The following is a 72,089-nucleotide window of genomic DNA, read 5'->3' on the forward strand; positions in this document are numbered from 1 at the left end:
ACATCTATAATACCAATGGCATCAACAGTCCAATAATATTTAAACTCACGTCCACGTTTAGATCTAGCATCGGATGGGCGCTTAGAAGTAGTTGGAGCAACTGATGATGGCTCGCAAGAATACAAGGTCTGTGATGAATGAAGATGAATTTTTAGATGTAGTAGTTGTTGATTTATCTAGTAAAGCATTTTCAGTAGCTATTGGCTTGTCATGAGATGAATTTTTAGATATAACCGTTGTTGATGTGTCTCGGGATGAATTTGCAGTTACTGCCGACTTGTCTTGGGATGTATTTGCAGCTGCTGTCGACTTGTCTCGGAATGAATTTGTAGCTGCTACTGACTTGTCTTGTGAAGAATTTGTAGCATCTACTTCTTTAAGTAGATTCTTATACCTTTTTTGCTTTGGTCTCATAGAATGTATTTGAAATCTTCGCATTTCCGAAAGCATCTTTTATTAACTTGAGGATTTCGATCATGGTTTTGTCGCATATTTTGTATAAGCACTTTATGTGATACAGACTAATAAAAAAGACAATTTTGAATACTTTTCACCCTTCATACAAATGTTCATTACCATCACTACAAAAAATAGGTCTATGGTCACGGTTTTTGACCTATGGTCACGGTTTTTTCGCTGTGGCCTATTCTCTCATGACCATAGACCTATGGTCACGATTTTTTTATCTATGGTCACGGTTTCTATGGTCATGGTTTCTATGGTCATGGTTGTAATATTCATATTCTGGCACTTTAGGCCACGTTTTTTTACTGTGACAATAGCCTCTATAGTCACCCCTTCGCAAAACCGTGACCATAGATAAGGCTATGGTATTATTGTAATAGCAGTTATCATGCGAATTGAAATGAGTTTAAAATGAAGATGTAAATTAAAGGATACAATGAGTTTACTGTGACCATTAGACCTATGGTATTAATTGTTTAACTATGTGCTCTACACAATTAATGGTCAACATGTCATTAATGCATAAGCATTTATCAATTTATCAGCCATGCATTAGATTTTTCGACCTCTTTAAAGATCTTCTTTTTTCTTTTTCACATGACCAAGCCCTTCAGTGGGCAAAATAACAAACAACAGTGGGTGTCTTTCCGGGCTATACAAGGCCGGAGAGTTTTTACCCTTTTTGATGAATCATTCCATGATTTCAAAAATTTTTTTTTCAAAGTGCAAGTTGTAAAGGGTCACCACCCCTTTTTTCTGGACCAAAATTTTTCTCCTCGCTTTCCCCTGTACTGGCTAGAGGCCATTCCCTGTGAAAAATATAGTTTGGATGACCTGGATGGGGTGGAGGTAGCCATTGTGGGGTTCTTCTGAGAAGTATGGGGGAGAGCCCCTTATCTAGACACAAAAAAGTTCCTCCAGGGGTCTCCAACCGTTGTGCAGGCCCAATTAGGTAGCGTTATGTTTGTTTATTCTGTTTTCTGACCTGATAGTCATCCGAGTTGTTTCTTCCGACTTGTATGCTGACTTTTCTATTATCTAATGGTTTTTGCAGAAATGGCGAAGAAGAATTTCAGATAGTCTTATCAGAGAATTCAGGAGACCAAATCGAGGTCTCGCGCCAGGGTTGGTGGTACCAGGGCTGCTGGCCCTCCTCCTCCTCCTCCCCCTCCTCCTCCTCCTCACAACTTGGGGACCCCCTCCCGACCTATTGTCATATCCTCTTCAGCCTCTTCTCTTCCATCCCCTCCTCGTCGATCTTCCCCTGAGCCAGAGAAGAAGAAGCGCAAGACTTTAGAGTATGGCTCTTCTTTTGAGGGTGAGGCCAAGTCTAATGCGCCTCAGTTTGTTCGGAATCATATCTATCCTCATACTCGTATAAGTATGGATGATGCTTCCGTCCGAAACCACCTTAATGTTCTGGTTCAGGGGAGTGTTAGGGCGGCGGGGGTGTGTACAAAACTTCTGGATATTTTTGAAAAGACTCCCCTCAACTCTTTCGGTTCATCCCTAAAGGTTGAGAAGCTAGAGGGGAGGATTTTCTTATATCAAGATGAGGAAAAGAGGTTGAAGGTGGAGGTCGCCGAGTTGAAGGAGGAGAGGGATCGCCTCCAGGAGAGGGAGAAGAAGCTGCTGGGCCAGTGTGCCATGGCGGAGGGCCTAAAGGAGAAGGCGGAGCAGAGTTACGTGTGGTTGTTTGGGGAGAACTTGGAGCTGAAGAAGAATTTGGCAGGGTGCCGTGAGGCTTTTGCGGACCTGGAGGACTCCATTGCTGAAGGGGCCGAGGAGGCGTGAAGGATCTTCAAGGAGCAGGTCAGGGTCATTGCTCCCGCCCTGGATCTTTCTCCACTGGACCCCGACAAGATCGTGGTTGACGGGGCCATCGTTTCTCCTCCTCGGCGCGAGACGGACTCTGAGTTAAAAACTCGGGGACAAAGAATAATGGAGTCTCCTTTCCGACCTGAGGATAACCCGAGTTCTTTTGCAGCCTCCTCTAAGGTTCCTGATCACCCGGTTCTGTCCTCTCCTAGTGCTGTTCCGACTTCCCTTCCTGGTCCTGATGACGTTCCGACTATTCTCCCTGGCTCCGGTGGTGATGGCCCTTCTCCCAGTGGTGGTGACCTTCCTTCTACCAACTAATTCTGTGGCTATATGAGGGCCTGGCCTGTGAGTCCCCCATTTTTTAAACAATTTTTCTTTTATGTTCTTGCGGTGGTACTTACTGACAATTTTTTGGCCTTTTATGGCCATAAACAAAAAATTTAAAAATACCCTTTTTTGGATAAGGGTTTAGGATATCTTTCTTGTGTGTTGTGTGCATGCTTTTTCTGCTTATATTTTGAAAAACCCTTTTCGATCTTTTTGCTTTTTTGAAAACCTTTTTCCTTGGCTGGCTGTCCTTTGTCTAAGTTTGCTTTTGGAATTTTCTTAAACACTTGGGACAACTTCTGCCTTTGGTTTTTCAATGGGTTTTCTTTTCTCTTTTCCGTATTCCTCCACACTTAATTTTTCTTTTATTGAGTTTTCATAACTTAGGTTATTCTTGCGATGCATTTCGCTTCTTCTCGGGATCACCAACTTGTAAGTCAATTAATCTCCGAGTTCTTATATGACCTACTTTTATAACCTCTTTACACCGACTTGTACTTCGTCATTTTATCCTGACGACCATCTAGGTCGGTTCATGGGATTTTCACATTTTGTCGAGCTTAAGTCGGCACGTTTCGTTGAATAATAACGTAAGAAGGGATTTCATAAAGAGATATTGAAAGAAAAGATCTTTATTTATTTGTAAGGATACTTTTTTGCTACTAAGGGTTTTGACAATTTGTTTTCCCTTAGTCCCCACTTTGATGCCTTGTTAAAAACCCCTCTTCAGGAAAACTCTTTCTTTGGGAAAAAGCCACGAAGCTGGGGAAAAGAGTACACCAGGGAGTGGAGTTCGCTTTTAACTATAGTACCTTTTCATATTACAAGCTTGCCACGACCTAGGTAACTCGATGCCATTTAAGTCGGTCACCTTATAGTAGCCTTTTCCTAAGACATCTCTAATTTTGTATGGTCCTTTCCAATTTGCCGCGAGCTAGCCATCCCCAGATTTGTTGACTCCTATGTCATTTCTGATCAAAACCAGGTCATCTGGGGTGAAGCTTCTTCGAATGACCCTTTTATTATATCTATTTTCCATCCTTTGCTTCAACGCCGCTTCTCTTATCTGGGCTTGCTCTCGGACTTCGGGGAGGAGCTCAAGTTCTTCATTGTGCCCATGTACGTTTCCGACCTCGCCATAGAAGTTCACCCTTGGACTGTGCTCGCTGATTTCCACTGGTATCATGGCTTCTATGCCATAAGCAAGTCGGAAGGGTGTTTCCCTTATGGCAGACTGAGGTGTGGTCCGATAAGCCCAAAGTACTTGTGGGAGCTCCTCGGCCCAGACTCCCTTTGCATCTTGCAACCTTTTCTTTAACCCTGCTAGTATGACTTTATTGGCTTCCTAATAAACAACTATTTTATGGTTTATCTTGTGTTGAATTGAGTGGTTTTTATCACCTTTTTCCTACACTTGTTCATGTAATTAGCATGTTATACGTTCGCCTTCCTGATCTAATACTATGATTGAAAACCTGCTTCATAAGCCTTTAAATTGTTAGATTATGATCCCTCTCTATACCATTCGATGCCATGATCTGTGTGTTCAGGTGTTTTCAGGCTTTATAGGGCAAGAATGGCTTGGAGAATGGAAATGAAGCTTGCAAAAATGGGAGGAATACAAAGAAACAATGAAGCTGACCAGTGAGATTCGACGCGCACGTACGGCTCACGCGTGCGCGTGATCTGAAGCATTCTATAGCGACGCGCACGCGCACCTGCACGTATGCGTGACTAGCGCAGAATACAAAAGATGCGTATGCGTGATTGACGCGTACACGTGACAAGGAGTTTTGACAAATGACGTGCACGCGTGACCTACACGTACGTGTTATATGCGCGACGTACAGCAGTTGCAAAAAATACTGGGGGCAATTTCGGGCCAAGTTTTGGTCCAGTTTTCGGCCCAGAAACAAATATTAGAGCCAAGAGACAGTAGAGACTCAACACACATTGACACAATTCATTCATCTTATTCATTAGTTTTTAGTTTAGTTTGGGAGAGAAATCACTTCTTCCTCTAGGGTTCTTCACGTTCATAGGTTTCTAGTTTTATGCTTTTGATCTGGATATTGAGAAGAGTTACTACCTCCGTTGAAGTTTTTATTATTCTAGTTTGTTTCCTTATCCCTTTACTCTTTTAATTGCCTATTTACCCTGTTCAGATACGTATGTTCATGACTTTGGGATTTATTAATGCAAAGAACTATTTTTACCTTTAATTAATTTTCAGTTGTTATTCAATTTATTATGTCTTCTCTTTATTCCCTTTTTATGCTTGTGAACGTAGTATTCATGCCAATGGAGTAGACTCCCAACTTGACTTGGGGGTTGATTAAGAGGAGAACCTTGAGTTGGGAATACTCAAGTGTTAATTCTAATTGGAAGTTGTTGGCTGGCTCTCTAGTCTCTAACTCTAATCCTCCCTTAGGAGTGGATTAGGACAAGAGGATAGAGTTGATTAGTTAGTTACTTGACTTTCCTTTATTCAATAAGGGATAACTAAGTAGAACAACAACTTATTATTATTACACTTGGGAACATTCAACAAGGATAAAACTTCCGATTAATCTCCTCCCAGTCAAGGCTTTCTTTTATCATAGTTAATCAATCTCTCATTAATTTTCATAGCTTTAATTTTATTCTCCAACTCCAAACTTCTCAGAAACCTCCTGATCAATAAATGGTACTCTCTCTACAACTCGTTGGGTGACGACCTAGGATTCATACTCCCAGTATTTTTATTCTAAAATTGTGACAACCTTTTTTAAATTGATACGTGGGTTTTCGCCAGTTAAGAACTGTACTTGGAACGCCATTTTCATTATAAATTCTTAATCGGCTAATTTCCGCCACGTCAATTTTTGGCGCCGTTGTCGGGGAGTTGCAATTGTATGCTAAATTATTGAATGGTGTAAATAATTTTTAAGTTTATTTATTTGCATATTTTATTATATCTTATTACCATGAGCTGTATGTTTCTTTTATTGAATAACGCATTCACTGCCTTATCCGAGCTTAGCCGCATTTTATCCTGAAATCGAAAGAACTATTTCACGTATTAGGCGAGTTCGGCATAGGCTAGCCTCTGAGGGTGGTGAAGTGGTTACTACAAACTCACCAGTCTTATCTGAAGGCGAATCTGAAACACCATTTGAGGAAGAAACAAACTCCTATTCTACTGATTCAGTTGATTTACGTGCAGATACTATGGCGGAGCCCAAAAGGATTATTCTCCAGGAGGCAGGAGCTCCAAACTTTACACTGTAACCTTATCAAGTGCGTCACCCAAATCTGGCTGCAAATTTTGAACTGAAGATTGTGCTAATCAACTTGATACCTAAGTTTCATGGCTTGCCTGCTCAGGAGCCTATAAAGCACCTCAGGGATTTTCAGACAGCCTGTTCTACTGTTAGGCGTCATGGTGCAGATGAGACTTCTATTCTTCTAACCGCCTTCCCATTTTCTCTTGAGGGAAAGGCGAGGGAGTGGTACTACACTCAATCTGAAGCAGTTGTTACTAATTGGGATACGCTCAGGAGAGAATTCTTAGAAAAATACTTTTCAACTGAAGTTACTAATAGACTGAGGAAAGAAATCTCCTGCATTATTCAAGGTGAATTAGAAACTCTTTATGAGTATTGGGAGCGCTTCAATAACCTCCTAGACGCATGCCCCCACCACATGATTGACAAACTGGTGTTGATCAGCTATTTCACACAAGGCATGAAGCCTCAGGATAAGACTACATTGGATGGTGCAAGTAATGGTTCTCTGAAAAAGTACAAGACTGCGGAAGAAGCGTGGCAACTGATCAGCGACCTAGCTGAGTCCGCTCAGAATCACAGGCATAGGCACAACCATCCCAAGACTGTGGCAGAGGTTTCCTCTAGCAATGAGACCACTGCCCTCACACAGACTCTAAATGAGGTGACCAACCTACTGAAGCAGATAAAGCAGAATCAGCAACAATCTCAACCAGCACAACAGAGTCAACAGTTGATTTCTCAGAGAGTATGCGGAATATGTGCTGATTATACTCATTACACTGATGAGTGTCCGCAGCTCCAACAAGAAGACAACACCGTGGCAGCTACTCATAATTTCTATGACCGCCCGAATTAAGGATACTATCAACAAGGCGGCAATTATAACCAAGGTGGAAACTACAATCAAGGTTGGCAAGATAACTCCAACCAGGGATGGAGAGATAATTCCAATCAAGGATGAAGGGACAACTACAACAGAGGAGGCAAAGACAACAATGAAAATCAGAGGTGAAACAACAACAACAATAGACAGCAGAATCAAAACCAGCCTTACAGAACACCTCACCAAAGTCAAGCCCATGGATCTCAGAACAACCAACAGCAAGCCCCTCAAGTCACCAACACACCTTCCACTTCCAATGACGAGTTACTTCAATCTATTGACCAAAGACAAAAGACCATGGAGAACACACTTAGCTCTACCTTGAACGGTCTGACTTCTGCTGTACAAGCTCTAGCTTTACTGATTGGATCTATAAACACCCCCAACAGTCAACCTGCAAGCTCTAATGCACTTCCGTCTCAACCTTTACCCAACTCCAAAGGAGGCATCAATGCCATCACTTTGAGATCTAGAACCATACTTCAAGAGAGGAGTTATGATGAGCCAAGATCAAAGGAGAACATTCAAGTTAGAGATGCTGTTGAGGTAGAACATGCTGAAGAGGAAGAGGAGGTACAAACATGATTGCAGAAGAAGCAACACAACCAAAGAATAGCACATCAAAAGCAGCTGAAGCTACAAGAGACGCTATCCCTATCCCCTTTCCACATCTTGCAAGGAAATCCAGGAAGCAGATGGAGCTCGATTCCAAAATGGTAGAAATATTCAAAAAGGTTGAAGTAAATATTCCCCTTTTTTTATGCCATTCAGCAAGTGCCTAAATATGCAAAATTTCTAAAAGATTTGTGCATACATAAGGATAAAATTAATGAATTAGAAATTATTCCTTTAGGTAGCTCTATATCTGCTTTAATGGGGGACATAGCAGAAAAATGTAGTGATCCAGGTCCATGCATGGTTACTTGTACTATTGATGGTACCCAAATTTTTTACTGCATGTGTGATTTGGGTGCATGTGTGAGTATTATACCATTATCTTTATATGATGCTTTGAGGCTCCCTCCCTTAAAAAGGTCAGCAGCACGTTTTGTTTTGGCAAATAAAAGCATAATCTCTGTGGTTGGAATTGCTGAAAACGTGCTCATGAGCATTAAGGGGCTGACATTCCCTATTGATTTTTATATTTTGGAGATGCTCCCTAATGACTCAGGAAGACCTTCATCTGTCCTACTTGGAAGACCATTTCTGAAGACTTCAAAATTCAAGTTGGACGCCTACTCAGGAACCTACTCTTTTGAGATAGATGGCAGAATAGTGAGCTTCAATCTGGATGAAGCTATGAGACACCCGCCGGAAGATCACTCCATTTTCCAGTGTGATATTATTGATGAGGCCGTGGCTCTAGTCCATCAGAAAGAAATAGAAGAGATTCACATGGAGCAAGATGCAAGTGTGGGGAAGCCCTCTGAGCTTCCTGAAGATATCATACTACCACACACAGCTCCAGATGATCAAGTGCCTAGCCAAGAGCAGAAATCAGAACTGAAGCCCCTTCCACCCCACCTCAAGTACGCGTACCTTGAGGATAATCAGAAGCTTCCAGTCATCATTGCAATGGAACTCACTTCCCAATAGGAGGAGCAGCTGCTTAGTGTGCCGAGAAAACACAAGAAAGCAATTGGGTGGAGCTTGGCAGATATAGTAGGCATCAGCCCCCAAGTTTGTGAACATCGGATATTTTTAGAAGAGGGAGCAAGGCTCGTTCGTCAACCTCAAAGGCGGCTTAACCCCACTATCTTGGAGGTTGTAAAGAAGGAAGTGACCAGATTCCTTGAAGCGTACATCATCTACCCCATCTCAGATAGCAAATGGGTCAGTCCAATACAAGTGGTGCCCAAGAAGTCTGGAGTCACAACAGTGAAGAATGAGCAAGGAGAGCTCATAACAACTAGAGTGCAGAATACCTGGAGGGTGTGCATTGATTACAAGCGCCTCAACCAGGCTATTCGCAAGGATCACTACCCGTTGCTTTTCATCGATCAGATGCTTGATCGCCTGTCAGGTAAATCACACTACTGCTTTTTAGATGGGTATACTGGATATTTTCAGATTCATATAGCTCCTGAAGATCAGGAGAAAACTACTTTTACATGTCCCTTCGGAACGTATGCATATAAGAGAATGCCTTTTGGCTTATGTGATGCACTGGCTACGTTTCAAAGATGCATGATGAGCATTTTCTCAGATCTTCTTGAAGACTGTATGGAAGTTTTCATGGATGATTTTAGTGTGTATGGTGATTCTTTCAACCTTTGCTTGGATAGTCTAGCTAAAGTATTAGACAGGTGTGTTAGTTCGAACCTTGTATTGAATTTTAAAAAATGTTATTTTATTGTTAAACAAGGTATTGTTCTAGGACACGTTGTCTCTAATACTGGTATCTCTGTAGATCCAGCAAAGGTAAATGTCATTTCTAGTCTACCTTACCCCTCCTCCGTGAGGGAAGTCCGTTCGTTCCTTGGCCATGCAGGTTTTTATCAGATATTTATCAAGGACTTCAGTAAGGTAGCTTTACCTTTATCCAGACTGCTACAGAAGGATATTGAATTCGAGCTGAGTAAGGACTGTTTGGAAGCGTTTGATAAGTTGAAGATCGCCTTAACTCAAGCCCCAATTGTGAGAGGACCAGACTGGAGCCAGCCTTTTGAGATTATGTGTGACGCCTCCAACCATCACTACAAGATACGCGGAAGATGGCGGTAGCAATTTGCATGCGGTTTCTCCATCTGCCGCAAGTTTTCAAAATAGCTGCGATTGGCATCCGATTTTTTCATTGTGACGCAGAATCAACTGGATTAATGTCGATTCAATGAAATTCTACCGCAAACCCCAACCCAGTACTTTGATTTCACCCTAAATCACTTCAATACCCAAAATCAGAAAGAAGAGGAACCTGCGATAGGAGAGTGGAAGCGTAAGAACTCCTGTGCTCAAACACACCGTGCACCGCTGTGTTACCGTGGAGTCGCGTGGCTACCGACCCAACCTCCTCTCACCGTCGTCGACCGTTTCCCTCTACTCTATAGTGCGTGAAATCCCTAATTCCTCATCCTCGGTGTGCGTAACCCACCCCTGTTCTCGCATCCACCGTGCACGTCTGTGCCATCTCTGAGTCGCGTGGCTGCCCAGACGTCCTTCTCTCACCGTTGTGGACCGTTCCCCTCTCCTCCAGCAAATCTGAGTTATCGCAGCCTCTTCCTTGTCACTGGTTCGTACTTCCACATTACTCTTTCTTTCTTGTTTTCATTCTTGATCACTTACGAAATTAGAATCTTATTTTCCTCAAGATTTGTATATCTTCTTAGTTCACATTATGCTTTCAGGTTATTTTCATTCAGATTTTATCTATATATTTGATTAATTCAGTTAAATTGTAGTTGTTTAGAGTTAAGGATTTTGATTCAAATTTTCTCTATATATTTGATTAATTTTGATTCAGATTATGCCTCATGTTTAATTGGGTTAAGAGAAGACTTCAAAAGAATGTTAAGTAGAAGTAAATAAATTTATCTGAAACCTTTGTTCCCCTGTTTCAATTTCGGAGAGGTAAGGGTTTAAATTTAAACTTTTCACTTTCTTTGTTTAGCCTCCAAAAATTTATCTCGCAAAACATGCTCTTTTTTCACTTGATGTTATCACTGTCGATAATCAAACTGAGGCTGCAGCAAAAGAAGTTCAGGTTCTTCATCTTTGATGTTCCATGGTGCAAATGAGAATAAAGCAGATTGGAGAACCGAGAGTGGTTCTTCTCTATCTCCTTGGCCAGATTACCAACAAAAGAAGGCAAGGCTCCTTTTCATGCAAGAGGGGGTTGGTTTTCACTCCCTTTAACATGATTCACATGCTTTTATATGATTTACTTTATTATCTTTTTCATTTGGGCATATTATCTGTCAACAATGGAAAAAAAGCCTCTTGTTTTTACTGCATTATCTGCTATATAGCATTTAACAAATATTGAATTTGGGGTGCATAATTGCATTTTTTTCTTAATATCTGATTCAATTTATCTTATTTTTTCTCAGCTTTTTTTTCATAATTTTCTATTTTGGTTTGGACTTGCATCATTTTGTTCCTCCCTTGTGGAATATAAAGAGGTGTTCCTTTCTATGGTTGTATTAATATTTTGTTTCTTATTGAATTGTGGCTCTTGTCTTGTCTTTTTTAAAAAAATAAATAGATAAATAATGTGCCAAAGACTTTGATTTTTCCATCCTTGGCAAATTTGATGTAGAAGAATAAAAGAGGAAACCAGTAAGGTCCAATCATCCTAATAATGAATTGGTTTTATATATTATCATCGTGCTCTGTTTGATGTTATAAATTACAAGACACCAAGAAGCCAGAGAGAGAGAAATATATGACCGTTTCTCGTGAAATATGACAAATCCAGTTGAATATAAACTAAACTAATTAATTATCCTTGATTATAGATTCTTAATGCATAAACTAATTGTGTTCTATAAAATGTTCATTGTTCAACCATTCATAGGTGTCCAATGTTTGCTTCCTTATTCCGTTAGATGCTTCTCCCTTTCTTTTAGTTAGATGTCAAATCATATCTTATAAATTTTCATAGTGAAAAATTGCTTGATTTAGTACTTATTTGTTTTAAAGTTTGGCAGCTCAATTGAATATCTTTCTACATGTTGACAAAAAACAATATAGTATGCCCAAGTTGAAAAATGTGTAATATAGTATGCCTAAGCTTGGCAGCTCAATTTTGGATGGATATCTTTAGTACTTCTATTCTTTAATACTTGAAAAATGTGTTTGTAGTAAAGTTACTTACTTCATGAATCTTTCATTCTCCCCAATTACATTTCCTATAAGAATATAAATAAAATGTGTCATTAACTGATAAACTAAGTGATGTGCATTTAATTTGTGGATTATTTCCATGTATCAACATTCAGCTATGAGTCTTCTTGTATGTCCAAGTTGATGTATCCCCACAAAGCATGGTTATTCGAGCATTTTCTTCATCCGTATGTTTCTCTTTGTTTCTTTATTTCTCTTCTTTGACTTTTCTTCCATTCTATTAGAAAAAGAAATAAAAGGACATTGAATTTTTGTTACAGTGTTTTATTATTTATTTATTTATTTTGTTTGAATTTCATTTCAGTTACCCCACAGACACGGATAAACACATGTTGGCAACACAGAGGTCTTTCCCGAAAGCAGGTGGAGGATTATTCCTTTCAAATTCATAATTTTATTTGTTGGTCTTCAAATATATTCAGTTCATTGAATTTGTAATCTACAATGTTCATATGGTAGCTTTTTTGAAAGGGGGTCTATTTTATCATATGATAGCTTTAAACAGTGTCATAAAGTAAGCATTTTTATTTTCAATTTCATCCCATGCAAAGGAATGGGACTAGTCAGTATAAATACTTGTTACTATGTAACGAAAAATGAGTACAAGAAACATTTCTCTTTAGTTTTTACTAACAGAAGACACTCTAAATATGTAACAAATTAATTAATGTAGGAGTCGAATTATTGGTTCAAAAATGCTCGAGTTTGAGTGTGAAAGCCAATGGTTGAGGAAATACACATGCTTGAAACAAAAGGCACAACAGGTGCCAACAAGAACAATAACAACAATCACCCTAGTACTGAACATGAGAGAGTTTGTGTTAATGAAGATGGTTCCAGCAGCCAACAGCATAGAGAAATGGAGGGGACTCAAAGCAAGTTCAACATGCATTCTTTGATTCCTGAGAACCAACAAGAGTCTCACTAATGTATGGAACTTGAAATGGAGTCAACAACCAATGAAGAACAATGGAGCCGAGAGAAGAAGTCTAAATTGGAATGTGAGATGAGTTCAACAAGCATTATTAAGTAGTTTAGCTAATAACTGCACTATTTTGCTTTGCAGTTAGAACAAGGAATCATGATAAAAGAGGTTAAAGTATGCTTTTTTTATTCTTTGACAAAAGTTTTATTTTGTCTTAAATTGTGAAATGGCTTCATGAATTTATTCATGTGCATGAATGGTGATATAATTTTGTTTTTTTATTATAAGAGAAGGTTATGCTAGCAAGTCATTTACATTCGCTTTGTATGTGATATAATCATGTCGCATTCTTTTAAAAAAACGGACATAAATCTGTGGCGGTTCAAAACTGCCGCAGATTTTTTTTAAAATCCAATGACCGAATAGCGGCGGTTCTGAAACCACCGCAAAATCAATTATTTGATTTTCTTCGGTTGTGCCAGCGGTTTCTCAAAACCGCCGCAAAATCAAATCTCCACCCCCTAATAGGCCACGCTTGTGGAACCGCTGGAATTTCGTTTCGTGGCAATTAAAAACCGCCACAAATTCCAAAAAAAACCGCCGCTATTTGTCATGTCTCTTGTAGTGCATGCAGTAGGAGCGGCTCTGGCTCAGCGCGAAGGTAAGGACCCTTTTGTAATTGCTTATGCGTCTAAGACATTAGACGCTGCTTAGTCTAATTACACTACCACTGAAAAAGAGCTTCTAGCTATTGGTTTTACTCTGGATAAATTCCGAGCCTACTTACTTGGTACTAAGGTGGTGGTGTACTCAGACCATGCAGCTCTAAAATATTTATTAGCTAAAAGGGATTCCAAACCAAGGTTGATGCGTTGGATATTGTTACTGCAAGAATTTGATTTAGAAATTAAAGATAGGAGTGGTTCTCAGAATTTAGTGGTAGACCACTGATGAGCGGATATTTTATACGCTTTTTGGGGGTAATTTCATGTAGATTTTAGCATGTTTTAATTAGTTTTTAGTTAAATATTATTAGTTTTTAGGCAAAAATCATATTTCTGGACTTTACTATGAGTGTGTGTATTTTTCTGTGATTTCAGGTATTTTCTGGCTGAAATTGAGGAAGCTGAGCAAAAATCTGACTTAGGCTGAAAAAGGACTGCTGATGCTGTTGGATCCTGACCTCTCTGCACTCGAAATGGATTTTCTGGAGCTACAGGAGTTCAATTGGCGCGCTCTCAACGGCGTTGGAAAGTAGACATCCAGGGCTTTCCAGCAATATATAATAGTCCATACTTTGCGCGAAGATAGACGACGTAACTTGGCGTTGAACGCCAAGTACATGCTGCTATCTGGAGTTAAACGCCAGAAACACGTCATGATCCGGAGTTGAATGCCCAAAACACGTCATAACTTGGAGTTTAACTCCAAGAAAAGCCTCTACTCGTGGATAGCTTTAGTCTCAGCCCCAATACACACCAAGTGGGCCCCAGAAGTGGATTTCTGCACCAATTATCTTAGTTTACTCATATTCTGTAAACCTAGGTTACTAGTTTACTATTTAAACAACTTTTAGAGAATTATTTTGTACCTCATGACATTTTCAGATCTGAATTACATACTTTTTGACGGCATGAGTCTCTAAACTCCATTGTTGGGGGTGAGGAGCTCTGCAGCATCTCGATGAATTAATACAATTCCTTTATTTTCCATTCAAACACGCTTGATCTTATCTAAGATGTTCATTCGCGCTTAATTATGGAGAAGGTGATGATCCGTGTCACTCATCACCTTCCTCAATCCATGAACGTGTGCCTGACAACCACCTCCGTTCTACATCAGATTGAATGAGTGTCTCTTAGATTCCTTAATCAGAATCTTCGTGGTATAAGCCGGATTGATGGCGGCATTCATGAGAATCCAGAAAGTCTAAACCTTGTCTGTGGTATTCCGAGTAGGATTCTGGGATTGAATGACTGTGACGAGCTTCAAACTCCTGAAGGCTGGGCGTTAGTGACAGACGCAAAAGAATCAATGGATTCTATTCCAACCTGATTGAGAACCGACAGATGATTAGCCATGCTGTGACAGAGCATAGGAACGTTTTCACTGAGAGGATGGGAGGTAGCCATTGACAACGGTGACACCCTACATAGAGCTTGCCATGGAAGGATCTTGCGTGTGTTGAAGGATTTCAAGGAAGAGTTGAAGTTCAGAGGACGAAGCATCTCCAAAACTCCAACATATTTCTCATTACTGCACAACAAGTAACGCTATTATTCTCTTTTATTTTTATAATCAAATCTAGTAATTTCACTTTTAATCCTATTGGCCTCCTGACTAAGATTAATAAAATAAATATAGCTTGCTTCAAACCAATAATCTCCGTGGGATCGACCCTTACTCACGTAAGGTATTACTTGGACGACCCAGTGCACTTGCTGGTTAGTTGTGCGGATTACAAATTCGTGCACCAAGTTTTTGGCGCCGTTGCCGGGGATTATTTGAGTTTGAACAACTAAAGGTTTATTTTGTTGCTTAGATTAGGAATATAGTATTGATGCTATAGAGTCATTAAATCTGAGTCCTTTATTCCCTTTTCAAAATTTTTTTTTTTCAAAAAAAATATTATTTTTCTTTATCAAATTTTAATTTTTTCGTGAGTTTAGTGTCTTGTTCTAAGTTTGGTGTCAATTGCATATTTTATATTTTTCTTTAAAATTTTTGTATTAGTGTTCTTTGCTCTTCATTGATCTTCAAATTGTTCTTGTCAATTTTTCTTGTTTGATCTTTAGTTTTTCTTGTTCTGTGTCTTTTCTTGTTTTTCTTGTGCTTTTTCAAAACATTAGTGTTCAAAAATTTATTTTATCCATAAAAATAATACATCTTTAAAATACATTACATTTTTAACTTAGTTGGTTATAGCGTTGGCTTATGTTCTTGGCAATTGGGCACCTTCTTTTTTTTTTAAATCCTTTTTCAAAAATAATTTTTCTTGATTTAATCTTGCGCCAAACTTTAAGTTTGGTGTTTTCTTGTTAATCTTTTCATAATTTTCGAAAATTTTATTAAAGTTTTCTAAAAATTTTAAGTTTGGTGTTCTTCCTTTTGTTCTTGGTGTTCTTGTGAATCTTCAAGGTGTTCTTGAGTTTTTCTTGTGTCTTGATCTTAAAATTTTTAAGTTTGGTGTTCCTTGGTGTTTTCCCTCCAAAATTTTCGAAAATAAGAAGCATTAGATCTAAAAATTTTAAGTCTTGTGTCTTTTGTGTGTTTTTCTCTTTCATCATAAAATTCAAAATTCAAAAAAAAATATCTTTTCAAACTAATTTTAAAACTACATTTTCGAAATTTTTATATAAAATTCAGATTTCAATTTCAAATTTTTTTTTTCGAAAAAGAAAATTTTTTCACAAAATATTTTCAAATTTTTTTTATATATATATTCCAATTTTATTTATTCCACATCTATAAAATAAATAAAATCAACATATAAATTATCCCTTGTATTCCATCATGGAAGCAAGTAGGAATGAACAGTCCAAGAGGACTCTGGGGTCATATGCTAACCCCACTACTGCTTCATATGGGAGTAGTATCTGTATACCCTCCATTGGAGTTAGTAGCTTTGAGTTGAATCCTCAGCTCATTATCATGGTGCAGCAAAACTGCCAGTATTCTGGTCTTCCACATGAAGAACCTACAGAGTTTCTGGCACAATTTTTGCAAATTGCTGACACAGTACATGATAAGGAAGTGGATCAGGATGTCTACAGATTATTACTATTTCCATTTGCTGTAAAAGATCAAGCTAAGAGGTGGTTAAATAACCAACCTAAGAACAGCATAAAAACATGGAAACAGCTGTCAGAAAAATTCCTGAATCACTATTTCCCTCCAAAACGGATGACACAGCTAAGGCTAAGCATCCAAGGCTTCAAACAAGGAGATAATGAATCCCTTTATGATGCCTGGGAGAGATACAGAGAGATGCTAAGAAAATGCCCCTCTGAAATGTTTTCAGAATGGGTGCAATTAGACATCTTCTACTATGGGCTTACAGAAAAAGCTCAGATTTCTCTAGACCACTCAGCTGATGGATCTATACATATGAGAAAAACGATTGAAGAAGCTCAAAAGCTTATTGATACAGTTGCCAGAAATCAATATCTGTACCTAAGCAGTGAATCTTCCATGAAAGAAGAAGCTAAAACAATAACTGCAGAACTCAGTCCAGTGGATCAGGCTAATGAATTCAATCAGCAGTTAGATTTTCTAACTCAACAGCTAGCCGAATTCAAGGAAATATTACAGGAAACAAGAATGGCTAACAGGAATATGGAAGTACAATTAAAGCAGACAGAAAAGCAACTGTCAAAACAAATAGCAGAAGAATGCCAAGCAGTTCAATTAAGAAGTGGGAAAACATTAAATACCTCACTTCAAAGCAGCAGGAAACCAAGAAATGAACAAGTGGATACTCAAAATCCTTCTGAGGACAGTCAGAGCCCAGAAAGGAACAAAGCTGGCGCTGAACGCCCAGACCATGCTCATTCTTGGCGTTCAACGCCAGAAACAAGCATGAATCCGGCGTTGAACGCCTAAGGGGAACATGGTTCTGGCGTTCAAACGCCAGTAACAAACAAGGAAGTGGCGTCTAACGCCACTCCAGCCCCCACCACTGGCATTCAAATGCCAATGGGGAATCAGTCACATACAAGTGCTGATAACAACCCTTCTAAAAAGGCTTCCCAACCCACTTCTGTAGGTAACAAACCTGCAGCAACTAAGGTTGAGGAATACAAAGCCAAAATGCCTTATCCTCAAAAACTCCGCCAAGCGGAACAGGATAAGCAATTTGCCCGCTTTGCAGACTATCTCAGGACTCTTGAAATAAAGATTCCGTTTGCAGAAGCACTTGAGCAAATACCTTCTTATGCTAAGTTCATGAAAGAAATCTTAAGTCATAAGAAGGATTGGAGGGAAACTGAAAAAGTCTACCTCACTGAAGAATGCAGTGCAGTCATTCTGAAAAGCTTACCTGAGAAGCTTAAAGATCCTGGGAGCTTTATGATACCATGCACATTAGAGGGTAATTGTACCAAGCAAGCTTTATGTGATCTTGGGGCAAGTATCAACTTAATACCTGCATCTACTATCAGAAAGCTTGGTTTAACTGAAGAAATTAAACCAACCAGGATATGTCTTCAACTTGCTGATGGCTCCATTAAATACCCATCAGGCGTGATTGAAGACATGATTGTCAAGGTTGGGCCATTCGCCTTTCCTACTGACTTTGTGGTGCTGGAAATGGAGGAGCACAAGAGTGCAACTCTCATTCTAGGAAGACCTTTCCTAGCAACTGGCCGAACCCTCATTGATGTCCAAAAAGGGGAAGTAACCTTGAGAGTCAATGAGGAGGAGTTCAAGTTGAATGTTGTCAAAGCAATGCAACATCCAGACACCCCAAATGACTGCATGAGTGTTGATATTATTGACTCTTTGGTAAGAGAGGTCAATATGGCTAAGAGTCCCGAATCAGAGCTAGAGGACATCTTTAAGGACGTCCAGCCTGATCTGGAGGAGTCAGAGAAAATAGTGGAACCTCTGAAAATCCCTCAGGAAGAGGAGAAACCTCCTAAACCCGAGCTCAAACCATTACCACCTTCCCTAAAATATGCATTTCTGGGAGAAGGTGATACCTTTCCTGTAATCATAAGCTCTACCTTAGAACCACAGGAAGAGAAAGCATTAATTCAAGTGCTAAGGACACACAAGACAGCTCTTGGGTGGTCCATCAGTGATCTCAAGGGCATTAGCCCAGCCAGATGCATGCACAAGATCTTACTGGAGGGTGACGCCAAGCCAGTGGTTCAACCACAAAGGCGGCTGAATCCAGCCATGAAGGAAGTTGTGCAGAAAGAGGTCACTAAGTTACTAGAGGCTGGGATTATTTATCCTATTTCTGATAGCCCCTGGGTAAGCCCTGTCCAAGTCGTCCCTAAGAAAGGTGGCATGACAGTGGTTCATAATGAAAAAAATGAACTGGTTCCTACAAGAACAGTTACAGGGTGGCGTATGTGTATTGATTATAGAAGGCTCAATACAGCCACCCGAAAGGATCATTTTCCTTTACCATTCATAGACCAGATGCTAGAAAGACTAGCAGGTCATGAATACTACTGCTTCCTGGATGGATATTCAGGTTATAATCAAATTGCAGTAGATCCCCAGGATCAAGAGAAAACAGCATTCACATGTCCATCTGGAGTATTTGCATACAGAATGATGCCATTTGGCTTGTGCAATGCACCTGCAACCTTTCAAAGGTGCATGCTCTCCATCTTCTCTGATATGGTGGAGAAGTTTCTGGAAGTCTTCATGGATGACTTTTCAGTATTTGGAGACTCATTCAGCTCCTGCCTTAACCATTTAGCACTTGTTCTGAAAAGATGCCAAGAGACCAACCTAGTTTTAAATTGGGAAAAATGTCACTTTATGGTGACTGAAGGGATTGTCCTTGGGCATAAAATTTCAAACAAGGGAATAGAGGTGGATCAAGCTAAAGTTGAAGTAATTGAAAAATTACCACCACCTGCCAATGTTAAGGCAATCAGAAGCTTTCTGGGGCATGCAGGATTCTATAGGAGGTTTATAAAGGATTTTTCAAAAATTGCAAAACCTCTGAGCAATCTGCTAGCTGCTGACACACCATTTGTGTTTGACATAAAGTGTCTGCAGGCTTTTGAGACCCTGAAAGCTAAGCTGGTCACAGCACCAGTTATTTCTGCACCAGAATGGACATTACCCTTTGAACTAATGTGTGATGCCAGTGACCATACCATTGGTGCAGTATTGAGACAGAGGCATAACAAGCTTCTGCATGTCATTTATTATGCTAGCAGTGTTTTAAATGATGCCCAGAAAAATTACACAACCACAGAAAAAGAATTACTTGCAGTGGTTTATGCCATTGACAAGTTTAGATCCTACTTAGTAGGATCAAAAGTGATTGTGTATACTGACCATGCTGCTCTTAAATATCTACTCACAAAGCAGGATTCAAAGCCCAGGCTCATAAGATGGGTGTTGCTTCTGCAAGAGTTTGATATAGAAATAAGAGACAGAAAAGGAACAGAGAATCAAGTAGCTGATCACCTGTCCCGGATAGAACCAGTAGCAGGAGCATCCCTCCCTCCTACTGAGATCTCTGAAACCTTTCCGGATGAGCAATTGTTTGCTGTTCAGGAAGCTCTGTGGTTTGCAGACATTGCAAACTATAAGACACAAGGTTCTCCTTTTGTAACCATGGAGAGGAAGCATGAAAAGCTTCTCTCACTGCAGAGTCAATCAAAGCCCCCACAGTCCAACTCTAAGTTTGGTGTTGGGAGGCCACAACCAAACTCTAAGTTTGGTGTTGAACCCCCACATTCAAACTCTAAGTTTGATGTTGGGAGGTCCCCACCTTGCTCTGATTATCTGTGAGACTCCATGAGAGCTCACTGTCCAGCTAAGGACAATAAAGAAGCGCTTGCTGGGAGGCAACCCAGCCAATCACAAAATTTAATTTTATTCGTTTTGATTAATTAATTGATTTTTACAGGTATATGTCAAAGTATCTTCAAGGTAAAATAGCAATTGATTGGATTCACAGAGTTACAAGGGAATTTGGAAGCTCACTGGCGTGAAAAAGCCAGTAAGAAACATTTTGGGCGTTGAACGCCCAAAAGAAGCACCCACTGGGCGTTCAACGCCAGTAAGGGTAGCCATCTGGGCGTTAAACGCCAGAAAGGAGCATCTTCTGGGCGTTGAACGCCAGAAAGAAGCACCTTCTGGGCGTTTAACGCCAGATTGACAGCATCCTGTGCGTTCAGAAAAACGCCCAGTGACAAAGGACTTCCTGGCGTTCAACGCCAGCAAGAAGCAACAGCTGGGCGTTGAACGCCCAGGAGAAGCAGCATTTGGGCGTTAAACGCCCAAAACATGCATCGTTTGGGCGTTTAACGCCAGGATGGTGGGGAGGAGGTAAAATTCGTTTTTCTTTACAATTTTTCTAAATTTTAATGTTTCAATTCATGATTTCTTGCATAAACATGTTTCAAAATGTCATCCTTCAAAATCAAATTAGTTTTCTAAGAACCCTAATTTCTAAAATCCCTTTTTCCAAAAATATCAAATGTATCTTAATTCATAAACACAAATCTTTTTCCAATCCAATTCTTTTTCAAATATTTTTAATTTCTTCTCATATCTTTTTCAACTCATCTTATCTTTTTTTTCGAAACTACCTCTCCTTCTACTCCTCTCCTTTCCTTTCTTTTGCTTGAGGACAAGCAAACCTCTAAGTTTGGTGTGATTTACCATGATCACTGAGCTAAAACTCATTAAGATCATGGCACCTAAGAGAACAGGAAGAGCAAGGATGTGAACTTAAGGGAGCTGAAGCATCAGAAATTAATTCTTGAAGGCACCCCACAGACTAGAGGAACATCCACTTCCCAAAATACAGGTTGTTAAGTTCTAATTCTAGCTTTAACTCTGTGATAGTATTATTATAGGATTTTACCTTAGAAGTTATATAGGAGTAGTAGTAATTAGCATATCTATTTTGGCTTTATTTCCAATTAAGTTATAACTTATTTTTCTCATCATCATCAAACATGAATAAAATAGTAGATTTGTAGAATAAAGAGGCAATTTAATTTTTTCGAGTTCTTAATAAGGAAAATTCTAATTATTTATATGTGGTGGCAATACTTTTTGTCTTCTGAATGAATGCTTGAACAGTGCATATTTTTTATATTGAATTTTATGAATGTTAAAATTGTTGGCTCCTGAAAGAATGATGAACAAGAGAAATGTTATTGATGATCTGAAAAATCATGAAATTGATTCTTGAAGCAAGAAAAAGCAGTGAAAAAAAATTTGCGAAAAAAAAATATTTGGATCAAAAGGAATAAAAGCCAAACAGCCCTTAAAACCAAAAGGCAAGGGTGAAAAGGATCCAAGGCTTTGAGCATTAATGGATAGGAGGGCCCAAGGAAATAAATCCAGGCCTAAGCGGCTAAATCAAGCTGTCCCTAACCATGTGCTTGTGGCATGCAGGTCCAAGTGAAGAGCTTGAGACTGAGTGGTTAAAGTCGTGATCCAAAGCAAAAGAGTGTGCTTAAGAACTCTGGACACCTCTAATTGGGGACTCTAGCAAAGCTGAGTCACAATCTGAAAAGGTTCACCCAATTATGTGTCTGTGGCATTTATGTATCCGGTGGTAATACTGGAAAACAAAGTGCTTAGGGCCACGGCCAAGACTCATAAAGTAGCTGTGTTCAAGAATCAACATACTAAACTAGGAGAATCAATAATACTATCTGAATTCTGAGTTCCTATGGATGCCAACCATTCTGAATTTCAAAGGATAAAGTGAGATGCCAAAACTGTTCAGAAGCAAAAAGCTACTAGTCCCACTCATCTAATTAGAATCTGAGCTTCACTTGAAACTCTGAGATATTATTGTTTCTTAATTTCTTTTCATCCTATTTTATTTATCTAGTTGCTTGAGGACAAGCAACAGTTTAAGTTTGGTGTTGTGATGAGCGGATATTTTATACGCTTTTTGGGGGTAATTTCATGTAGATTTTAGCATGTTTTAATTAGTTTTTAGTTAAATATTATTAGTTTTTAGGCAAAAATCATATTTCTGGACTTTACTATGAGTGTGTGTATTTTTCTGTGATTTCAGGTATTTTCTGGCTGAAATTGAGGAAGCTGAGCAAAAATCTGACTTAGGCTGAAAAAGGACTGCTGATGCTGTTGGATCCTGACCTCCCTGCACTCGAAATGGATTTTTCTGGAGCTACAGGAGTCCAATTGGCGCGCTCTCAACGGCGTTGGAAAGTAGACATCCAGGGCTTTCCAGCAATATATAATAGTCCATACTTTGCGCGAAGATAGACGACGTAACTTGGCGTTGAACGCCAAGTACATGCTGCTGTCTGGAGTTAAACGCCAGAAACACGTCATGATCCGGGGTTGAACGCCCAAAACACGTCATAACTTGGAGTTTAACTCCAAGAAAAGCCTCTACTCGTGGATAGCTTTAGTCTCAGCCCCAGTACACACCAAGTGGGCCCCAGAAGTGGATTTCTGCACCAATTATCTTAGTTTACTCATATTCTGTAAACCTAGGTTACTAGTTTACTATTTAAACAACTTTTAGAGAATTATTTTGTACCTCATGACATTTTCAGATCTGAATTACATACTTTTTGACGGCATGAGTCTCTAAACTCCATTGTTGGGGGTGAGGAGCTCTGCAGCATCTCGATGAATTAATACAATTCCTTTATTTTCCATTCAAACACGCTTGATCTTATCTAAGATGTTCATTCGCGCTTAATTATGGAGAAGGTGATGATCCGTGACACTCATCACCTTCCTCAATCCATGAACGTGTGCCTGACAACCACCTCCGTTCTACATCAGATTGAATGAGTGTCTCTTAGATTCCTTAATCAGAATCTTCGTGGTATAAGCCGGATTGATGGCGGCATTCATGAGAATCCGGAAAGTCTAAACCTTGTCTGTGGTATTCCGAGTAGGATTCTGGGATTGAATGACTGTGACGAGCTTCAAACTCCTGAAGGCTGGGCGTTAGTGACAGACGCAAAAGAATCAATGGATTCTATTCCAACCTGATTGAGAACCGACAGATGATTAGCCATGCTGTGACAGAGCATAGGAACGTTTTCACTGAGAGGATGGGAGGTAGCCATTGACAACGGTGACACCCTACATAGAGCTTGCCATGGAAGGATCTTGCGTGTGTTGAAGGATTTCAAGGAAGAGTTGAAGTTCAGAGGACGAAGCATCTCCAAAACTCCAGCATATTTCTCATTACTGCACAACAAGTAACGCTATTATTCTCTTTTATTTTTATAATCAAATCTAGTAATTTCACTTTTAATCCTATTGGCCTCCTGACTAAGATTAATAAAATAAATATAGCTTGCTTCAAACCAATAATCTCCGTGGGATCGACCCTTACTCACGTAAGGTATTACTTGGACGACCCAGTGCACTTGCTGGTTAGTTGTGCGGATTACAAATTCGTGCACCACCCACTTGAGTCGCCTTGAGCACATCAAGGATGACTCCACTCCTATCAACGATGCTTTTCCATTTGATAGCTTGCAAGCACTATCTGAAGTAGTCCCTTGGTATGCACCTACAGCTAATTATCTAGTTATTCATACCTTCCCTCCTAATTTTACCAAGCACCAGAGGGACAAGCTGAAAAGCGAGTCCAAATATTATATATGGGATGACCCATATTTTTGGAGGTATGGTGCTGACCAGATAATTAAAAGGTATCTGCCTCAATCAGAATTCCAGTCAATTTTGGAGGCATGCCATTCCGCCAAAAGAACAGCTATAAAAATATTAGACTGTGGATTCTGGTGGCCCACTCTTTTTAAGGATGCTGCCGCCTTCTATAAATTCTGCTCTCCATGCCAATAATATATCCAAGAAGGATGAGATGCCCCAGTAGCTTATGCTGTTCTGTGAAATTTTTTATGTTTGGGGCATTGACTTCATGGGTCTATTTCCAAACTCTAATGGTTTCTTATACATATTGTTAGCTGTAGATTATGTTTCTAAATGGGTGGAAGCAATTCCTGCCTGTACTGATGATGCTAACACTGTTGTCTCTTTTGTTAGAAATTATATTATCTGTCGCTTTGGATCACCACGAGCAATTGTGAGTGATCAAGGCACTCACTTTAGCAACAGGAGATTGATTAGCAGATAATTTATACGCTTTTTGGCATTGTTTTTAGGTAGTTTTTAGTATGTTTTAGTTACTTTTTATTATATTTTTATTAGTTTCTATGAAAAAATCACATTTTTGGACTTTACTATGAGTTTGTGCGTTTTTTGATAATTTCAGGTATTTTCTAGCTGAAATTGAGGGACCTGAGCAAAAATCTGATTCAGAGGCTGAGAAAGGACTGCAGATGCTGTTGGATTCTGACCCTCTTGCACGCAAAGTGAATTTTCTTGAGCTACAGAAGTCCAATCGGTTCACTCTCAATTGCGTTGGAAAGTAGACATCTTGGACTTTCTAGAAATATATAATAGTTTATACTTTTCTCGAGACTTGATCACCTAAACTGGCGTTAAACACCATCCAGAGACTATTTTTTGGCGTAAAACGCCAGAACTGGCACACTTCTTGGCGTTAAACGCTTATTTTGGCACCCAGGGTGGCGTTTAACTCCAATTTGAGGCACATGCACGTGGAAGCTTGGAAGCTCAGCCCAAACACTCATCAAATGGGCCCCGAAAGTGGATTTCTGCACTATCTACACTTAGTTACTCATTTTCTGTAAACCTAGGTTACTAGCTTAGTATAAAAACTACTTTTAGAAATTTATTTTGGGACTTATGACATTTTTTACATTTTCATATTGTATCTTCTACGGCATGAGTCTCTAAACCCCATAGGTGGGGGTTGAGGAGCTCTGCTGTGTTTCAATGGATTAATACAATTACTACTGTTTTCTAATCAATCACGCTTGATTCTATTCTAAGATACTCACTTGTACTTCAATATGAAGAATGTGATGATCCGTGACACTCATCATCATTCTCAAATTTATGAACGCGTGCCTGACAACCACTCCCGTTCTATCTGAGCTCAACGTAGTCATTGGGCGATAGCTTGAGTGCATATCTCTTGGGTTTCTAATCCATGAGTTTGATTTGCATCTCCTGACAACAGAGCAGTCAACCCCATGAGATCAGAACCTTCATGGTAGAGGCTAGAACCAATTGGCAGCATTCCTGAGATTCGAAAAGTCTAAACCTTATCTGTGGTATTCCGAGTAGGATCTGGGATGGGATGACTGTGATGAGCTTCAAACTCACAAATGTTGGGCGCAGTGATAGTGTGCAAAAGGATAGAGAGATCTTATTCCGACACAAGTGAGAACCGACAGATGATTAGCCGTACAGAAACTGTACCTGGACCATTTTCACTGAGAGGACGGATGGTAGCCATTGACAACGGTGATCCACCAACATACAGCCTGCCATAGAAGAAGCCATGCGTGTTTGGAAGAAGAAGACAGTAGGAAAGCAGAGATTCAGAAGACAGAGCATCTCTGAACTTCAACCTGTTCTCCATTACTGAACAACAAGTATTATTCATTTAATGCTCTTCTATTTTTTTACAAACAAAAATCATTTTTATCACTAATCTCCTTACTAAGAGTTACAGGAAAACCATAGCTTACTTCAAGCCGACAATCTCTGTGGGATCGACCCTTACTCACGTAAGGTATTACTTCGACGACCCAGTGCAGTTGTTGGTTAGTTGCACCGGAGTTGTGAAAAGTGTAAATCACAATTCCGAGCACCAAGTTTTTGGCGTCGTTGCTGGGGATTGTTCGAGTTTGGACAACTGACGGTTCATCTTGTTACTTAGATTATGAAGAATTTATCTTTTTGGTTTAGAGTCACTCAATTTGAGTCTTTTATTTTCTTTTCAAAAATCTTTCAAAAATCTTATTTTTCTTTATTAATCTTTAATTTTTCTTTGAGTCTTCTGTTTGAGTTTAATTTCATGTTTTAAGTTTGGTGTCAATTACATTTTTTTATTATTTCCCTTCAATTTTTCGAATTGCATGTTTTTATTTTTCTTCATATTTTTAATTACATGTTATTAGTTCTTTCTTGAGTTTCAAAGTGTTCTTGTTTATTTTCCTTGTTTGATCTTTGGTTTTTGTTGTTTTGTGTCTTTCTTTGTTTTTCTTGTGGATTTTCGAATTATTAGTGTCCAAAGTATAAAAATTTTTAAGTTTGGTGTCCCTTGTGTTTTTATTTTCTTAAAAATTTTCAAAATTTGTTCTTGGTGTTCATCTTGACATTCAAAGTTTTCTTGTTTGTTTTCTTTGTTCTGATCCAAAAATTCTAAGTTTGGTGTCATTTTATTGTTTTTCTCTTTCCTCATTAAATTCAATATATATATATATCTTTTCCTTTATTTTCTCATCATTTTCGAATTCTTTAGGTTGACTTAGTAAAAATTTTTAAAATTTGGTAGTCTTTTGTGAGTTGTGAGTCAAGTTAAAATTTCAATTTTAGAAATTTATCTTTTCAAATCTTTTTTTTAAAACAAATTCTTTTTCAATTTTCTTTTTATAATTTTCGAAAATCTTTTATAAAAATTTTCAAAATCTTTTTCTTCTTTTTATATATATAATTTTTGAACTACATGCTCTTAGTTTATTATTTTGATTGAAAATTTTAAGTTTGGTGTTTTCTTGTTAAGAAAGTTTCAATCTTTAAAATTTTAAAATCATATCTTTTTCAAATCCTTTTAATTAATTAACTAATTTAGTTTTCTAATTTCTTTTATTTCTTTTCATTTTCTTAATTTTCAAAATTTGCATTAATTTTTTTATTTACTTTATTTTAATTTCTTTAATTTCAAAAAAATCTTTGTTTACAATCCACGTCATCTCCCTTTCTCCATCATGGACCTAAGTGGAAATGAACAGTCCAGAAGGACTCTGGGGTCATATGCTAACCCCACTACTGCTTCATATGGGGGTAGTATCTGTATACCCCCATCAAAGCCAGCAACTTTGAGCTAAACCCCCAGCTTATTATCATGGTGCAGCAAAATTGCCAGTATTTCGGTCTTCCACAGGAAGAACCTACTGAGTTTCTGGCACAGTTCTTACAAATTGCTGACACAGTACGTGATAAGAAAGTAGATCAGGATGTCTATAGATTGTTACTGTTTATATTTGCTGTAAAAGATCAAGCTAAGAGGTGGTTAAATAGCCAACCCACAACAAGCATAAGAATATGGAAACAATTATCAGACAAATTTTTGAATCAATATTTCCCTCCAAAAAAGATGACACAGCTAAGGCTGGACATCCAAGGCTTTAAACAAGAGGATAATGAATCTCTTTATGATGCATGGGAGAGGTACAGAGAGATGCTAAGGAAATACCCCTCTGAAATATTTTCAGAATGGGTGCAGTTAGACATCTTCTACTACGGGCTTACAGAAAAGGCCCAGATATCTCTAGACCACTCAGCTGGTGGATCTATACACATGCAAAAGACAATTGAAAAGGCTCAAGAGCTCATAGATACGGTTGCTAGAAATCAGCATCTGTACTTAAGTAGTGAGTCCTCCATGAAAGAAGAGGCTAAAGTAGTGTCCACTGAACTTAGTCCTCCAGAACAAGTTGCTGAATTCAATCAGCAACTATTTTCTATAACAAAACAGTTAGCAGAATTTAAGGAGATGCTACAAGACACTAAAAATGCTAACAAGAATATGGAAGCACAATTGGATCAGACAAGACAGCAGTTATCTAAACAGATAACAGAAGAGTACCAAGTTGTTCATTTAAGGAGTGGAAAGACATTGAATGTCTCAACTCAAGGCAACAGAAAGTCAAGAAAGGAACAACTGACAGAGGATGACCAAGCCACTGCCCAAAAATCTCTCTGAGGACATGATAAACCCATATTTCATGGTTTATCTTGTGCTCAATTGAGTGGTTTTTATCTACTCTTTACCCACTTATTCATACTATTTGCATATTTTACATTTTCCCTCCTAATTATGTGCTTTGATTGAAAACATGCTTCTTTGACCTTAATTTTATTAATATTAATTCTCCTTTTATACCATTAGATGCCTTGATATATGTGTTAAGTGTTTTCAGAGATTACAAGGCAGGAATGGCTCAGAGGATGGAAAGGAAGCATGCAAAAGTGGAAGGAATACAAGAAGTTGGAGAAACTGCTAAGCTGTCCAGCCTGACCTCTTCGCACTCAAACAGCGATAACTTTAGCTACAGAGGTCTAAACGACGCGGTTCCAGTTGCGTTGGAAAGCTAACGTCCGCGGCTTCGATTTGATATATAATTTGCCATAGCTGCCCTGATGCCAGACGACGCGAACGCGTGACCTGGCAGGAACGCAACCCGCGCGGCCGCGTGAGCCATGCGGCCGCGTCACTTTTCCGCGACCTGTACGGACCAGAAAGCGCTGGAAGTGACTTCTGGGCCGCTTTTGACCCAGTTTTCAGCCCAGAACACACAGATTAGAGGCTATAAAGTGGGGGAATGCATGTATTCATAATTATTCACTCATAATTCACTTTTCATGTTTTAGATGTAACTTTTAGAGAGAGAGGTTCTCCCCTCTCTCTTAGGATTAGGATTTAGGACTTCTCTTAGTTTTTAAGAGTGACTCTCGATCCAGGTTCAATGTTCCTATTTATGTTTCTCTTTTATTTTTATTTACTCTAATACTTTTATTTGTATTTGATTTATGTTGCCCAATTGGCTTATGAACTTTTCATGTTAAGATTTGAATGTTCTATTTATTATAATTTGAGGTATTTCAGTTTAATATTACTTTCTTTTATTTACATGATTATTGCTTCCCATCTGAAGGTATTTTTATTCCAGCAGTTTCAATTTTCTTTCCTTTTGGCTTTGGTTAAATAATTGGTGACTCTAGAGTTATCAAACTCATTGTTGACTGAAAATTGGAATTCATCCACTTAACTTACCTTCATAGTTAGAGGTTAACAAAGTGGGAGAAAAATCCAATTCTCATCACAATTGATAAGGATAACTAGGAAAGGACCTCCAGTTCTTATACCTTGCCAAAGGTTTATTTTACAGCTATTATTATTTTATTTACTTGTCATATAATATATTCCCACCTTACTTCCAAAACCCCAATTTTACCTTTTTCATAACCAATAATAAGAACATACCTCCCTGCAATTCCTTGAGAAGACGACCCGAGGTTTAAATACTCGGTTATCAATTTTAAAAAGGGGTTTGTTACTTGTGACAACCAAAACGTTTGTACGAAAGGATTTCTGTCGGTTTAGAGACTATATCTACAACGCGACTGTTTTTATGAATTTCTTTACTGGCAAAAATCCTAACGTTAGGACAGTAAGAGCCCAGAGAGGAATGATTCTGGCGTTCAAACGCCAGAAAATGGTGAAAATTAGCGTTAAACGCCCAGTGGATGGCCAATTCTGGCGTCCAAATGCCAGAAAAGGGTGGCAATCTGGCGTTAAACGCCCATCCAGCCCCCAATCCTGGCGTTCAAACACCAATGAGGGATCAGACATCTGCAAGTGCTGATAACAACCCCCTTAAGCAGACTTCTCCAACCACTCCTGTAGGAAATAAACCTGCAGCAACTAAGGTTGAAGAATATAAAGCCAAGATGCCTTATCCTCAGAAATTCTACCAAGCAAAATAGGATAAAACAATTTGCTCGCTTTACAGACTATCTCAGGACTCTTGAAATAAAGATTCCTTTTGCAGAGGTACTTAAGCAAATACCCTCTTATGCTAAGTTCATGAAAGAGATCTTAAGTCATAAGAAGGATTGGAGAGAAATTGAAAAAATTTTCCTCACTAAAGAATGCAATGCAGTCATTTTAAAAAAGCTTACCAGAGAAGCTTAAAGATCCCAAAAGCTTTATGATACCATGCACATTAGAGGATGCTTGTACCAAGACAGCTTTATGCGATCTTGGGGCAAGTATCAACCTAATACCTGCATCCACTATCAGAAAGCTTAGTTTGACTAAAGAAGTCAAACCAACCTGAATATGTCTCCAACTTGCTGATGGCTCCATTAAAACTCCATCAGGCGTAATTGAGGACATGATTGTCAAGGTTGGGCCACTTGCTTTTCCCACTGACTTTGTAGTACAGGAAATGGAGGAGCACAAGAGTGCAACTCTCATTCTAGAAAGAACTTTCCTAGCAACTGGACAAACTCTCATTGACGTCCAAAAAGGGGAGGTAACCCTTAGAGTTAATGAGGATGAGTTTAAGTTAAATGCTGTCAAAGCTATGCAACATCCAGACACATCAAAAGACTGCATGAGCATTGATATTATTGACTCCCTAGTGGAAGAGGTCAATATGACTGAAAGTCTAGAATCAGAGCTAGAGGACATTTTTAAAGATGTTCAGCCTGATCTGGAGGAACCAGAGAAAACAGAAGAACCTCTAAAAACTCCTCAGGAAGAGGAGAAGCCTCCTAAAATCGAGCTCAAACTACTACCACCATCCCTGAAATATGTATTTCTGGGAGAAGATGACACTTTTTTGGTAATCATAAGCTCTGCTTTAGAGCCACAGGAAGAGAAAGCACTAATTCAAGTGCTAAGGACACACAAGACAGCTCTTGGGTGGTCCATAAGTGATCTTAAGGGCATTAGCCCAGCCAGATGCATGCACAAGATCCTATTGGAGGATGATGCTAAGCCAGTGGTTCAACCACAGAGGCGACTGAATCCAGCCATGAAGGAAGTGGTGCAGAAAGAGGTGACTAAGTTACTAGAGACTGGGATTATTTATCCTATTTCTGATAGCCCCTGGGTGAGCCTTGTCCAAGTTGTCCCCAAGAAAGGAGGCATGACAGTGGTGCATAATGAAAAGAATGAACTGGTTCCTACAAGAACAGTTAAAGGGTGGTGTATGTGTATTGACTGCAGAAGGCTCAATACAGCCACCAGAAAGGATCATTTTTCTTTACCATTCATAAACCAGATGCTAGAAAGACTAGCAGGTCATGAATACTACTACTTTTTGGATGGCTATTCAGGTTACAACCAAATTACAGTAGATCCTCAGGACCAAGAAAAAACAGCATTCATGTGCCCATCTGGAGTATTTACCTACAGAAAGATGCCATTTGGTCTGTGCAATGCACCTGTAACCTTTCAGAGATGCATACTCTCTATCTTCTCTGATATGGTAAAGAAATTTCTGGAAATCTTCATGGATGACTTCTCAGTATTTGGAGACTCATTCAGCTCCTGCCTTGACCATCTAGCACTTGTTCTGAAAAGGTGCCAAGAGACTAACCTAGTTTTAAACTGTGAGAAATGTCACTTTATGGTGACTGAAGGAATTGTCCTTGGGCACAAAATTTCAAACAAGGGAATAGAGGTGGATCAAGCTAAGATAGAGGTAATTGAAAAATTACCACCATCTGCCAATGTTAAGGCAATCAGAAGCTTTCTGGGACATGCAGGATTCTATAGGAGGTTTATAAAGGATTTTTCAAAAATTGCAAAACCTCTGAGCAATCTGCTAGCCGCTGATACACAATTTGTCTTTGACACAGAGTGTCTGCAGGCCTTTCAGACTCTAAAAGCTAAACTGGTCACAGTACCAATCATTTCTGTACCAGATTGGACATTACCATTCGAACTAATGTGTGATGCCAGTGACCATGCCATTGGTGCAGTATTGGGACAGAGGCATGACAAGCTTCTGTATGTCATTTATTATGCTAGCCATGTTTTAAATAACGCACAGAAGAATTACACAACCATAGAAAAGGAGTTGCTTGCAGTGGTTTATGCCATTGACAAGTTCAGATCTTACTTAGTAGGATCAAAAGTGATTGTGTACACTGACCATGCTGCTCTAAAATATCTCCTCACAAAGCATGATTCAAAACCCAGACTCATAAGATGGATGTTGCTTCTGCAAGAGTTTGATATAGAAATAAGAGACAGAAAAGGGACAGAGAACCATGTAGCCGATCACCTGTCCCGGATAGAACTAGCAGCAGGAGCGTCCCTCCCTCCTACTGAGATCTCTGAAACCTTTCCGGATGAGCAACTCTTTGCCATTCAGGAAGTACCGTGGTTTGCAGACATTGCAAACTATAAAGCTGTGAGATTCATACCCAAAGAGTACAGTAAGCAGCAAACAAAAAAATTGGTTTCTGATGCAAAGTACTACTTGTGGGATGAACCATATCTCTTTAAGAGATGTGCAGATGGAATAATCCGTAGATGTGTGTCTAGAGAAGAGGCACAAAAGATCCTATGGCATTGCCATGGATCACAATATGGAGGACATTTCGGAGATGAGCGAACAGCCATAAGGGTTCTCCAATGTGGATTTTACTGGCCTACTCTCTATAGAGACTCCCGAGAGTTTTTACGTAACTGTGACAGTTGCCAGAGAGCTAGTAATCTACCTCACGGTTACACCATGCCTCAGCAAGAGATCTTAGAAATTGAATTATTTGATGTATGGGGTATTGACTTCATGGGGCCTTTCCCACCATCATATTCAAACACTTATATTCTGGTGGCAGTAGACTATGTATCTAAATGGGTAGAGGCAATTGTAACTCCCACTAATGATACTAAGACAGTGCTAAAGATTCTCCAGAAGTATATCTTCAGCAGGTTTGGTGTCCCTAGAGTACTGATCAGTGATGGAGGCACTCATTTCTGCAATAAACAGCTTGACTTTGCTCTGATCTGATATGGAATTAACCACAAAGTAGTAACTCCGTATCATCCACAGACAAATGGGCAGGCTGAAGTCTCAAATAGAGAACTAAAGCGAATTCTAGAACGGACTATAAGTATCCGTAGAAGGGATTGGGCACGGAGTCTGGATGATGCTCTGTGGGCATACAGAACCGCATTCAAAACTCCTATATGAACCTCTCCATACCAACTTGTGTATGGAAAAGCCTGTCATCTGCCAGTGGAACTGGAACACAAGGCCTACTGGGTAACCAGGTTCCTAAACCTTGATGCTAAGGTAGCTGGAGAGAAAAGATTGCTCCAGTTGAATGAGCTAGAGGAGTTCAGACTCAATGCTTTCAAAAATGCCAAAATTTATAAGGAGGAAGCAAAAAAGTGGCATGACAGAAATCTGTCATCCAGAGTCTTTGAGCCAGGATAGAAAGTTCTGCTGTTTAACTCTAGGCTCAGATTGTTCCCTGGGAAATTTAAATCCCGGTGGAAGGGACCATATGTGATTACAAGTGTGTCACCATATGGTTATGTAGAGCTTCAGGATATTGACTCGGACAAAAAGTTCATTGTTAATGGACAGAGAGTCAAGCATTATCTTGAAGGTAATGTTGAGCAAGAATGCTCAAGACTGAGACTAGATTAAAGCTCTGTAAAGTCCAGCTAAAGACAGTAAAGAAGCGCTTGCTGGGAGGCAACCCAGCCATTAGCAAAAATTAGATGTTTATAACAATTATATGAGTTTATTTAATTTTGTTATTCATGTTTGATAATACATTTCAGTAAATAATACAGAGAAATGAAGGTTCTGAACATAAAGCAGAGGAGTCACGGAGAAAAAGAGCTCACTGGCGTTAACATGCCAGCAAAGAGGCATTTTAGGCGTTAAAACGCCAGAATGGCTATCATTCTGGGCGTTTAATGCCAGTAAAGGTATCATTCTGGGCATTAAACGCCAGAATGGGCAGCATTCTGGGCGTTTAATGCCAGAAATAGCAGCATCCTGGGCGTTCAGAAAAATGCCTAGTAAGAAAAGATTTCTGGCGTTTAACGCCAGCCTGGGTACCTGGCTGGGCGTTAAACGCCAGAATGGCTATCATTCTGGGCGTTTAACGCCAGAACAGCAAGAAGGAGGTAATTTCGTTTCCAATTCAATTTTTTTCGAATTTTCATGTTTTAATTCATAATTTTCTACATAAAATGTTACAAATATTCATCTTTCAATTTCTATTTCCAAACATTAATAATTTTATAAATCCTTTTTAATTCTTTTTCAATTCTTTTCAATTCTTTTTCAAAACATTTTTAAACCTCATTTATCTTTCCAAATCTTTTTAATTCTTAGATGCATTAACAAAAATTCAGATTTCACTTCCTCATATCTTTTTCATATCTTTTAAATTTTAAAATCTTATCTTTTTCATATCATGTTTATCTTTTATCAATCATATCTTTCTATCTTATCTTTTTCTAAAAATTCGAAACATATTCCCTCCCTCCCTTTTAAATACACATTCGGCCAACCTCCTTAACCCATTATTCGAATTTTTCTCTCCCTCTATTCATCTTCTTTCTTTTCTTTTGCTTGAGGACAAGCAAACCTCTAAGTTTGGTGTGATTTTCCGTGATCACTGAGCTAAAACAAGACCGAGATCATGGCCCCTAAAGGAAAATAAACCACACCAAGAGACAAGAAAGAAAACAATCCAAAACTACCTTGGATGCATGAGAGGTTCTGCACCAAAGAACAAGCAGACCATTACTTCAAAATTGTGTGCAGAAGATCTGTGATCCCAGAAGTTAAGTTCGATCTGAAAGAAGACGAATATCCGGAGATCCAAGAGCATATTCGAAACAGAGGCTGGGAAGTCCTAGCTAATCCTGAGATGAATGTGGGAAGAAACATGGTCCAGGAATTCTATGCAAATATGTGGCTGACAGATAAGCAAAGAATAGAGGGAACTGCCTTCCACACCTTTCAGACTATGGTCAGAGGGAAGGTTATTTACTTCCACCTTGATAAAGTAAGAGAAGTTCTCAAACTTCCTCAACTACAGGATGATCCAGAATCTTTTAATAGGAGAATGGCTAAAGATAAAAAGCTGGATCAAGTTCTAGAGGACATATGCCTCCCTAGAACCAAGTGGATAACCAACTCAAAAGGTGTTCCAAACCAACTGAAGAGAGGAGATCTTAAACCAGTTGCTAGGGGCTGGCTGGATTTCATTGGGCGTTCTATACTTCCCACCAGTAACCGCTCTGAAGTCACTGTCAAAAGGACAGTGATAATTCACTGTATTATGCTGGGAAAAGTAGTGGAGGTTCATCAGCTGATTCCTTGTGAAATTTACATATTTGCAAACAAGGAATCCACTGAGGCCAAATTGGCTTACCCAAGCTTGATTAGTCTGTTATATAAAGATGCGGGGGTGAAGATATGTGTGGATGAGTATATCCTAGTTGAACACCCAATCACCAAAAAGGTCATGGATGGACCTCAGGTTCAAAACAACCCCATCAAGAGGAGGGCGCATGAGCTCCTCCCAGAAATTCCTCAATTTGACTATTGGGCCTGCTTAGAAGTAGCTGTTAATAAGCCACAAGAAGCTATGGATTAGCTCAAAGAAGAGCAGCAGAATTAAAACAGCATGCTCTGTAAACTGCTCAAAGAACAACAGAAGCAAGGGCGTGAGATACAGGAGCTAAAGTGCAAGAAGCTGTCCATTGAAGAGCCAGACATCCCACAGATTGAAGAAGCACCTACCTCTCAAAATAAAGGTTGTTGAGTCCTAACTCTGTGATAACTTTTGTTATTAGAAACCTATTTTAAGAATTACATGATCATTAGTGTTTAGTGTCTATGTCTTAAAGCTATGAATGTTCCATGAATCTTTCACCTTTCTTAAATGAAAAATGTTTTCTGAAAAAAGAAAAAGAAGTACATGAATTTCGAATTCTATCTTGAAAATAGTTTAATTATTTTGATGTGGTGGCAATACTTTTTATTTTCTGAATGAATGCTTAAACAGTGCATATTTTTTATAGTGAAGTTTATGACTGTTAAAATTGTTGGCTCTTGAAGGAATAATGAAAAAAGAGAAATGTTATTGATAATCTGAAAAATCATAAAATTGATTCTTGAAGCAAAAAAAAGCAGTGAAAAACACAAAGCTTACGAAAAAAAAAGAAAGAAAAAGACAAAGCAAGCAGAAAAAGTCAATAACCCTTTAAACTAAAAGGCAAGGGTAAAAAAGGATCCAAGGCTTTGAGCATTAATGGATAGGAGGGCCCAAAGGAATAAAATCCTGGCCTAAGCGGCTAAATCAAGCTGTCCCTAACCATGTGCTTGTGTCATGAAGGTCCAAGTGAAAAGCTTGAGACTGAAAATCACAGAAAAACACACAAACTCATAGTAAAGTCCAGAAAAGTGAATTTTAACTAAAAACTAATAAAAATATACTAAAAACTAACTAAAACATACTAAAAACATACTAAAAACAATGCCAAAAAGCGTACAAATTATCCGCTCATCACAACACCAAACTTAAATTGTTGCTTGTCCCCAAGTAACTGAAAATCAAATAAGATAAAGAGAAGAGAATATGCAATGAACTCCAAAAACATCTATGAAGATCAGTATTAATTAGATGAGCGGGGCTTTAGCTTTTTGCCTCTGAACAGTTTTGGCATCTCACTCTATCCTTTGAAATTCAGAATGATTGGCTTCTTTAGGAACTCAGAATCCAGATAGTGTTATTGATTCTCCTAGTTAAGTATGATGATTCTTGAACACAGCTACTTTATGAGTCTTGGCCGTGGCCCAAAGCACTCTGTCTTCCAGTATTACCACCGGATACATACATGCCACAGACACATAATTGGGTGAACCTTTTCAGATTGTGACTCAGCTTTGCTAGAGTCCCCAATTAGAGGTGTCCAGGGTTCTTAAGCACACTCTTTTTGCCTTGGATCACAACTTTATTTCTTTCTTTTTCTTTCTTTTTCTCTTTCTCCCCTTTCTTTTTTTTCGTTTTTTTTTTCCTTTTTTTGTATTCACTGCTTTTTCTTGCTTCAAGAATTATTTTTATGATTTTTCAGACCCTCAGTAACATGTCTCCTTTTTCATCATTCTTTCAAGAGCCAACCAATCATGAACAACAAATTCAAAAGACATATGCACTGTTTAAGCATACATTCAGAAAACAAAAGTATTGCCACCACATCAAAAAAATTAATCTGTTATAAAATTCAAAATTCATGCAATTCTTCTCTTTTTCAATTAAGAACATTTTTCTAAGAAAGGTGATGGATTCATAGGACATTCATAACTTTAAGGCATAGACACTAAGACACTAATGATCATAAGACACAAACATGGATAAACATAAGCATGAAAATTCGAAAAACAGGAAAATAAAGAACAAGGAGATTAAAGAACGGGTCCACCTTAGTGATGGCGACTTGTTCTTTCTCTTGAAGATCTTATGGAGTGCTTGAGCTCCTCAATGTCTCTTCCTTGTCTTTGTTGCTCCTCTCTCATGATTCTTTGATCTTCTCTAATTTCATGGAGGAGGATGGAATGTTCTTGGTGCTCTACCCTTAGTTGTCCCATGTTGGAACTCAATTCTCCTAGGGAGGTGTTGATTTGCTCCCAATAGTTTTGTGGAGGAAAGTGCATCCCTTGAGGTATCTCAGGGATTTCATGAGGAGGAATTTCCTCATGCTTGCTCCATCCTTTTCTTAGTGATGGGCTTGAGGTCATGCCTTCTCAGTTGAACCGGCTTCCCTCTTGAATCTCTCTTCCTTTGGGTGCCCTCTTCACAAATGTCTGTGAGGACTTGGTCCAATCTTTGATTAAAGTTGACCTTTTTTGAGTTTGAAAAGGGACCTTGGGGATCACCTTCTTCAAGGCCACAACTTCATAGAAGTGGTCTTGATGCACCCTTGAGATGAATCTCTCCATCTTTCATGACTCAGAGGTGGAAGCTTTTGCCTTCCCTTTCCTCTTTCTAGAGGTTTCTCCGGCCTTGGATGCCATAAATGGTTATGGAAAAACAAAAAGTAATGCTTTTACCACACCAAACTTAAAAGGTTTGCTTGTCCTCGAGCAAAAGAAGAAAGAAGAGAGTAAAAGAAGAAGAAATAGAGGAGATGGATGTGGCTTTGTGGTTCGGCCAAAGGGGGGAGAAGTAGTGTTTAGGGTGTGTGAAAATGAAGGAGTGAAGATGGGTTTATATAGGGGTGAAGAGAGGTGGGGTTTTATGAAGGATGGATGTGAGTGGTGAAGAGAAAGATGGGATTTAATAGGTGAAGGGTTTTTGGGGAAGAGTGGTTGAGGTGATTGGTGAATGGGTGAAGAAGAAGAGAGAGGGTGGTGGGGTAGGTGGGGATCCTGTAGGGTCCACAGATTCTGAGGTGTCAAGGAAAATTCAACCCTGCACTAAATGGCGTGCAAAAATTGCGCTTCATGCCAATTCTGGCGTTAAACGCCGGGCTGGTGCCCATTTCTGGCGTTTAACGCCAACTTCTTGCCCTTTTCTGGCGTTTAACGCCAGTCTGGTGCCCCTTTCTGACGTTAAACGCCCAGAATGGTGCCAGACTGGGCGTTAAACGCCCATTTGCTAGCTTCACTGGCGTTTAAACGCCAACAAGTTCTCCTCCAGGGTGTGCTATTTTTCATTCTATTTTTTGCTTTTTCAATTCATTTTGTGACTTCTCATGATCATCAACCTACAGAAAACATAAAATAACAAAGGAAAATAGATAAAATATAACATTGGGTTGCCTCCCAACTAGCGCTTCTTTAATGTCAGTAGCTTGACAGTGGGCTCTCATGGAGCCTCAAAGATACTCAGAGCAATGTTGGAACCTCCCTACACCAAACTTAGAGTTTGAATGTGGGGGTTCAACACCAAACTTAGAATTTGGTTGTGGCCTCCCAACACCAAACTTAGAGTTTGACTGTGGGGGCTCTGTTTGGCTCTGTTTTGAGAGAAGCTCTTCATGCTTCCTCTCCATGGTGACAGAGGGATATCCTTGAGCCTTAAACACAAAGGATTCTTCATTCACTTGAATGATCAATTCTCCTCTGTCCACATCAATCACAGCCTTTGCTGTGGCTAGGAAGGGTCTGCCAAGGATGATGGATTCATCCATGCACTTCCCAGTCTTTAGGACTATGAAATCAGCAGGGATGTAATGGTCTTCAACCTTTACCAGAACATCCTCTACAAGTCCATAAGCTTGTTTTCTCAAATTGTCTGCCATCTCTAGTGAGATTCTTCCAGCTTGCACCTCAAAGATCCCTAGCTTCTCCATTACAGAGAGAGGCATGAGGTTTACACTTGACCCTAAGTCACACAGAGCCTTCTTAAAGGTCATGGTGCCTATGGTACAAGGTATTGAAAACTTCCCAGGATCTTGTCTCTTTTGAGGTAATCTCTGCCTAGACAAGTCATCCAGTTCTTTGGTGGGCAAAGGGGGTTCATCTTCCCAAGTCTCATTACCAAATAACTTGTCATTTAGCTTCATGATTGCTCCAAGGTATTTAGCAACTTGCTCTTCAGTGACATATTTGTCCTCTTCAGAGGAAGAATACTCATCAGAGCTCATGAATGGCAGAAGTAAGTCCAATGGAATCTCTATGGTCTCAATGTGAGCCTCAGATTCCCATGGTTCCTCATTAGAGAACTCATTGGAGGCCAGTGGACGTCCATTGAGGTCTTCCTCAGTGGCGTTCACTGCCTCTTCCTCCTCTCCAAATTCGGCCATGTTGATGGCCTTACATTCTCCTTTTGGATTCTCTTCTGTATTGCTTGGAAGAGTACTATGAGGGAGTTCAGTAATTTTCTTGCTTAGTTGTCCCACTTGTGCCTCCAAATTCCTAATGGAGGACCTTGTTTCAGTCATGAAACTTTGAGTGATTTTGATTAGATCAGAGACCATGGTTGCTAAGTCAGAGTGGCTCTGCTTAGAATTCTCTGTCTGTTGCTGAGAAGATGATGGAAAAGGCTTGCCATTGCTAAACCTGTTTCTTCCACCATTGTTGTTGTTGAAACCTTGTTGAGGTCTCTGTTGATCCTTCCATAAGAGATTTGGATGATTTCTCCATGAAGAATTATAGGTGTTTCCATAGGGTTCTCCCATGTAATTCACCTCTTCCATTGAAGGGTTCTCAGGATCATAAGCTTCTTCTTCAGATGAAGCATCCTTAGTACTGCCTGGTGCATTTTGCATTCCAGACAGACCTTGAGAAGTTAAATTGACTTGCTGAGTCAATATTTTGTTCTGAGCCAGTATGGCATTTAGAGTATCAATTTCAAGAACTCCTTTCTTCTGATTTGTCCCATTGTTCACAGGATTTCTTTCAGAAGTGTACATGAATTGGTTATTTGCAACCATTTCAATTAGTTTTTGAGCTTCTGTAGGCGTCTTCTTCAAATGAAGAGATCCTCCAGCAGAGCTATCCAAAGACATCTTGGACAGTTCAGACAGACCATCATAGAAAATACCTATGATGCTCCATTCAGAAAGCATGTCAGAGGGACATTTTCTGATCAATTGCTTGTATCTTTCCCAAGCTTCATAGAGGGATTCACCTTCCTTCTGTCTGAAGGTTTGGACTTCCACTCTAAGTTTACTCAATTTTTGAGGTGGAAAGAACTTTGCCAAGAAGGCATTGACTAGCTTTTCCCAAGAGTTCAGGCTGTCTTTAGGTTGTAAGTCCAACCATATTCTAGCTCTGTCTCTTACAGCAAAAGGGAATAGCATAAGTCTGTAGACCTCAGGGTCAACCCCATTAGTCTTGACAGTGTCACAGATTTGCAAGAATTCAGCTAAGAACTGATGAGGATCTTCCAATGGAAGTCCATGGAACTTGCAATTCTGTTGCATTAGAGAAACTAATTGAGGCTTAAGCTCAAAGTTGTTTGCTCCAATGGCAGGGATAGAGATGCTTCTCCCATAGAAGTCGGGAGTAGGTGCAGTAAAGTTACCCAGCACTTTCCTTGCATTGTTGGCATTGTTGTTGTTTTCGGCTGCCATGGGTTCTTCTTCTTTGAAGATTTCTGTTAGGTCCTCTACAGAGAGTTGTGCCTTAGCTTCTCTTAGCTTTCGCTTCAAGGTCCTTTCAGGTTCAGGATCAGCCTCAACAAGAATGCTTTTGTCTTTGCTCCTGCTCATATGAAAGAGAAGAGAACAAAAAAATGTAGAATCCTCTATGTCACAGTATAGAGGTTTCTTGAGGTGTCAGAGGAACAGAAAAATAGAAGGAAGAGGAAGAAGAATTCGAACTTAGTGAGATAGAGTTCGAATTGTGCATTGAGGAGGAGTGGTACTCCATAAATAGAAGGATGTGAGAAGAGGGGAAGGGATTTTTCGAAAATTAAGTAAAAGATTTTAAAAACATTTTGAAAAATACTAATTGATTTTCGAAAACTAAGAGTGGAAAAGAAATCAAGTGATTTTTGAAAAAGATTTTGAAATTAGAAATCAAAAAGATATGATTGAAAACTATTTTGAAAAAGATTTGATTAAAAAGATATGATTTGAAAAACAATTTAAAAAGATTTGATTTTAAAAAAATTAATGACTTGGCTAACAAGAAAAGATATGATTCAAACATTAAACCTTTCTCAACAGAAAAGGCAACATATTTGAAATGTTGAATCAAATCATTAATTGATAACAAGTATCTTTGAAAAAGGAAGGAAATTGATTTTGAAAAAGATTTGATTGAAAAGATATGATTTGAAAAAGATTTGATTTTGAAAAATTTTGAAAACTTGAAAAAAAATCTGAATTGAAAACAGAATCTTCCCTCTGGTGCCATCCTGGCGTTAAACGCCCAGAATGGTGCACATTCTGGCGTTTAACGCCCAAAGCACTACCCTTTTGGGCGTTAAACGCCCAGCCAGGCACCCTGGCTGGCGTTTAAACGCCAGTTTTTCCTTCTGTACTGGGCGTTTTGAACGCCCAGCTTTTTCTGTATAATTCCTCTGCTGCATGTACTGAATCTTCAGTTCCCTGTACTATTGACTTGAAAATAGAACCAAGATCAAATAAACAATGCATGCAAGACACCAAACTTAAAATGAGACACTAGACTCAACAAGAAACATAAAATATTTTTTTTGTTTTTATGATTTTGTAATTTTTTGGATTTTTCGAAAATTAAGTGGAAAAAGAAAATAAAGGCATCAAAATTCTTAATGAGAATTCCAGGAATCATGCAATGTTAGTCTAAAGCTTTAGTCTAAAGGAATTAGACATGGATAGCCAAGCTTCAGTAGGACATTGCATTCAAGAGCTAAATTGATGAGAATCAATCAGCTTTGGTGATGATAAGATCATCACCTTGAAACACTAGAATTCATTCTTAAGAACTCTGAAAAATACCTAATCTAAGCAACAAGATGAACCGTCAGTTGTCCATACTCGAAACAATCCCCGGCAACGGCGCCAAAAATTTGGTGCACGAAATTGTGATCACTACTTTTCATAACTCAAATAACCCCCGGTAATGAATCCAAAAACTTGGTGCTCAATACCATGGTATAAACACAACTTCGCACAACTAACCAGCAAGTGCACTGGGTCGTCCAAGTAATAAACCTTACGCGAGTAAGGGTCAATCCCACGGAGATTGTTGGTGTGAAGCAAGCTATGGTCATCTTGTAAATCTTAGTCAGACAGATTCAAATGGGTATGGGTGATATATGAATAAAACATAAAGTAAAGATAGAGATACTTATGTAATTCATTGGTGAGAACTTCAGATAAGCGAATGGAGATGCTTTGTCCCTTCCGTATCTCTGCTTTCCTACTGTCTTCATCCAATCCTTCTTACTCCTTTCCATGGCAAGCTGTATGTTGGGCATCACCGTTGTCAATGGCTACAGTCCCGTCCTCTCAGTGGATATGTTCAACGCACCCTGTCACGGCACGGCTATTCAGCTGTCGGTTCTCGATCATGTCGGAATAGAATCCAGTGATTCTTTTGCGTCTGTCACTAACGCCCCACAATCGCGAGTTTGAAGCTCGTCACAGTCATTCAATCATTGAATCCTACTCAGAATACCACAGACAAGGTTTAGACCTTCTGGATTCTCTTGAATGCCGCCATCAATTCTAGCTTATACCACGAAAATTCCGTTTAAAGAACCCAAGAGATAAACATTAGAGCCTTGTTTGCTTGTAGAACGGAGGTGGTTGTCAGTCACGCGTTCATAAGTGAGAATGATGATGAGCGTCACATAATCATCACATTCATCAAGTTCTTGAGTGCGAATGAATATCTTGGAATAAGAACAAGCTGAATTGAATAGAAGAACAAAAGTAATTACATTAATACTCGAGGTACAGCAGAGCTCCACACCTTAATCTATGGTGTGTAGAAACTCCACCGTTGAAAATACATAAGAACAAGGTCTAGGCATGGCCGTTAGGCCAGCCTCCCAATGATCTAAGATAGCATAAGACTAAAGATAGCTACCCAGATGATCTAGAGATCTAAAGTGATCAAAAGATGAAAATACAATAGCAAAAGGTCCTATTTATAGAGAACTAGTAGCCTAGGGTTTACATAGATGAGTAAATGACACAAAAATCCACTTCCGGGCCCACTTGGTGTGTGCTTGGGCTGAGCATTGAAGCATTTTCGTGTAGAGACTCTTCTTGGAGTTAAACGCCAGCTTTTGTGCCAGTTTGGGCTTTTAACTCCCATTCTTGTGCCAGTTCCGGCGTTAAACGTCGGGCAGTATTAAAGCTGATTTGGAATGCCGGTTTGGGCCATCAAATCTCGGGCAAAGTATGGACTATTATACATTGCTGGAAAGCCCAGGATGTCTACTTTCCAACTCTGTTGAGAGCGCGCCAATTGGGCTTCTGTAGCTCCAGAAAATCCACTTCGAGTGCAGGGAGGTCAGAATCCAACAGCATCTGCAGTCCTTTTAGTCTCTGAATCAGATTTTTGCTCAGATCCCTCAATTTCAGCCAGAAAAAATACCTGAAATCACAGAAAAACACACAAACTCATAGTAAAGTCCAGAAAAGTGAATTTTAACTAAAAACTAATAAAAATATACTAAAAACTAACTAAAACATACTAAAAACATACTAAAAACAATGCCAAAAAGCGTACAAATTATCCGCTCATCAAATGCCAAAACTGTTCAGAAGCAAAAAGCTACTAGTCCCGCTCATCTAATTGGAACTAAGCTTCATTGATATTTTGAAATTCATTGTGTTTTCTCTTCTTTTTATCCTATTTTGTTTTTAGTTGCTTGGGGACAAGAAACAATTTAAGTTTGGTATTGTGATGAGCGGATAATTTATACGCTTTTTTGCATTATTTTTAGGTAGTTTTTAGTATGTTTTAGTTACTTTTAATTATATTTTTATTAGTTTTTATGAAAAAATCACATTTCTGGACTTTACTATGAGTTTATGTGTTTTTTTGTAATTTCAGGTATTTTCTGGCTGAAATTGAGGGACCTAAGCAAAAATCTGATTCAGAGGCTGAGAAAGGACTGCAGATGCTGTTGGATTCTGACCCTCTTACACGCGAAGTGAATTTTCTGGAGCTACAGAAGCCCAATCGGTGCACTCTCAATTGCGTTGGAAAGTAGACATCTTAGACTTTCCAAAAATATATAATAGTTTATACTTTTCTCGAGACTTGATGGCCCAAACTGGCGTTAAACACCAGCCAGAGACCCTTTTCTGGCATAAAACGCCAGAACTGGCACACTTCTTGGCGTTAAACGCCCATTTTGGCACCCAGGGTGGCGTTTAACTCCAATTTGAGGCACATGCACGTGGAAGCTTGGAAGCTCAGCCCAAACACTCACCAAATGGGCCCCGGAAGTGGATTTCTGCACTATCTACACTTAGTTACTCATTTTCTGTAAACCTAGGTTACTAGCTTAGTATAAAAACTACTTTTAGAAATTTATTTTAGGACTTATGACATTTTTTACATTTTCATATTGTATCTTCTACGGCATGAGTCTCTAAATCCCATAGGTGGGGGTGAGGAGCTCTGCTGTGTTTCAATGGATTAATGCAATTACTACTGTTTTCTACTCAATCATGCTTGATTTTATTCTAAAATACTCACTCGTACTTCAATATGAAGAATGTGATGATCTGTGACACTCATCATCATTCTCAAATTTATGAACGCGTGCCTGACAACTACTCCTGTTCTATCTGAGCTCAACGTAGTCATTGGGCGATAGCTTGAGTGCGTATCTCTTGGGTTTCTAATCCATGAGTTTGATTTGCATCTCCTGACAACAGAGCATTCAACCCCATGAGATCAGAACCTTCATGGTAGAGGCTAGAACCAATTGGCAGCATTCCTGATATCCGGAAAGTCTAAACCTTGTCTGTGGTATTCTGAGTAGGATCTGGGATGGGATGACTATGACGAGCTTCAAACTCACGAATGTTGGGCGCAGTGACAGTGTGCAAAAGGATAGAGAGATCCTCTTCTGACACAAGTGAGAACCGACAGATGATTAGCTGTACAGAAACTGTACCTGGACCATTTTTACTGAGAGGACGGGTGGTAGCCATTGACAACGGTGATCTACCAACGTACAGCCTGCCATAGAAGAAGCCATGCATGTTTAGAAGAAGAAGATAGTAGGAAAGCAGAGATTCAGAAGACAGAGCATCTCTGAACTTCAACCTGTTCTCCATTACTGAACAACAAGTATTATTCATTTCATGCTCTTTTATTTTTTTTACAAACAAAAATCATTTTTATCACTAATCTCATAACTAAGAGTTACAGGATAACCATAGCTTACTTCAAGCCGACAATCTCCAGGGGATCGACCCTTACTCATGTAAGGTATTACTTGAACGACCCAGTGCACTTGCTGGTTAGTTGCACCGGAGTTATGAAAAGTGTAAATCACAATTCCGTGCACCAGAGATTAACAGGCCTACTAAAGAAACATGGCATCATTCACAAGATAGCAACAGCTTACCATCCCCAGACCAATAGGCAAGCCGAGGTGTCTAACAGAGAGATAAAGCGTATATTGCAGAAGATAGTCAAACCTCACCGGAAGGACTGAAGCACCAGACTTGTTGATGCGCTCTGGGCTTACCGGACAGCATACAAGACACCAATCAGAATGAGTCCCTTTCGCTTAGTCTACGGAAAGGCGTGTCACCTCCCAGTTGAGATAGAACACAAAGCTTTCTGAGCGGTACGAGAATCCCACATGGGATTTGTGAAAGCCGGAGCTGAGAGGAAGTTGCAATTATAGGAGCTAGAATGCCTTCGTCTAGAAGCTTATGAAACTCCAGGCTATACAAGGAGAAGGTGAGGGTTGTACATGACAAGAATATAAAGCACAGGGAGTTCAGACCTGGTGAGTTAGTTCTCCTCTACAACTACAGGTTGAAACTCATGCCAGGCAAGTTGAGATCTAGATGGGAAGGCCCCTATAGGGTGGAAAAGGCTGAACCTTATGGCGTCTTTCACCTGCGCCATCCCTCAAGCCACAAGATCCTCAAAGTCAATGGTCACCGCCTAAAAATTTACCATGGTGAAAAGGTGATGCCAGGGCATCTTGGCCAGTTTCACTGACCTTTTCTTTACTGTTTTTAAGGTAGTTTCATGCATTTCCTTAGGAAATAAGCTAGTTTTGGGTGGATATTCACTTATACCTTGATTCAAGCATACATTGTGCATTTTACATGATTTCATGAGGATTTTGCATGAGTTTAGTGACAAATTGTATGTTGCATTACCCATGACTTGGACTAGAACTTTGATGCACTCTATTGCTTGATTTCAGGACCAAAGAAAGCAAGGAAGAACCACTTAGCAGTTAGGTTAATCTAATTAACGTGGCCACTAACGTGGAATGGGAGGTAACTTGCAAAGTTGATGAGAAAAGTGACTGCCAATAATGCTCTCGAAGCCATCATTGCCCACGTTAAGAGTCACGTTAACTAAGTTAACGTGAACTCTAACGTGAAGAAGGGACTTTGAGCCAATGTTAATGACACTTAACATTATCACTAACGTTGGCCAATGATCATAAGTGGCCACGTTAGAGTACACGTTAACTTAGTTAACGTGGCCTCTAACGTTAAAAGGGGGAAGGAAGCCAACGTTAGTGACATTCAACATTGTCACTAACGTTGGCCTAAGGTGCAATGTACCACGTTAACTTCCACGTTAACTTGGTTAACGTGGGAGCTAACGTAAGAGGCAAGGGTGGTCGACAACGTTAGTGACACCCAACATTGTCACTAACGTTGGAAGCACCCACAAAACCCCCAAGGAGCCACGTTAACTTTCACGTTAACTTAGTTAACGTGGAAGCTAACGTTGATGATTGAAAGATGAGCCAACGTTAGTGACACTCAACATTGTCACTAACGTTGGGAATGGCTAAGAATGGCCACATTAGAAGCCACGTTAACTTCGTTAATGTGGGACTCTAACGTGAGACATAGGGGCACACTGGAACGTTAGTGACAATGTTAAGTGTCACTAACGTTCTCGAAGGTTGGCAAGGCCACGTTAGAAGCCACGTTAACCTAGTTAACGTGGGGCTCTAACGTGAGGCAAAGGGGTACATTGGAATGTTAGTGACAATGTTGAGTGTCACTAACGTTCTCGAACTCATAATTTCACTAAACGTTAACACCCCTAACGTCCTGAGCTAAAGTCTCTGCCCACTTCACACTTTCTCTCTGCAAGTAAAACCAAGCCCAAATGAAGAAGATAACTGCTTCAAACTCAAGATCCAAAGGCCCAAGACTTGAAGAGCCAACTAGAAGCTGAGAAGAGTAGTATATATAGGAGTAGCTTTGAATTATTTGAGGAGTTCTGGAAGTTGGAAAATAGCACTACTCTCTGTATTTTTACTTTCTCTGCTCTTCTAGTTCCATGATGTATTCTCCATCTTTGTTTTCATTTTCTAGAGCTATGAACAACTAAACCCCTTTCATTGGGTTAGGGAGCTCTATTGTAAATTGATGGATCAATACTAGTTTTCATTATTCTTCTTCTATCTTTTCTCTTGATTTTACTTGAAAGCTTTCGATCTTCATCTAATTGGGTAGTTATCTTGGAAAATAAGCTATTCAAACTTGGATCTCTTCTGAACCATGGAAGAGGAATGAAGAGATCAAGCTAGAAATGCTTTCTCATGCTGGACCAAATTGGGTTTGGATGGATATGTGACTATAATCCTCTCAACACCTGACTTGGGAAATGCATGTGGTATAGTCAGTGACCACACTTCATCTCTTCTCATGAGCAATTGACCAAGGAATTGGCTATTGATCAAGATTTGAGAGATTGAATTGCAAGAAATTGTAATTCAATCAATTAAGATTGCCAAGGAGATCAATGAGTGCATTGATTGAGGAAGGGATGAAAATGAATTTGATCCGGAGAATTGCAACATCTCCTGAGCCCAATGAACTCCCCATTTCTGATCTTACCCATTCTCTTTAATTTCTGCGTTTACTTTTATGAGCAAACACCCCATTCCCCTTTACAATTCTGTAATTTACTTTCAGTAATTTACTTTCAGACCTTTAATTCTAGCATTTACTTTTTCTGTCATTTACATTTCCGCCATTTTATTTTCTGCAAATCTCAACCCAAATTCTGAATTCACTCAACTAGAACATTCTTCTAATTAAAGTTGCTTGATCAATCAATCCCTGTGGGATTCGACCTCACTCTATTGTGAGTTTTTACTTGACGACAAATTCGTTACACTTGCCGAAGGAAATTTGTTGAGAGACAGTTTCCACCTGCATCAAAAGGTGAAGGACAACATGGAACTGGAGATCTTCCTCCTAGAAGATCCATCTTCAGTAGACGACTGATGAGCGGATAATTTATACGCTTTTTGGCATTGTTTGTAGGTAGTTTTTAGTATCATCTAGTTACTTTTAGGGATGTTTTCATTAGTTTTTATGTTAAATTTACATTTCTAGACTTTACTATGAGTTTGTGTGTTTTTCTGTGATTTCAGGTAAATTCTGGCTGAAATTGAGGGACCTGAGCAAAACTCTGAAAGCAAGGCTGACAAAGGACTACTGATGCTGTTGGATTCTGACCTCCCTGCACTCAAAATGGATTTTCTGGAGCTACAGAACTCCAAATGGCGCGCTCTCAACGGCGTTGGAAAGTAGACATCCAGAGCTTTCCAGCAATATATAATCCATACTTTATTCGGGATAAGACGACGCAAACTGGCGTTCAACGCCAGTTCTACGCTGCATTCTGGAGTCAAACGCCAGAAACACGTCACGACCCAGAGTTGAACGCCAGAAACATGTTATAACTTGGCGTTCAACTCCAATAAAAACCTCAGCTCGTGGATAAATCAAGCTCAGCCCAAACATACACCAAGTGGGCCCCGGAAGTAGATTTATGCATCAATTACTTACTTTTGTAAACCCTAGTAGCTAGTCTAGTATATATAGGACCTTTTACTATTGTACTAGAGATCTTTTATCCTGGATGGTATTTTGCATCCTGTGACCACGTTTTGGGGGTTGGCCATTCGGCCATGCCTGGACCTTTCACTTATGTATTTTTAACGGTGGAGTTTCTACACACCATAGATTAAGGGTGTGGAGCTCTGCTGTACCTCGAGTTTCAATGCAATTACTACTATTTTCTATTCAATTCTCTTTATTCCTATTCTAAGATATTCGTTGCACTTCAACTTGATGAATGTGATGATCCGTGACACTCATCATCATTCTCACCTACGAACGCGCGTGACTGACAACCACTTCTGTTCTACCTTAGACCGGGCGCATATCTCTTGGATTCCTTAATCAGAATCTTCGTGGTATAAGCTAGAATTGATGGCGGCATTCATGGGAATCCAGAAAGTCTAACCTTGTCTGTGGTATTCCGAGTAGGATTCCGGGATTGAATGACTGTGATGAGCTTCAAACTCCTGAAGGCTGGGCGTTAGTGACAGACGCAAAAGAATCAAGGGATTCTACTCCAACCTGATTGAGAACCGACAGATGATTAGCCGTGCTGTGACAGAGCATTTGGACCATTTTCACTGAGAGGATGGGATGTAGCCATTGACAACGGTGATGCCCTACATACAGCTTGCCATAGAAAGGAATGATGTAAGGAAACTGTAATGAAAGTAGCAGGAAAGCAGAGATTCAAAAGGAACACAGCATCTCCATACCCCTATCTGAAATTCCCAACATGGAATCACATGAGTAACTCTATCTTTACTTTCTGTTTTTTTTATTAATCAAATTTAATCCAATAATCTCTTAAATTAGCTATTCAACCTGACTGGGATTTACAAGATGACCATAGCTTGCTTCATACCAACAATCTCCGTGGGATCGACCCTTACTCACGTAAGGTATTACTTGGATGACCCAGTGCACTTGCTGGTTAGTTGAACGGAGTTGTGTCCACACATAGTTGTGAACCATGGTATTGGCATCATATTTTTGGTGCCATTACCAGGGAAAGAAAGAGTTATTATCTCGAATTAAATTTCATACAAGTACAAAGAGTACGAATCACAATTTCGTCCACCAAGTTTTTGGCGCCGTTGCCGGGGATTGTTTGAGTTTGGACAACTGACGGTTCATCTTGTTGCTCAGATTAGGTAATTTTCTTTTCAAAATTTTTCAAAAATCTTTATTTATTTTCGTTTTTCCAAAAATATTTTTGAAAAAAAATAATATTGAAAATCCAAAAAAATTAATAAATTCATAAAAATCAAAAATATTTTGTGTTTCTTGTTTGAGTCTTGAGTCAATTCTTAAGTGTGGTGTCAATTGCATGCTTTAAAAATTTTTTCTTGCATTTTTTGAAAATTCATGCATTCATAGTGTTCTTCATGATCTTTAAGTTGTTCTTGGTAAGTCCTCTTGTTTGATCTTGATGTTTTCTTGTTTTGTGTATTTTCTTGTTTTTCATATGCATTTTTCGTTTGTTAGAGTCCATGCATTAAAGATTTCTAAGTTTGGTGTCTTGCATGTTTTCTTTGCATAAAAATTTTTTCAAAAATATGTTCTTGATGTTCATCATGATCTTCAAAGTATTCTTGGTGTTCATCTTGACATTCATAGTGTTCTTGCATGCATCTTGTGTTTTGATCCAAAATTTTCATGTTTTGGGTCATTTTTGTGTTTTTCTCTCTCATCATTAAAAATTCAAAAATCAAAAAAATATTTTTTCCTTTTTTCTCTCAAAATTTCGAAAATTTGAGTTGACTTAGTAAAAAATTTTCAAAATTAGTTGTTTCTTACAAGTCAAGTCAAATTTTCAAGTTTTAAAAATCTTATCTTTTCAAAATCTTTTTCAAAAATCATATCTTTTCCATTTTTTCCTTTTTTTCGAAAATTTCAAAAAATCTTTTTCAAAATATTTTCAAAATCTTTTTCTTATCTTTATATCTTATTTTCGAAATTACACTAACAATTAATGTGATTGATTTAAAAATTTGAAGTTTGTTACTTTCTTGTTAAGAAAGGTTCAATCTTTAAATTCTAGAATCTTATCTTGTAATTTCTTGTTAGTGAAGTAATTAATTTTAAATTTTAAAAATTAAATCTTTTTCAACCATATCTTCTTATCTTATCTTGTTATCATATCTTTTTCAAAATTTTATCTTTTTCAAAAATTTGATTTCAAAATATCTTATCTAACTTCTTATCTTCTTATCTTTTCAAATTTGATTTTAATATCTTTTTCAAATAACTCTTTGACTTTTTGTTTGTTTCTTATCTTTTTCAAAACCACCTAACTACTTTTCCCTCTCTAATTTTCAAAAATATCTCACCTCTTTTTCAAAAATTCTTTTTGTTTTAAATTTTAAATTATATCTTATCTTTAATTTTCGAAATTACTAACCCCTTTTCAAAAATTAATTTTCGAATTCACCCTCTCTCTCCATTCATAGTCATCTCTTCTGTTTGGAGTCTCCTTTCCTTATCCCCTTTCTCCTTCTACTAACATAAAGGAATCTCTATACTGTGACATAGAGGATTCCTCTTTCTTTTCTTGTTTTCATCTCTCTCATATGGGACTGTAAAGACGAATGGAGTAGATCTTGAAGTCTACAGCCTCATGCTTTTCCCTTTTGCTGTAAGAGACAGAGCTAGAACATGGTTGGACTCACAACCTAAGGATAGCCTGGACTCCTGGGAGAAGCTGGTCATGGCCTTCTTGGATAAATTATTTCCTCCTCAAAAACTGAGCAAGCTTAGAGTGGATGTTCAAACCTTCAAGCAAAAAGATGGTGAATCCCTCTATGAAGCTTGGGAAAGATACAAGCAGCTGACCAAAAGATGTCCATCTGACATGTTTTCAGAATGGACCATATTAGATATATTCTATTATGGTCTATCTGAATTTTCGAAAATGTCATTGGACCATTCTGCAGGTGGATCCATTCACCTAAAGAAAACACCTGCAGAAGCTCAAGAACTTATTGACATGGTTGCAAATAACCAATTCATGTACACTTCTGAAAGGAATTCCGTGAATAATGGGACGCCTCAAAGGAAGGGAGTTCTTGAAATTGATGCTCTGAATGCCATATTGGCTCAGAACAAAGTGTTGACTCAGAAAGTCAACATGATCTCTCAAAGTCTGAATGGATGACAAAATGCATCCAACAGTACTAAAGAGGCAGCTTCTGAAGAAGCTTATGATCTTGAAAACCCTGCAATAGCAGAGGTAAATTACATGGGTGAACCTTATGGAAACACCTATAATTCATCATGGAGAAATCATCCAAATTTCTCATGGAAGGATCAACAAAAGCCTCAACAGGGCTTTAACAATGGTGGACGCAACAGGCTGAGCAATAGCAAGCCTTTCCCATCATCTTCTCAGCAACAGACAGAGAATTCAGAGCAAAACACTTCTAATTTAGCTAATCTAGTCTCTGATCTGTCTAAGGCCACTTTAAGTTTCATGAGTAAAACACGGTCATCCATTAGGAATTTGGAGGCACAAGTGGGCCAGCTGAGCAAGAAAGTAACTAAAACTCCTCCTAACATTCTCCTAAGCAATACAGAAGAAAATCTAAAAGGAGAATGCAAAGCCATTGATGTAATCAATATGGCCGAATGCACAAGGGAGGAGAAGGACGAAAATCCTAGTGAGAAAGACCTACTGGGACGTCTCTCAGGCAAGAAGGAACTCCCTATTGAGGATCCAAAGGAATCTGAGGCTCATATAGAGGCCATAGAGATTCCATTAAATCTTCTTCTGCCATTCATGAGCTCTGAAAACTATTCTTCCTCTGAAGAGGATGAAGATGTCACTGGAGAGCAAGTTGCTCAATATTTAGGAGTTATCATGAAGCTGAATGCCAAGTTGTTTGGTAATGAGACTTGGGAAGGTGAACCTCCCTTGCTCATTAGTGAACTAGATACATGGATTCAGCAAACTCAACCCCAAAAGAAACAAGATCTTGGCAAATTCCTAATACCTTGCACCATAGGCACCATGACCTTTGAAAAGGCTCTGTGTGACTTAGGGTCAAGGATAAATCTTATGCCACTCTCTATAATGGAGAAGCTGAGGATCATTGAGGTATAACCTGCCTTATTCTCATTACAATTGGCAGACAAGTCAGTAAGACAAGCTTATGGATTAGTAGAGGACGTATTAGTAAAGGTGGAAGGCCTTTACATCCCTGCTGATTTCATAATCTTAGACACTAGGAAGGAAGAAGATGAATGCATCATCCTTGGAAGACCTTTCCTAGCCACAGCAAGAGCTGTGATAGATTTTAACAGAGGAGAATTAGTCCTTCAATTGAATGGGGACTACCTTGTGTTTAAGGCACACGGCCATCCCTCTGTAACAAAAGAGAGCAAGCATGAAGAGCTTCTCTCAGAACAGAGTCAAAAAGAGCTCCCACAGTCAAACTCTAAGTTTGGTGTTGGGAGGCCACAGCCAAACTCTAAGTTTGGTATCCAAACTCTAAGTTTGGTGTTGGGAGTCCCCAAAATTGACCTGATCACCTTTGTGGCTCCATGAGAGCCCCCTGTCAAGCTATTGACATTAAAGAAGCGCTTATTGGAAGGCAACCCAATTTTTATTTAACTAATTTTATTTTTTTATTTTGTATTTTATTAGGTACATGATCATGTGGAGTCACGAAAAAATTATTAAAATTAAAAACAGAATCAAAAATAGCAGAAAAAAATTCGCACCCTGGAGGAAGGACTTACTGGCGTTCAACGCAAGTAAGGAGCATCTGGCTGGCGTTCAATGCCAGAACAGAGCATGAATCTGGCGCTGAACGCCAGAAACAAGCAACATCCTGGCGTTTGAACGCCAGGAATGTGCCCTGAGGAAAGCTGGCGCTGAACGCCAGTAACAAGCATAGAACTGACGTTCAACGCAAGAAACATGCTGCATCTGGGCGTTGAACGCCCAGAATGTGCACCATCTCGGCGTTTAAACGCCAGAATGGCATGCAAAGGCATTTTACATGCCTAATTGGTGCAGGGATGTAAATCCTTGACACCTCAGGATCTGTGGACCCCACAGGATCATCTCAGGATCTGTGGACCCCACAGGATCCCCACCTACCATATTCCTACCTTACCTCCTAATAATTCTATAACACACTTTCCAAAACCCCTCACCAATCACCTCAATCTCTCTTCCCCATCACCTCTTCACCACTCACCTCCATCCACTCTTCCCCATAAACCCCACCTACCTTCAAAATTCAAATATCTTTCCCACCCAAACCCTCCCTAAATGGCCGAACATACCCCCTCTCCACTCACTATATAAACCCCTCCATTCCATTTATTTTTCACACACCTCAACCACTTCCTACTTACCTTGGCCGAATACACCTCTTCCCATCTCCTCCATATTTTCTCTTCTTCTTCTTCTTCTCTTTCTTCTCTTGCTCGAGGACGAGCAATATTTTAAGTTTGGTGTGGTAAAAGCATAAGCTTTTTTGTTTTTCCATTACCATTGATGGCACCCAAGGCCGGAGAATCCTCTAGAAAAGGGAAAGGGAAGACAAAAGCTTCCACATCTGAGCCATGGGAGATGGAAAGATTCATCACCAAAGCTCATCAAGACCACTTCTATGATGTTGTGGCCAAGAAGAAGGTGATCCCTGAGGTCCCTTTCAAACTCAAGAAAAATGAGTATCCGAAAATCCGACATGAGATTCAAAGAAGAGGGTGGGAAGTTCTAACAAATCCCATCCAACAAGTCGGAATCCTAATGGTCCAAGAGTTCTATGCCAATGCATGGATCACTAGGAACTATGATCAAAGTGTGAACCCAAATCCAAAGAATTATTTTACAATGGTTCGGGGGAAATACTTGGATTTTAGTCCGGAAAATGTGAGGTTGGCGTTCAACTTGCCCATGATGCAAGAAGATGCACGCCCCTACACTAGAAGGGTCAACTTTAATCAAAGGTTGGACCAAGTCCTTATGGACATATGTGTGGAAGGAGCTCAATGGAAAAGAGACTCCAAAGGCAAGCCAGTTCAACTAAGAAGACTGGACCTCAAGCCTATGGCTAGAGGATGGTTAGAGTTCATTCAACGCTCCATCATCCCTACTAGCAACCGATCCGAAGTTACTGTGGATCGGGCCATCATGATTCACAGCATCATGATTGGAGAGGAAGTAGAAGTTCATGAAGTCATCTCCCTTGAACTCTACAAAATAGCCGAAAAGCCCTCCACCATGGCTAGGCTAGCTTTTCCTCATCTTATTTGCCATCTATGTTACTCAGCTGGAGTTATCATAGAAGGAGACATCCTCATTGAGGAAGATAAGCCCATCACCAAGAAAAGGACTGAGCAAATGAGAGAGCCCACTCATGGAGCCCAAGAGACGCATGAGGAAGCTCACCATCAAGAGATCCCGGAGATGCCTCAAGGGATGCACTTTTCTCCCAACAACTATTGGGAACAACTCAACACTTCCTTAGAAGATTTGAGTTACAATGTGGATCAATTAAGGGTGGAACATCAAGAGCACTCCATCATTCTCCATGAAATTAGAGAAGATCAAAGAGCAATGAGGGAGGAGCAACAAAGGCAAGGTGATGAGCGGATAATTTATACGCTTTTTGGCATTGTTTTTAGTATGTTTTTAGTATGATTTAGTTAGTTTTTAGTATATTTTTATTAGTTTTTAGTTAAAATTCACTTTTCTGGACTTTACTATGAGTTTGTGTGTTTTTCTGTGATTTCAGGTATTTTCTGGCTGAAATTGAGGGACCTGAGCAAAAATCTGATTCAGAGACTGAAAAGGACTGCAGATGCTGTTGGATTCTGACCTCCCTGCACTCGAAGTGGATTTTCTGGAGCTACAGAATCCCAATTGGCGCGCTCTCAACGGCGTTGGAAAGTAGACATCCTGGGCTTTCCAGCAATATATGATAGTCCATACTTTGCCCAAGATTTGATGGCCCAAACCGGCGTTCAAAGTCACCCTCAGAAATTCCAGCGTTAAACGCCGGAACTGGCACCAAAATGGGAGTTAAACGCCCAAACTGGCATAAAATCTGGCGTTTAACTCCAAGAAGAGTCTCTACACGAAAATACTTCATTGCTCAGCCCAAGCACACACCAAGTGGGCCCGGAAGTGGATTTTTATGTCATTTACTCATCCTTGTAAACCCTAGGCTACTAGTTCTCTATATATAGGACCTTTTACTATTGTATTTTCATCTTGGTTCTTCTGGTTCCCTCTCTGGGGCCGAAACCAATGATCACTTTTGTCCTTATGTATCTTCAATGGTGGAGTTTCTACACACCATAGATTAAGGTGTGGAGCTCTGCTGTACCTCGAGTATTAATGCAATTACTATTGTTCTTCTATTCAATTCCGCTTGTTCTTTGTCCAAGATATCACTTGTTCTTCAACTTGATGAATGTGATGATCCGTGACACTCATCATCATTCTCACTTATGAACAAAGTGACTGACAACCACTCTGTTCTACAAGCAACCAAGGCTCTAGTGTTTATCTCTTGGATTCTTTAACCGGAATCTTCGTGGTATAGGCGAGAACTGATGGCGGCATTCAAGAGAATCCGGAAGGTCTAAACCTTGTCTGTGGTATTCTGAGTAGGATTCAATGATTGAATGACTATGACGTGCTTCAAACTCCTAGCAGGCGGGGCGTTAGTGACAGACGCAAAAGAATCGATGGATTCTATTCCGGCCTGACCGAGAACCGACAGCTGAATTCCGCGTGCTGTGACAGAGCATATGCAATCGTTTTCACTGAGAGGATGGGAGGTAGCCATTGACAATGGTGAAACCCTACACGAGCTTGCCATGGAAAGGAATAAGAAGGATTGGATGAAGACAGTAGGAAAGCAGAGAGACGGAAGGGAAGGCATCTTCATGCGCTTATCTGAAGTTCCTACCAATGAATTACATAAGTATCTCTATTTTATCTCTATGTTTTATGCGTTTATTACTTATACCCATTTGAGTCTGCCTGACTAAGATTTACAAGGTGACCATAGCTTGCTTCATACCAACAATCTCCGTGGGATCGACCCTTACTCGCGTAAGGTTTATTACTTGGACGACCCAGTGCACTTGCTGGTTAGTTGTGCGAAGTTGTAGTGATCACAATTTCGCGCACCAAGTTTTTGGCGCCGTTGCCGGGGATTGTTCGAGTATGGACAACTGACGGTTCATATTGTTGCTTAGATTAGGTATTTTTCTTCAGAGTTCTTAAGAATGAATTCTAGTGTTTCAAGGTGATGTTCTTATCATCACCAAAGCTGATTGATTTTCATCAATTTAGCTCTTGAATGCAATGGCCTGCTGAAGCTTGGCTAGCCATGTCTAATTTCTTTAGACTAACATTGCATGATTCCTGGAATTCTCATTAAGAATTTTGATACCTTTATTTTCTTTTCCTTATAATTTTCGAAAAAATCCAAAAAAATTTATAAAATCATAAAAACCAAAAATATTTTATGTTTCTTGTTTGAGTCTAGAGTCTCATCTTAAGTTTGGTGTCAATTGCATGCATTCATGTGTCTTAAGGATCTTCAAGTAATTCTTGATTATTTCTTACTCTGATCTTTGAATTCTCTTGACTTGAGTGTTTTGTTGTTTTCCATATGCATTCTCATTTTGTCAGTGTCAGTAGTATACAAACTGCTAAGTTTGGTGTCTTGCATGCATTGTTATTTGAATTTAGTTGCATTTTGATTATTCCTCATTATTAAAAATCCAAAAATATTTTTAATTTATGTCTTTTCAAGTCAATAATACAGAGAATTGAAGATTCAGAACATACAGCAGAGGAATTATACAGAAAAAGCTGGACGTTCAAAACGCCCAGTGAAGAAGACAGACTGGCGTTTAAACGCCAGCCAGGGTGCCTGGCTGGGTGTTTAAACGCCCAAAAGGGTAGAGTTTTGGGCGTTAAACGCCAGAATGTGCACCATTCTGGGCGTTTAACGCCAGGATGGCACAAGGGGGAGGATTCTGTTTTCAATGCAATTTTTTTCAAGTTTTCAAAGTTTTTCAAAATCAAATCTTTTTCAAATCATATCTTTTCAATCAAATGTTTTCAAAATCAATTTCTTTCCTTTTTCAAAGATACTTGCTATCAATTAATGATTTGATTCAACATTTCAAGTATGTTGCCTTTTCTGTTGAGAAAGGTTTAATGTTTGAATCATATCTTTTCTTGTTAGGCAAGTCATTAATTTTTAAAATCAAATCTTTTTAAAATTGTTTTCAATTCATATCTTCTCAATCACATCTTTTTAAAACTAATCATATCTTCTTAACCACATCTTTTTCAAAATAGTTTTCAATCAAATCTTTTTTATTTCTAATCTCAAAATCTTTTGCAAAAATCACTTGATTTCTTTCCCACTTTTATTTTCGAAAATCAATTAGTGTTTTTCAAAATGTTTTCAAAATCTTTTACTTAATTTTCGAAAATTACTTCCTTTCTCCTCACATCCTTCTATTTATGGACTAACACTATTCCTTAATGAAAAATTTGAACTCCATCTCCTTTGATAAGTTCGAATTTTCCACTTCTGTCTTCTACTCTTCTTTTCCTCTGACACTTCAAGGAATCTCTATACTGTGACATAGAGGATTCCACATTTTCTTGTTCCCTTCTCTTTCTTATGAGCAGGAGCAAAGACAAAAGCATTCTTGTTGAGCCTGATCCTGAACCTGAAAGGACCTTGAGGAGAAAGCTAAGAGAAGCTAAAGCACAACTCTCTTTAAAGGACCTGACCGAATTCTTCAAAGAAGAAGAACACATGGCAGCCGAAAACAACAACAATGCAAACAATGCAAGGAAGGTGCTGGGTGACTTTACTGCACCTACTCCCGACTTCTATGGGAGAAGCATCTCTATCCCTGCCATTGGAGCAAACAACTTTGAGCTTAAGCCTCAATTAGTTTCTCTAATGCAACAGAATTGCAAGTTCCATGGACTTCCATTGGAAGATCCTCATCAGTTTTTAGCTGAATTCTTGCAAATCTGTGACACTGTCAAGACTAATGGGGTTGACCCTGAGGTCTACAGACTTATGCTATTCCCTTTTGCTGTAAGAGATAGAGCTAGAACATGGTTGGATTCTCAACCTAAAGAAAGCCTGGACTCTTGGGAAAAGCTAGTCAATGCCTTCTTGGCAAAGTTCTTTCCACCTCAAAAATTGAGTAAGCTTAGAGTGGAAGTCCAAACCTTCAGACAAAAGGATGGAGAATCCCTCTATGAAGCTTGGGAAAGATACAAACAATTGATCAGAAAATGTCCATCTGACATGCTTTCTGAATGGAGCATCATAGGTATTTTCTATGATGGTCTCTCTGAACTATCCAAGATGTCTTTGGATAGCTCTGCTGGAGGATCTCTTCATCTGAAGAAGACGCCTACAGAAGCTCAAGAACTGATTGAAATGGTTGCAAATAACCAATTCATGTACACTTCTGAAAGGAATCCTGTGAATAATGGGACAAATCAGAAGAAAGGAGTTCTTGAGATTGATACTCTGAATGCCATTCTGGCTCAGAACAAGATATTGACTCAACAAGTCAATTTGATTTCTCAAAGTCTGTCTGGAATGCAAAAAGCACCAAGCAGTACTAAAGATGCTTCATCTGAAGAAGAAGCATATGATCCTGAGAACCCTTCAATGAAAGAGGTGAATTACCTAGGAGAACCCTATGGAAACACCTATAATTCTTCATGGAGAAATCACCCAAATTCCTCATGGAAGAATCAAGAAAGACCTCAACAAGGTTTCAATAACAATAATGGTGGAAGAAACAGGTTCAGCAATAGCAAGCCTTTCCCATCATCTTCTCAGCAACAGACAGAGAGTTCTAAGCAGAATATCTCTAACTTAGCAACAATGGTCTCTGATCTAATCAAAACCACTCAAAGTTTCATGACTGAAACAAGGTCCTCCATCAGAAATTTGGAAGGACAAGTGGGTCAGCTGAGCAAGAAAAATACTGAACTCCCTCCTAGTACTCTCCCAAGCAATACTGAAGAAAATCCAAAAGGAGAGTGCAAAGCCATTAACATGGCCGAATTCTGGGAGGAAGAAGAGGCAGTGAACGCCACTGAGGAAGGCCTCACTGGACGTCCACTGGCCTCCAATGAGTTCCCCAATGAGGAACCATGGGAATCTGAGGCTCAAAATGAGACCATAGAGATTCCATTGGAATTACTTCTGCCATTCATGAGCTCTGATGAGTATTCTTCCTCTGAAGAGGATGAGTATGTCACTAAAGAGCAAGTTGCTAAATACCTTGGAGCAATCATGAAGCTAAATGACAAGTTATTTGGAAATGAGACTTGGGAGAATGAACCTCCTTTGCTCACCAAAGAACTGGATAACTTGTCTAGGCAGAAATTACCTCAAAAGAGACAAGATCCTGGGAAGTTTTCAATACCTTGTACCATAGGCACCATGACCTTCAAGAAGGCTCTGTGTGACTTAGGGTCAAGTGTAAACCTCATGCCTCTCTCTGTAATGGAGAAGCTAGGGATCTTTGAGGTGCAAGCTGCAAGAATCGCATTAGAGATGGCAGACTGATGAGCGGATAATTTATACGCTTTTTGGCATTGTTTTTAGGTAGTTTTTAGTATGATCTAGTTACTTTTAGGGATCTTTTCATTAGTTTTTATGTTAAATTCACATTTCTGGACTTTACTAGGAGTTTGTGTGTTTTTCTGTGATTTCAGGTAATTTCTGGCTGAAATTGAGGGACTTGAGCAAAACTCTGAAAAAGGCTGACAAAAGGACTGCTGATGCTGTTGGAATCTGACCTCCCTGCACTAAAAATAGATTTTCCGGAGCTACAGAACTCCAATTGGCGCGCTCTCAACGGCGTTGGAAAGTAGACATCCAGGGCTTTCCAGCAATATATAATAGTCCATACTTTATTCGGAAATTGACGACGTAACTTGGCGTTGAACGCCAAGTTCATGCTGCTGTCTGGAGTTAAACGCCAGAAAAATGTCATGATCCGGAGTTGAACGCCCAAAACACGTCATAACTCGGAGTTCAACTCCAAGAGAAGCCTCAGCTCGTGGATTGATCAAGCTCAGCCCAAACATACACCAAGTGGGCTCCGGAAGTGGATTTATGCATCAATTACTTACTCATGTAAACCCTAGGAGCTAGTTTATTATAAATAGAACATTTAACTATTGTATTATTCATCTTTTGATCACTTTAGATCTTAGGATCAGATCTCTGGATGCCTAGTCCTTAGACCTTGGGGGCTGGCCTCTCGGCCATGCCTGAACCTTTCACTTATGTATTTTCAACGGTGGAGTTTCTACACACCATAGATTAAGGGTGTGGAGCTCTGCTGTACCTCAAGTTTCAATGCCATTAAGATGATATCCTATTCAATTCTATTTATTCCTATTTCAAGATATACGTTGCACTTCAACTTGATGAATGTGATGATCCGTGACACTCATCATCATTCTCACCTATGAACGCGCGTGATTGACAACCACTTCCGTTCTACGCTAGGCCGGGCGCATATCTCTTAGATTCCCCAACAGAATCTTCGTGGTATAAGCTAGATAGATGGCGGCATTTATGAGGATCTGGAAAGTCTCACCTTGTCTGTGGTATTCCGAGTAGGATCCTGGGAATCCGGAAAGTCTAACCTTGTCTGTGGTATTCCGAGTAGGATTCCGGTAATGAATGACTGTGACGTGCTTCAAACTCGCAAGTGCTGGGCGTTAGTGACAGACGCAAAAGAATCAAGGGATTCTATTCCAGTAGGAGCGGGAACCAACCAGTGATTAGCCGTGCTGTGACAGAGTGCGTGAGCGTAGTTTTCACTGCGAGGATGGGATGTAGCCATCAACCATGGGTGATGCCTCCAGACGATTAGCCATGCGAGTGACAGCCGCAGAGGACCATTTTCCCGAGAGGATTGAAAGTAGCCACCGCTGATGGTGAACCCCTATACACAGCTTGCCTTGGAAAGGAGTAAGAAGGATTGAGTTGAAGCAATAGAAGAGCAGGCGTCCTTGAGCCATACAGCATCTCCATGCGCTTATCTGAAATTCCCACCAATGAGGCTGCATAAGTATCCCTTTTATTATTTCTTTTCTTTTTATTATTTGATTTTCTAAATTCCATAATTTTATCTGCCTGACTGAGATTTACAAGGTGACCATAGCTTGCTTCATACCAACAATCTCCGTGGGATCGACCCTTACTCACGTAAGGTATTACTTGGACGACCCAGTGCACTTGCTGGTTAGTTGAACGGAGTTGTGAAACAAACTGTGAAGTTGATTTTGGACCAGGTTCTGTGCACCAAGTTTTTGGAGCCATTACCGGGGATTGTTTCGAGTTGGAAAAGAATGAATCACAATTTCGTCCACCACAGACAACTCAAGAAAACAAGCTCATGGACTTGTAGAGGATGTTTTGGTGAAGATTGAAAACCATTACATCCCTGCTGATTTCATAGTCCTAGAGACTGGGAAGTGCATGGATGAAACCATCATCCTTGGCAGACCCTTCCTAGCCACAGCAAAGGCTGTGATTGATGTTGATAGAGGCAAACTGATCATTCAAGTGAATGAAGAATCCTTTGTGTTTAAGGCTCAAGGATATCCCTCTGTCACCATGGAGAGGAAGCATGAAGAGCTTCTCTCAAATCAGAGTCAAACAGAGCCCCCACAGTCAAACTCTAAGTTTGGTGTTGGGAGGCCACAACCAAACTCTAAGTTTGGTGTTGAACCCCCACATTCAAACTCTAAGTTTGGTGTTGGGAGGTTCCCACATTGCTCTGATCATTTGTGAGGCTCCATGAGAGCCATCTGTCAAGCTACTGACATTAAAGAAGCGCTTGTTGGGAGGCAACCCAATGTTATATTTTATCCATTTTCTTTTGTTATTTTATGTTTTTTGTAGGTTGATGATCATGAGAAGTCACAAAATCAATTGAAAAAGCAAAAACAGAATGAAAAACAGGAAGAAAAACAGCACACCCTGGAGGAAGAACCCACTGGCGTTTAAACGCCAGTGAGGCTAGCAGTTGGGCATTTAACGCCCAGTCTGGCACCATTCTGGGCGTTTAACGCCAGAAAGGGGCACCAGACTGGCGTTAAACGCCAGAAAAGGGCAAGAACCTGGCGTTAAACGCCAGGAATGGGCACCAGCCCGGCGTTTAACGCCAGAAATGGCTCAAAACGTGATTTTGAATGCCATTTGGTGCAGGGATGACTTTTCCTTGACACCACAGGATCTGTGGACCCCACAGGATCCCCACCAACCCTACCACACTCTCTCTCTTCTTCACTCATTCACCACTCACATCCATCCTTCATAAAACCCCACCTACCTCACCATTCAAATTCAAACCACTTTCCCACCCAAACCCACCCTCACTTGACCGAACCTTACCCACCCCCCTCTCCTATATATACCCTTCTTCACCCCTTCATTTTCACACAACCTAAACACCACTTCTCCCCCTCTTTGGCCGAACACAAAAGCCATTCCCTTCTTCCTCATTTCTTCTTCTTCTACTCTCTTCTTTCTTCTTTTGCTCGAGGACGAGCAAACCTTTTAAGTTTGGTGTGGTAAAAGCGTTGCTTTTTCGTTTTTCCATAACCATTTATGGCATCCAAGGCCGGAGAAACCTCTAGAAAGAGGAAAGGGAAGGCAAAAGCTTTCACCTCCGAGTCATGGGAGATGGAGAGATTCATCTCAAGGGTGCATCAAGACCACTTCTATGAAGTTGTGGCCATGAAGAAGGGTAAACTTTGATCAAAGGTTGGACCAAGTCCTCATAGACATTTATGAAGAGGGCGTTTAATGAAAGAGAGATTCAAGAGGGAAACCGGTTCAACTGAGAAGGCAAGACCTCAAGCCCATCACTAAGAAAAGGATGGAGCAAATAAGAGATCCCACTCATCATGAAATCCCTGAGATACCTCAAGGGATGCACCTTCCTCCACAAAACTACTGGGAGCAAATCAACACCTCCCTAGGAGAACTGAGTTCCAACATGGGACAACTAAGGGTGGAGCACCAAGAACACTCCATTCTCCTCCGTGAAATTAGAGAAGATCAAAGAATCATGAGAGAGGAGCAACAAAGACAAGGAAGAGACATTGAGGAGCTCAAGCACTCCATAAGACCTTCAAGAAGAAGAACAAGCCGCCATCACTGAGGTGGACCCGTTCTTTAATCTCCTTGTTCTTTATTCTTCTGTTTTTCGAAAATTTATGCTTATGTTTATCCATGTTTGTGTCTTATGATCATTAGTGTCTTAGTGTCTATGCCTTAAAGCTATGAATGTCCTATGAATCCATCACCTTTCTTAAATGAAAACTGTTTTTAATCACAAAAGAACAAGAAGTACAGGATTTCAAATTCATCTTTAAAACTAGCTTAATTAGTTTGATGTGGTGGCAATACTTTTTGTTTTCTGAATGTATGCTTGAACAGTGCATATGTCTTTTGAATTTGTTGTTCATGAATGTTAAAATTGTTGGCTCTTGAAAGAATGATGAAAAAGGAGACATGTTACTGAGGATCTGAAAAATCATAAAAATGATTCTTGAAGCAAGAAAAAGCAGTGAATACAAAAAAAGAAGAGAAGGAGAAAAACGAAAAAAAAAGGGAGAAAGAAAAAGAAAAGAAAAAGAAAGAAATAAAGTTGTGATCCAAGGCAAAAAGAGTGTGCTTAAGAACCCTGGACACCTCTAATTGGGGACTTTAGCAAAGCTGAGTCACAATCTGAAAAGGTTCACCCAATTATGTGTCTGTGGCATGTATGTATCCGGTGGTAATACTGGAAGACAGAGTGCTTTGGGCCACGGCCAAGACTCAATAGGTAGCTGTGTTCAAGAATCATCATACTTAACTAGGAGAATCAATAACACTATCTGGATTCTGAGTTCCTAAAGAAGCCAATCATTCTGAATTTCAAAGGATAAAGTGAGATGCCAAAACTGTTCGGAGGCAAAAAGTACTAGTCCCGCTCATCTAATGTGGAGCTAAGTTTCATTGATAATTTGGAGTCTATAGTATATTCTCTTCTTTTTATCTTATTTGATTTTCAGTTGCTTGAGGACAAGCAACAATTTAAGTTTGGTGTTGTGATGAGCGGATAATTTATACGCTTTTTGGCATTGTTTTTAGTATGTTTTTAGTATGATTTAGTTAGTTTTTAGTATATTTTTATTAGTTTTTAGTTAAAATTCACTTTTCTGGACTTTACTATGAGTTTGTGTGTTTTTCTGTGATTTCAGGTATTTTCTGGCTGAAATTGAGGGACCTGAGCAAAAATCTGATTCAGAGACTGAAAAGGACTGCAGATGCTGTTGGATTCTGACCTCCCTGCACTCAAAGTGGATTTTCTGGAGCTACAGAAGCCCAATTGGCGCGCTCTCAACGGCGTTGGAAAGTAGACATCCTGGGCTTTCCAGCAATATATGATAGTCCATACTTTGCCCAAGATTTGATGGCCCAAACCGGCGTTCAAAGTCACCCTCAGAAATTCCAGCGTTAAACGCCGGAACTGGCACCAAAATGGGAGTTAAACGCCCAAACTGGCATAAAAGCTGGCGTTTAACTCCAAGAAGAGTCTCTACATGAAAATGCTTCATTGCTCAGCCCAAGCACACACCAAGTGGGCCCGGAAGTGGATTTTTATGTCATTTACTCATCCTTGTAAACCCTAGGCTACTAGTTCTCTATATATAGGACCTTTTACTATTGTATTTTCATCTTGGTTCTTCTGGTTTCCTCTCTGGGGCCGAAACCAATGATCACTTTTGTCCTTATGTATCTTCAACGGTGGAGTTTCTACACACCATAGATTAAGGTGTGGAGCTCTGCTGTACCTCGAGTATTAATGCAATTACTATTGTTCTTCTATTCAATTCCGCTTGTTCTTTGTCCAAGATATCACTTGTTCTTCAACTTGATGAATGTGATGATCCGTGACACTCATCATCATTCTCACTTATGAACAAAGTGATTGACAACCACTCTGTTCTACAAGCAACCAAGGCTCTAGTGTTTATCTCTTGGATTCTTTAACCGGAATCTTCGTGGTATAGGCGAGAACTGATGGCGGCATTCAAGAGAATCCGGAAGGTCTAAACCTTGTCTGTGGTATTCTGAGTAGGATTCAATGATTGAATGACTGTGACGTGCTTCAAACTCCTAGCAGGCGGGGCGTTAGTGACAGACGCAAAAGAATCGATGGATTCTATTCCGGCCTGACCGAGAATCGACAGCTGAATTCCGCGTGCTGTGACAGAGCATATGCAATCGTTTTCACTGAGAGGATGGGAGGTAGCCATTGACAACGGTGAAACCCTACACGAGCTTGCCATGGAAAGGAATAAGAAGGATTGGATGAAGACAGTAGGAAATCAGAGAGACGGAAGGGAAGGCATCTTCATGCGCTTATCTGAAGTTCCTACCAATGAATTACATAAGTATCTCTATCTTTATCTCTATGTTTTATGCGTTTATTACCTATACCCATTTGAGTCTGCCTGACTAAGATTTACAAGGTGACCATAGCTTGCTTCATACCAACAATCTCCGTGGGATCGACCCTTACTCGCGTAAGGTTTATTACTTGGACGACCCAGTGCACTTGCTGGTTAGTTGTGCGAAGTTGTAGTGATCACAATTTCGCGCACCACAAGGAAGGGACATAGAAGAGCTTAAGAACATCATTGGTCCTTCAAGAAGAAGACGCCACTAAGGTGGACTCATTTCTTGTTCTTATTTTCTCTGTTGTTCATTTTTTATATTATATGTTTATCTATGTTTTGTGTCTCTACTTCATGATCATTAGTAGTTAGTAACTATGTCTTAAGGCTATAAATAAATTCCATGAATCCTTCACCTCTCTTAAAAGAAAAATGTTTAAATTCAAAAGAACAAGAAGTAAATGAATTTCAAATTTATCCTTGAATTTAGTTTAATTATATTGATGTGGTGACAACACTTTTTGTTTTCTAAATGAATGCTTAAACAGTGCATATGTCTTTTGATCTTGTTGTTTATGAATTTTAAAATTGTTGGCTCTTGAAAGAATGATGAACAAAGAGAAATGTTATTGACAATCTGAAAAATCAGGAAAATTGATTCTTGAAGCAAGAAAAAGCAGTGAAAAAGCAAAAGCTTGTGAAAAAAAAAAGTGGCAAAAAAATAGAAAGAAAAAGAAAAAGCAAGCAGAAAAAGCCAATATCCCTTAAAACCAAAAGGCAAGGGTAAAAAGGATCCAAGGCTTTGAGCATCAATGGATAGGAGGGCCCAAGGAAATAAAATCCAGGCCTAAGCGGCTAAATCAAGCTGTCCCTAACCATGTGCTTATGTCATGAAGGTCCAAGTGAAAAGCTTGAGATTGAGTGGTTAAAGTCGTGATCCAAAGCAAAAAGAGTGTGTTTAAGAGCTCTGGACACCACTAGCTGGGGACTCTAGCAAAGCTGAGTCACAATCTGAAAAGGTTCACCCAGTTATGTGTCTGTTGCATTTATATATCCGGTGGTAATACTGGAAAACAAAATGCTTGGATCCACGGCCAAGACTCATAAAAGTAGCTGTGTTTAAGAATCAACAAACTTAACTAGGAGAATCAATAACACTATCTGAAATTCTAAGTTCCTAGAGAAGCCAATCATTCTCAACTTCAAAGGAAAAAGTGAGATGCCAAAACTATTCAGAGGCAAAAAGCTACAAGTCCCGCTCATCTAATTAGAACTAATATTCATTGATATTTTGAAATTTATAGTATATTCTCTTCTTTTCATCCTAATTGATTTTCGGTTGCTTGGGGACAAGCAACAATTTAAGTTTGGTGTTGTGATGAGCGGATAATTTATACGCTTTTTGGCATTGTTTGTAGGTAGTTTTTAGTATCATCTAGTTACTTTTAGGGATGTTTTCATTAGTTTTTATGTTAAATTCACATTTCTGGACTTTACTATGAGTTTGTGTGTTTTTCTGTGATTTCAGGTAAATTCTGGCTGAAATTGAGGGACCTGAGCAAAACTCTGAAAGCAAGGCTGACAAAGGACTACTGATGCTGTTGGATTCTGACCTCCCTGCACTCAAAATGGATTTTCTGGAGCTACAGAACTTTAAATGGGACGCTCTCAACGGCGTTAGAAAGTAGACATCCAGAGCTTTCCATCAATATATAATAGACCATACTTTATTCGGGATAAGACGACGCAAACTGGCGTTCAACGCCAGTTCTACGCTGCATTCTGGAGTCAAACGCCAGAAACACGTCACGACCCAGAGTTGAACGCCATAAACATGTTATAACTTGGCGTTCAATTCCAATAAAAGCCTCAGCTCGTGGATAAATCAAGCTCAGCCCAAACATACACCAAGTGGGCCCCGGAAGTGGATTTATGCATCAATTACTTACTTTTGTAAACCCTAGTAGCTAGTCTAGTATATATAGGACCTTTTACTATTGTACTAGAGATCTTTTATCCTGGATGGTATTTTGCATCCTGTGACCACGTTTTGGGGGCTGGCCATTCAGCCATGCCTGGACCTTTCACTTATGTATTTTTAATGGTGGAGTTTCTACACACCATAGATTAAGGGTGTGGAGCTCTGCTGTACCTCGAGTTTCAATGCAATTACTACTATTTTCTATTCAATTCTCTTTATTCCTATTCTAAGATATTCGTTGCACTTCAACTTGATGAATGTGATGATCCGTGACACTCATCATCATTCTCACTTACGAACGCGCGTGACTGACAACCACTGCCATTCTACCTTAGACCAGGCGCATATTTCTTGGATTCCTTAATCAGAATCTTCGTGGTATAAGCTAGAATTGATGGCGGCATTCATGGGAATCCAGAAAGTCTAACCTTGTCTGTGGTATTCCGAGTAGGATTCCGGGATTGAATGACTGTGACAAGCTTCAAACTCCTGAAGGCTGGGCGTTAGTGACAGACGCAAAAGAATCAAGGGATTCTACTCCAACCTGATTGAGAACCAACAGATGATTAGCCGTGCTGTGACAGAGCATTTGGTCCATTTTCACTGAGAGGATGGGATGTAGCCATTGACAATGGTGATGCCCTACATACAGCTTGCCATAGAAAGGAATGATGTAAGGAAACTGTAATGAAAGCAGCAGGAAAGCAGAGATTCAAAAGCAACACAGTATCTCCATACGCCTATCTGAAATTTCCACCATGGAATTACATGAGTAACTCTATCTTTACTTTCTGTTTATTTTTATTAATCAAATTTAATCCAATAATCTCTTAAATTAGTTATTCAACCTGACTGGGATTTACAAGATGACCATAGCTTGCTTCATACCAACAATCTCCGTGGGATCGACCCTTACTCACGTAAGGTATTACTTGGATGACCCAGTGCACTTGCTGGTTAGTTGAACGGAGTTGTGTCCACACATAGTTGTGAACCATGGTATTGGCATCATATTTTTGGCGCCATTACCAGGGAAAGAAAGAGCTATTATCTCGAATTAAATTTCATACAAGTACAAAGAGTGCGAATCACAATTTCGTCCACCAACGACTAAGCCTGTAGACCGTCCAACTTAAGGATGTTAAAGCAAAGTGCTGAGTGGGAGACAACCCACCATGGTATGATCATTCCTCTCTTCTTATTTTTTATTTTTAGGTACTCTTTTCATCTTCACTGCATACATCCGCATTCTGCATTATCATCAGCATTCTGCATAAAAAAAAATGTGTGGCAGAAAGTTGCATGGGAGCAGTGTAGAAAGTGTGCCAATGACGCGCACGCGTGACCCAGCAAAATCGACGTAAAATGTGTATTGGCCGAAAGTTATGCTGGCATGGTGCTGGCACTGTGCCCGAGGCATAAAATGTATCACGTGTACGCGTCCCTGACGCGTGCGCGTCGTTTTCAAAATCTGCACTTCCACGCGTGCGCTTGCTTGACGTGCACGCGTCGTATGCAATTTTGGCTCACAACGCAGAATGAACAGAGAGTTGTGCTGGCTTGGGGATGGAATTGTGCTAGCAGCACAATCATCATCACGCGTACGCGTGCTAGACGCGTATGCGTCGCCTTCCCCTTCGCGCAACCCACACGTACGCGTGTGCGCGTTGTTAGCGTAGCACAACCTGATCCCTGCGCCGCCACTTTTCATATCTTTTCTTTTCTAATCCTAATTTCTTTCTTTTTCCTTCTTCTTTATTCTCCACTCTTTTTCTTCTTCTTTCTTTCTTTACTCTTTTCTTCTTCTTTTCTCTTCCCTCATATTTTCTCAAATCTCACATTCTCCATCATCTCTCTCTTTATCACCATCTTCTCAAAGTTCTTTCTTTCTATTTCCCCTCTCTTCTTCTTCTTAATTATTTATTTTTACATTATTTTACTTGGTGTTAGAAATCTAATTGGGTAACTATTCTCTTCTATAATTGCTTGTGGATTATTTAGAAGTTATTTGACAATTAATATTGATTAATTTTGGGTTGCTTGCATGTTCAGATTTAATTCTTTCCCTATCATATTAAACATGCATACCAAATGTTTATGAAAAAGCCCATATGGCATTGTGCAATCTTAAATATTCTATTCTTCTACTCTAATGCCTGTTTTTCACAAAACACTTATATTATTTTATTAATTAAATATAATTGTCAATACAAACGTGATTGTTAGTTTATTACGAGTGATAATACATTTTTCACAATTAATGCTTGATCTATGTTACTCATGCCTCTGCCGGCATGCTAATAAACATCTTGCATTTAATTGCCTTCATCTTTCTTGCTACTTTTTCCATTGATGTCCTAATTACATGAAGTCGCGACCATGTGTTAACGACATCCTTCTTTACCTTGGCAGGATTATCACTTGTACTGTCCTCTTCCTTGCTCCAACCCTTGAACTTACATGTACCTTTCTTTTTTCCTTTCAGGATGGCCACCAAAAAGGGTAAAGAGAAAGCCGCTACCAAACCACCGGCGAGGAGAGGAACAAAAAGAGCACCGACAGAGGGACCACCCTCAACATCAGTCAAGCCATCAACAAAGCGGGTCAAGAAGATTATCAAGGTCGATGAAACCGAAAAAGCATTCCCAGCAAATTTGTCGAAAAATCAATCTGTAATTATAAACGAAAAATCCGTCGAAAATTTCGACGCCTTCGGAAAATGGATGGAGAATTTACAGAGGGAAAATTCGTCGGTAACTGGTAAAAATTCGTCGGTAATTTTCCGACGGAACAAAATCTGTCGATAAATAAGTTTCGATGAGGCTTTTACAGAGAGACAAAATCCGTCGATAATTTTGTCAATAACCAAAAATTTGTCTGTAATAAAGACTAAATCTGTCTGTAAATCTGTCTATATTAATCCATTTTCTAGTTGTGTTCATCAACGACACAAGTTGATGATGAGTATATTAAGAATGGATTTAGATGCTCTAAAATTTGAATTTCACTTTAGACCCTAAATTGTGATCTCTCATTTTCATAGGTGGGACTAAGAATAAATATGAGAGAGAAACCATTCAAGGGTAGAAGATCACACTTTACCCTCTAAAATACAAATTTAAAATTTAGAGGATCCAAATTCATTAAGAATTAATATTCAGCCAATCAAATTCATTGTGATGATGCAAAGATGGAGAAGTGGGATGGTCCCAAGAGAATCGAA

General features: G+C 39.4%; 1 protein-coding gene and 2 non-coding genes across 3 annotated transcripts; 2 read left to right on the forward strand and 1 right to left on the reverse strand.

Moving 5' to 3' along the window:
* The first annotated feature begins 7,638 nt into the window (after nt 1-7,638).
* Nucleotides 7,639-8,361, forward strand: LOC130963331 (uncharacterized). Its single transcript, XM_057889462.1, has one exon. The coding sequence runs from the start codon at nt 7,639-7,641 to the stop codon at nt 8,359-8,361; it is 723 nt and encodes a 240-aa protein (XP_057745445.1).
* A 32,060-nt stretch (nt 8,362-40,421) lies between these two features.
* LOC130965067 (small nucleolar RNA R71) lies at nt 40,422-40,529 on the forward strand. Its single transcript, XR_009081123.1, has one exon. It is a non-coding gene; the product is annotated as a small nucleolar RNA R71 (small nucleolar RNA).
* Nucleotides 40,530-59,599: 19,070 nt separating this feature from the next.
* Nucleotides 59,600-59,703, reverse strand: LOC130964217 (small nucleolar RNA R71). The gene has a single exon (XR_009080319.1). It is a non-coding gene; the product is annotated as a small nucleolar RNA R71 (small nucleolar RNA).
* Between the last annotated feature and the right edge of the window lie 12,386 nt (nt 59,704-72,089).

This window comes from Arachis stenosperma, chromosome 2 (genome assembly GCF_014773155.1).
Source record: "Arachis stenosperma cultivar V10309 chromosome 2, arast.V10309.gnm1.PFL2, whole genome shotgun sequence".
Classification (NCBI taxonomy): Eukaryota; Viridiplantae; Streptophyta; class Magnoliopsida; order Fabales; family Fabaceae; genus Arachis; species Arachis stenosperma.

Excerpts from the sequence above, each read along its gene's own strand:
- LOC130963331 (XM_057889462.1), top strand. The coding sequence starts at position 7,639 with ATGGGGGACATAGCAGAAAAATGTAGTGATCCAGGTCCATGCATGGTT.